This window comes from Poecilia reticulata, chromosome 1 (assembly GCF_904066995.2).
Source record: "Poecilia reticulata chromosome 1, P_reticulata-male-v2, whole genome shotgun sequence".
Classification (NCBI taxonomy): Eukaryota; Metazoa; Chordata; class Actinopteri; order Cyprinodontiformes; family Poeciliidae; genus Poecilia; species Poecilia reticulata.
Window position 1 is genome coordinate 8,254,682 of NC_088830.1, and position 53,111 is coordinate 8,307,792.

General features: G+C 38.3%; 10 protein-coding genes, 2 long non-coding RNA genes and 1 pseudogene across 16 annotated transcripts; 9 read left to right on the forward strand and 4 right to left on the reverse strand.

Annotated features, from left to right (window-relative positions):
• Positions 1-568: 568 nt before the first annotated feature.
• On the forward strand, positions 569-3,891 carry LOC145550850 (protein CEPU-1-like). Its single transcript, XM_081604575.1, has 6 exons — positions 569-658; positions 789-881; positions 1,039-1,398; positions 1,498-1,707; positions 2,056-2,316; positions 2,468-3,891. Exons 2-6 carry the CDS (start codon positions 821-823, stop codon positions 2,821-2,823), a joined length of 1,248 nt encoding a protein of 415 aa, XP_081460701.1. The 5' UTR covers positions 569-658; positions 789-820; the 3' UTR covers positions 2,824-3,891.
• A 1,343-nt stretch (positions 3,892-5,234) lies between these two features.
• LOC145550858 (uncharacterized) lies at positions 5,235-7,134 on the forward strand. 2 transcript variants are annotated; one of them, XM_081604593.1, is made up of 4 exons: positions 5,235-5,972; positions 6,070-6,133; positions 6,546-6,724; positions 6,816-7,134. In XM_081604593.1, the coding sequence occupies exons 1-4, from the start codon at positions 5,761-5,763 to the stop codon at positions 6,916-6,918; spliced, it is 558 nt and encodes a 185-aa protein (XP_081460719.1). In that variant the 5' UTR covers positions 5,235-5,760; the 3' UTR covers positions 6,919-7,134. The 2 variants fall into 2 exon arrangements, with proteins under 2 accessions (XP_081460719.1, XP_081460725.1); XM_081604599.1 differs by having other exon boundaries at positions 6,073-6,133.
• Positions 7,135-7,219: 85 nt separating this feature from the next.
• LOC145550868 (histone H2B 1/2-like) lies at positions 7,220-9,227 on the reverse strand. The gene has a single exon (XM_081604632.1). It carries the CDS (start codon positions 8,407-8,409, stop codon positions 8,035-8,037), a length of 375 nt encoding a protein of 124 aa, XP_081460758.1. The 5' UTR covers positions 8,410-9,227; the 3' UTR covers positions 7,220-8,034.
• LOC145550873 (histone H4) lies at positions 9,207-9,666 on the reverse strand. The gene has a single exon (XM_081604640.1). The coding sequence runs from the start codon at positions 9,562-9,564 to the stop codon at positions 9,253-9,255; it is 312 nt and encodes a 103-aa protein (XP_081460766.1). The 5' UTR covers positions 9,565-9,666; the 3' UTR covers positions 9,207-9,252.
• Positions 9,667-10,272: 606 nt separating this feature from the next.
• Positions 10,273-11,280, reverse strand: LOC145550862 (histone H3). Its single transcript, XM_081604609.1, has one exon. The coding sequence runs from the start codon at positions 11,125-11,127 to the stop codon at positions 10,717-10,719; it is 411 nt and encodes a 136-aa protein (XP_081460735.1). The 5' UTR covers positions 11,128-11,280; the 3' UTR covers positions 10,273-10,716.
• Positions 11,281-11,334: 54 nt separating this feature from the next.
• Positions 11,335-11,940, forward strand: LOC145550863 (histone H2A-like). Its single transcript, XM_081604625.1, has one exon. It carries the CDS (start codon positions 11,500-11,502, stop codon positions 11,884-11,886), a length of 387 nt encoding a protein of 128 aa, XP_081460751.1. The 5' UTR covers positions 11,335-11,499; the 3' UTR covers positions 11,887-11,940.
• A 1,216-nt stretch (positions 11,941-13,156) lies between these two features.
• On the forward strand, positions 13,157-17,612 carry LOC103472634 (uncharacterized). Its single transcript, XM_008422431.3, has 2 exons — positions 13,157-13,323; positions 16,038-17,612. Exons 1-2 carry the CDS (start codon positions 13,305-13,307, stop codon positions 17,525-17,527), a joined length of 1,509 nt encoding a protein of 502 aa, XP_008420653.2. The 5' UTR covers positions 13,157-13,304; the 3' UTR covers positions 17,528-17,612.
• A 917-nt stretch (positions 17,613-18,529) lies between these two features.
• Positions 18,530-19,244, reverse strand: LOC145550876 (uncharacterized). The gene is made up of 3 exons (XR_014086657.1): positions 19,112-19,244; positions 18,953-19,039; positions 18,530-18,854 (listed from the first exon to the last, which is right to left on the reverse strand). It is a non-coding gene; the product is annotated as an uncharacterized LOC145550876 (long non-coding RNA).
• A 568-nt stretch (positions 19,245-19,812) lies between these two features.
• Positions 19,813-27,434, forward strand: LOC145547550 (CD209 antigen-like protein A; annotated as a pseudogene). The gene is made up of 6 exons (XR_014086642.1): positions 19,813-21,358; positions 21,544-21,633; positions 22,559-22,636; positions 25,016-25,158; positions 25,289-25,397; positions 25,596-27,434. The product of XR_014086642.1 is annotated as a CD209 antigen-like protein A (transcript).
• Positions 27,435-28,036: 602 nt separating this feature from the next.
• On the forward strand, positions 28,037-32,300 carry LOC145547551 (CD209 antigen-like protein C). Of its 2 annotated transcripts, none has more exons than XM_081604576.1 (6): positions 28,037-28,224; positions 28,523-28,612; positions 30,524-30,598; positions 31,453-31,595; positions 31,684-31,784; positions 31,968-32,300. In XM_081604576.1, the coding sequence occupies exons 1-6, from the start codon at positions 28,107-28,109 to the stop codon at positions 32,119-32,121; spliced, it is 681 nt and encodes a 226-aa protein (XP_081460702.1). In that variant the 5' UTR covers positions 28,037-28,106; the 3' UTR covers positions 32,122-32,300. The 2 variants fall into 2 exon arrangements, with proteins under 2 accessions (XP_081460702.1, XP_081460707.1); XM_081604581.1 differs by having other exon boundaries at positions 31,974-32,300.
• Positions 32,301-34,050: 1,750 nt separating this feature from the next.
• On the forward strand, positions 34,051-38,719 carry LOC103462474 (uncharacterized). Its single transcript, XR_014086659.1, has 5 exons — positions 34,051-35,879; positions 36,734-36,817; positions 37,274-37,330; positions 37,443-37,511; positions 37,928-38,719. It is a non-coding gene; the product is annotated as an uncharacterized LOC103462474 (long non-coding RNA).
• Positions 38,720-38,989: 270 nt separating this feature from the next.
• Positions 38,990-40,169, forward strand: LOC145547547 (CD209 antigen-like protein 2). Its single transcript, XM_081612436.1, is given in 4 exon segments — positions 38,990-39,005; positions 39,285-39,418; positions 39,489-39,589; positions 39,719-40,169. Coding segments are annotated over 4 exon segments (390 nt in total). The 3' UTR covers positions 39,858-40,169.
• A 2,349-nt stretch (positions 40,170-42,518) lies between these two features.
• On the forward strand, positions 42,519-51,097 carry LOC103472489 (uncharacterized). 2 transcript variants are annotated; one of them, XM_008422211.3, is made up of 20 exons: positions 42,523-42,956; positions 43,172-43,255; positions 43,762-43,824; positions 44,627-44,695; positions 45,205-45,261; positions 45,356-45,418; positions 45,602-45,670; positions 45,876-45,932; positions 46,328-46,390; positions 46,526-46,594; positions 46,762-46,818; positions 47,240-47,302; positions 47,459-47,527; positions 47,672-47,728; positions 47,929-47,997; positions 48,639-48,695; positions 48,775-48,843; positions 50,058-50,191; positions 50,512-50,612; positions 50,712-51,097. In XM_008422211.3, exons 1-20 carry the CDS (start codon positions 42,836-42,838, stop codon positions 50,848-50,850), a joined length of 1,530 nt encoding a protein of 509 aa, XP_008420433.1. In that variant the 5' UTR covers positions 42,523-42,835; the 3' UTR covers positions 50,851-51,097. The 2 variants fall into 2 exon arrangements, with proteins under 2 accessions (XP_081460797.1, XP_008420433.1); XM_081604671.1 differs by lacking the exon at positions 48,775-48,843 and having other exon boundaries at positions 42,519-42,956.
• Positions 51,098-53,111: the final 2,014 nt, after the last annotated feature.

Below are 53,111 nucleotides of genomic sequence, written 5' to 3' on the forward strand. Positions count from 1 at the left end.
CTTGGGAGTTTTTGTTTTATAATCCAAGTTTCTGATTCCTGGCTGAGTAATTATTTAAAAAGCACAAGCTGAGGTTTTACAGAGGTTTAGTTAAAGCTCCTCCTTTAAACAGCAGTAAATGACTCTAACCATAACATGACCACAAGAAACCAGTTCTTTAAGGGGGCATTTCCTGTTTCCTGTTTTCATTTCTCTACATACTGCTTGAAATGTGTAACAAGTTGGATGCTTAGAGACGTTCGTTTACAAAAACGGGAGAAGCTTCTAATAACCACATGCAGATGTAGCAAACTTAAAACTGTAAACTTAAAACTACATATTTTTACCCCAGTAGTTTCACTCCACAGCAATAAAAACCAGAAATTGGTGGATTTAAAACCTTCATAAGTATCAAACGTTACTGTAATGCAATATCATACTTCTATAACGGTTTTTGATAATGCTGATTACTGAAACTCCATTTGTAAAAAAAAATATTTGCATTTCAAAATAATGAAGACCAATATGTAGCACTAGAAACTAAGCAGAGAGAAAGTTTAAGTTTGGAAATTGTCCAAGTTGCTAAAAATAGGATGTAAAACTAACTCCTCTGCGTCACTTCCTACCTCAGAGCCGATGCTCTGCTGCGTTGCATTGCAAGACAACAGTTTCTCCTGAGGTGAGCAGCTTGAAAATTTGTTTATAACAAATTACAGCTAATGAGTAACTTTTAATGTTGAAAGATTTTTATGATTAACAATTATAGCAAAATATGAAAACATAAAACCTTCTGTTTGATTTTCATTTAGCTGAAAACAAACAGTTAAAGAGAGAAGCAGCGATGAGTTTTTCTGCAGCAGCAGCAGCAACTGGGTTTGTTGTCCTGTTCCTCTCTGTGACAGGTACTGAAACACGTTGATCAACTGGAGTTGATAATCTGGAATATTTGATATGGATAAAATTAATGGAAGTAATAATCATTTAAAATGTCCCAGTGAGGCATTGTGGGAGGTGTAGTTGTATATTATTGATTAATATTTTTGATGTTATCTGTTACAGTGGGACAAGCTGGACCTGACTGGTCAGTTAAATATGATCGATCTCAGATCTGTGGCTTAAGAGGATCAACAGTGATGATAAAATGCTTCTATACCTATCCATACAAAATACATGGAAGAAAAACAAAAGTTCAAACATTGTTCTGGTTCACTAAAGAAAATAATCAAGTCCCTGTGGATCTGAAGAAGGACTCTGACTATAACGGTCGAATAACTTATGACTCTACAAAGAGCAGCAGCAACTTTATGACAATCAAAGATCTGAAACACAGAGACTCAGCTGAGTACAAGTTCAGGTTCATAACAAACCAACCAGGTGGAGAATTTACTGGTTCACCTGGAGTCACCTTGACTGTTCTAGGTAACAGATTTCTGTATTTATTGTGAATCTTTGTGTTTCTGTTTGCATCTTTCCAGGTTTATTTTAAAATGAGATGTTCTTGTTCCTTTAACCATCCAGACCTCAGAGTTCAGGTCAGAAGATCAGAGATGCAGACGGAGCTGAAGTGTGAAAGCAGCTGTGATCTAACCAAACCTCCTTCATATGTTTGGTTCAACAAAGGGAAGAAAATGGAGGAACAGACTTCTTCTATACTCGTCTCAGTCAGAGATGGAGACAGATATTCCTGTTCTGTTAAAGGACACGGCGATCACCGCTCTGCCTCTGTGTGTAAGTTTACTCCTCATGATATTAACATTTTATTCTACCAATATTTCCACATGGACCCCAGAATAAACTCTTAATCCTTCACAAATCAAATTACAATATTTATAAAAAACTGAATTTTCACCCTTGCATATATTTTGACATGTCTGATTATTAACATTTTTCAAACAAGTTGGAAATATGTTCAAGAACCAAACCACCTGTTACAACCCACGGCCTTTGTTGGAAATTTTTAGCATTGGCATCTAGAAGCCTGTGACAGCTAACCTTACATGTTTTTCCTTCTCTCCTCTGGCAATCATTAAAGTATACAGATGATAATAATGCAGAGTTTTATATTTTTTCCTCCAGATGCTCCAGAGTCTCTCTCTGCTAAACTAATGTCCTCTGGTCAGATAACTGAGGGGCGTTCAGTGACTCTGAACTGTAGCAGTGATGCTAACCCAGCAGCTAACTTCATCTGGAGGAAGAACAACAACCAATCAGTTGTCAGTAAAGACCAACAGTTTGTCCTCAGCTCCATCCTGTCCTCAGACTCTGGACAGTATTACTGCACAGCTCAGAACGAGCTGGGAGAGAAATCATCTGGACCCGTCTCTGTCCAGGTCACATGTGAGTCAAATTGGTTTCAGTTACAAACGTACCAGTATTTTACTGAGACGCCAGGAAAATAATGATAGATTCGATTTTCTTCCTCTTAAAAGATGAATATCTTCACATCTTTCTCTCAGTTTACCTTTGACCTTTCTGTCCTCTCCTCCAGATGCTCCCAGGCCTCCCTCTGTGTCAGTGACTCCCTCTGGTGAAATCATGGAGGGCAGCCTGGTGACTCTGACCTGCAGCAGTGATGCTAACCCAGAAGCTAACTATACCTGGTACAAGGAGGGAGAGGAGGCACCAAAAGCTTCAGGACGAAACTTCACCATCACTAACATCATGTCCAAGCAGAGAGGAAATTATAGCTGTGAAGCTCAGAACAGCAGAGGGCGCTATAACTCCACTGTGACTGTGAACGTTGTGACAGGTAAGTCAAACCGAGGCCACAGTTGGAACTACAACTCTACGTCTAAATACTGGGTCTTTCAGTATTTACTCAGTAAAACTGTAAAGCAGTGGTGAACTTTTGAAAAAAAAAATTCATTCTTATGGGAAATCTTATGGGAGACTTTAAAAACCAAACCTCTAAAATCTTAGAAGATCGGTAGCACAGCTGCCTCTTGGCTGTGATTGGCCCCTTTTAGCAGCTTCCTCTGTTTTCTTTGTGCAGATACTTGGTTAGTAGCCCTGGGTTCATAATGAGCTCTATTGTGCCACTTAAGTACAACTGAATTTGTTAAAGAGTGAGGCTAAAGTTTTGGGAGGGAAATGAACAAAACAAGCTCATCTTTTAGGTCAGTAACTTCAGGCCCGTAACCTTTAGTTCCAAAAGCCAGATAGCTAATCACAAATTAGCTGCCTTACAGTCCTTGACTGTTTTATTCAGGATCTCTACAGAGGGAGAAATTTCTAATATCTTCAAAAGAACAACAACACAATCTACTGTCCCTCCATGCTATGGTAACAACATATCAAAGAGGTGAGATAACAGCATTCAATCATAGTTAAATCATCTTCCACAGAATATTGAACTTTAATCTTCTTAATCTGAAGTTTAACATCCAGTCAGTCAAGACCTTCTTACAATAAATTTGAAGGAAGGGTGACAAGAAAAGAGGGAAAATGCTGGTAGCAACATTGGTCAGCTAGCTACCAAATCATTTATCAAAATCCAAATCCCATTTTCAAGAGTCTGGGGTCCAGAACCTCAAAGCCACTAGCCGCCAAAGAGAGAGCAATGGTCATTCACATCAATATCATCTCGTTGCAAGAGTTCCCAAATCCATCTAAGAGTCAAGGATAAAAGGTCAGATCCGATCCAGGTCCACTGGATCCACTGGAACCAGAATAATCTCCTGTAAACAGAACCGGCTGGAGCGACGAGAAAGTTCAGCAGACAACCAGGCAGGGAGGAGAAAACAGGTTGATGATCAGCAGAACAGACTGGAGACGTGAAACCATTGAAGATAAACATCATGTTAAGAAGCTGGAGATACTGATGAGTGTTTTCTGAAGAGAAATAATTCTCTATACTGGGTCAATATTGAGGATAAATGCTGTCTTTAATATTAGTAATTAATAGGTATAATTGCTCCATACTGTACACTGACTGTCACCAGTGGTGGAGCTAGACTTTTAAAGTTGGGGGGGCCAAGGGGGGGCCAGGACTACCTCTGGGGGGGCAAAATTTTAAATGTGTGTGTGCACATATATATAATTTAAAAAAATAACCAAACTGAATATTTGGTTAGTTTTTAAGCCCCTCTGTCATTTGACATGTTATAATTAACACCTTTGACTGGCGCACATGGAGACATGATAGACTTTATGCAGAGTTCATCACAGAGGAAACTAAAATCAATCAAATAAAAGATCCTTTCTGAATATCATCTCATGGACACTGAACTAAATGCGTCTTTCGGACCGGGAGCTGACAGCGTGTTGAAGAGTTATGGACACCTTGGTTAGGAAGCTCTGATTGGACAGGTAATTTGACGGGTAACAATATTTCGGGTCAAACTATTTGCCTGATGGTGGCTCGGGCTTCTAATGAGTTTACATTTAATGAGTTTGGAGCACACAGAGAAAACCTAAAGAGAATGTGATCTACTTATTGTAGTTTATGTAGAGGAATAACAGCTGACTGTTGAGAGAGGAAAGAAATTAAAGTGCAGATCCGTTAGGCAGAAACAAGCGCAGTGCGCTGGGCAATAAATGCGCATAAATGCTCCACCGTTACGCACCAATTAATCACACGAGATGACAAACGCCAAATATACAATATATAGTTACACTGCTTACGTTAATGGTGTTTTAAAAACAAAACCAGTAAAAACTTAACCTAGTTAATATGCCAGATTCCCTCCTCACCCTCATCTTGATAAGAACAGAGAGCAGTTCGCTGGTTTCTGTCCAGACTGTGATGAAGCGCAGCTGACCACTTGGTGCGCAGACAGTTTCAACTTTACGCACAGAGAACATCGTGGAGCTCATTATTAATCAAACTAAGAACAATATCAGTCAGAGGATCATCTCTGATCTGGACGCTTTAACGGACCAGAGACTTTGGAGCTCCTAGCGCAGCTGATCCGCTTCTGCGGGGATTTTCTCCCGCAGAGGGAAGTGCAGTGGCGCAAAAAGTGGGTATGCAGGGTATGCAACGCATAGGGGCGCAACCCCAGAGGGGGCGCCAAAACCCCGTCTGGAGGGGGCGGCGCGCCGATGATGTTTTCCGTACACTTCTGCGCGCCTTCACCTCGCGCACATAACGAGGTAAATGTAGCGAGTTTTACCCTTCACGTATCCTCGCCTCGGGGGGCTGAGTGAGTGTCGCTCCTTCACCCTGACGTTCCTTCCCTCGGTCGGGGGGAGAGGGGCGCCGATCTATGTTTTCGCATCCACCTGATTAATGTGTAGTTGCGCCACTGGGGAAGTGATGCGGGATCAGGAAACGATCAGAGTTCTGCCGTCTTCTAATCACGTCATTTCGTGAAATGTTACCTAATTTCAAAAACGTTCTAGCAGAGAAATAATAAATGTTTCGTTTGATGACTACAAATTGGAAATAAAATTATTTTTTTCTTTGACGGTCAACGAATAAACTCCAGCGCCACCTCTGCTCCAAACTAGAACATTGTCGGCCCCTCTTCGTTTTTTTCTCTTTTTTTGCGGAGGATCAATAAATAACTTATTGGTGTTTTACCATCACCACCAGGTATGAAGTGCTTTAGCCTTTGAATTGCACCACAGCGCAGCATAACTGAAACACCCAGGAGAAGAATATCAGCTTGTTGTTATGAGTATAAAGGAGGCTGGTATCGCGCCTGATAAAAATCTATTTATTTATGTCATCACATGGACTTATATAAAGTTTTATACATTTTCTTTTGATATATTTATTATTGTTTTTCTTCTTTAGATATTAGGTTGGCTTAGAATGATTCCAAATAATGTACAGAAATGACCTGGTGCTGTTACATGTCAATCATCTGGGGGGCCACTAGGGGGGCCAATCAGATGACAGGGGGGGGACTGGCCCCCCTGGCCCCCCCTCTGGCTCCGCCACTGACTGTCACTGTGATCTGTTCAGCACCAAGGAACCAAGTCGCTGCTGCTGCAGTTCCTGCTGTTTTCCTGATTCTCACACTCATCTTCCTCTTTTTGTGGATCATGTGAGAAGTTCTGTTACTTTGAAGAGTTTCTTGTTTTTACAAAGTCTTGATTTTGTTTAGCTCCTCATCATCACCTTCTGAAGTATTTTCTTTCCAGCAGAAAAACCAAAGTGTGGAAGCAGCAGTCCAAACCTGGAGCAGGACAAGTTCCCAGTGAACAGGTTAGAAAATGACCCATGTCTGCTCTTTCAATGTTTTTCTTAATTAATTGAATTCTTCATTGGCAATGTTACTATGTACCAAGTAGATAAGGGAACAAAAACTCTTCGGTGAATTATTATTAAAGTCACTAAACTCTGATCTGATGTCTTGTGATCGTTCGACTTTTTTCTCAAGGTGAGATTTAAAAACCATTGGATCTTCAAGACAAATTTGGTTACTTTCTGCTTTATGATCAAATTAGCCAAGTCTTCAGTTACTGCTTTCCTTTTAGAGACCATAATTGAGCCAAAATTATTTCTTTTCCTTTTAGTTTCTGTTTGGATTCTACTGTATTTATTGTCTGCTAGAGTAACATTACTCTAAAACTCTCTCAGAGCGCCTCCTACTGGTTAATGTGACTGGTGTCCACAGGTGAACCCAGAAGAGGACAATGTTGTCTACTCTGTTGTCCACTTAGCAACGCAACAAGAAGAGCCTCTTTACTCCAACATTAATCCAACTCGGTCCAAGAGACACAAGAAGAAGAGGAAGGAAGAAGAAATGGTGGAGTATGTCTCTGTTAACTGTGGTAGAACCAGGACTGATGCAAGGTGAGACGCTCTATATGTCAAAAAAAAACTGAACTGAACTGATATTTTCTTGTTCTGTGTAATATCTCTAACATGAAAACAATTTCTGCAGAACCGAGTCTGAAAAGCAGGACACTGTGGAGGATCCAGCTGCCTTCTACAGCACAGGCAACAAACCGAGAAAGAACGGCAGAGAAACTCCTACTGGTTTATAAATGACTTTTACTTTTGTTCTCTTAGTTTAGCCAGAGAAACTCCTATTAGTGTATAAGTTATGGAGTACGTTTGTTTTTCTTTTGCTTTTCTTTTATTTTCTTTGTATTTCCTCTAATTTATGTAAAGAGCTTTGAATTGCCTTGATGAAAATGTGCTAAATAAATAAAATGACCCACTTTGAGAAAATACTAATCAAAAGCAATGGGAAATCATCATTTTGATGTCATTTGTATTATACTTCAGTTTATTCCAGCATAAATAATATAATTTGATAAATGAAAAAACTGTTTGGTCCAAATGTGTAGCTTAAACAAATTTTATTTGAATAAAATGCAGCCTTTATACAGCTCTCATGATTTGTGTGTTGCAGATCATCTGCAGATCATATGCATCTATTGGTAACCGAGATACACAGCTTTATACACAAAGATCAGGACAACTGTCAAAATAAAAGCCTTCAGCTAAACCAGAACAGAAATGCTCCAGAAAGGAAGTTTCCATATAGTCAGTATTTATGCAGCAGATATTTTTACAACCTGCTGTTGAGTTCTGTATAGCAGGCATGAGTCAGCATAAACTCATTTTATATATTGTACACACTAATTAAAATTCACATTCAATTTATGTTTGGAATTGTAAAAAGATACAACTAAAGGGCTGATCAGGCACAATGTTTCAAATCTTTTGGATAATTTGAGATTTTAGCAAGATCTCTTTAAAACCAGAAATGTTAAACTAAATAAAATGTTCATTAGATAAAATATAAAAAGTAGAACTGGAGCAAACTGGTCATTTTGCATTGAGCCGCTCTGCTTTTATAGCATTTTCTTCAACAATATTGAAAGAAAAAAAAAATGCATGAAAATAAATCCTGTTCTCATGCACCATTAGTGTCATGATTTAACCACAACGGCCAGATTTATAAAACAAGTGAAAAGCATTTCAGTTTTCCCACATTATAAGTTAACTTGTTGCTTCATCACACATAAAAACTAATAAAATATTTAATTTTGAAAACCAGACATGAAGTAGCAGGAGTGTAGCCCTTCAGTGTTGGTGTGTGGCTCTTAAAAGAGCCGTTGTGTTGTTGTGTCCAGGCAGCAGCAGCAGCTGGTTTACTTGGAGCTGGTGTACTTGGTGACCGCCTTGGTTCCCTCAGACACGGCGTGCTTGGCCAGCTCACCGGGCAGCAGGAGCCGCACGGCAGTCTGGATCTCCCTGGAGCTGATGGTGGAGCGTTTGTTGTAGTGAGCCAGACGGGAAGCCTCGGAGGCGATGCGCTCAAAGATGTCGTTGACGAACGAGTTCATGATGCTCATGGCCTTGGAGGAGATGCCGGTGTCGGGGTGGACCTGCTTCAGCACCTTGTACACGTAGATGGCGTAGCTCTCCTTCCTGGTCCTTCTCTTCTTCTTGCCTCCTTTGCCGGCGGTTTTGGTGACCGCTTTCTTGGAGCCCTTCTTGGGCGCAGACTTGGCGGGTTCGGGCATGTTTTCTCTCCGAGTTTATAACAAAGAGTGAGCAGCAGCGGAGGGAAGCTGCTTTTATACAGAGTGACAGGAAATCCTTCAGTACCGTCGCCTGACTGTGATTGGCTGAGCCGGCAAGCTGGCTCATTTCAAATGTTGCGCCCGATTTAACCGAAGGACGAAAACGGCGGGAAGAAGAACTGAACATTTACACGTTCAGACTTCTTATAAAATGCATGAGGGTTTTACAGAGATAAATAAATCACAGAACTGCAACACTACAGAAGAGCAGAGTATTTCCTACACCTTTACATATATTTCAGTATTTCTTAACCAGTAATTTTAATTGAAACCAACTAACTGGCGAGTTAATGAAGCATGTTTCATATGAAAACGGTAGTGTAAAAAAAAAAAAAAAATTATATGCAGCAGTGATTCCCAGTCTGGATCCTCAAGGCATACTACTCTACAAGTTTTAGATTTATCAGCGCATTTGATAGCTGATTAAGAGGCTTTTATTGGGTGGCTTTATCAGAAACCACGGGAAATCTAAAACATAACAGGTTCGGCAAGAAAGTCATTTTAACATAAATGTACAAATTGCTACTTGAACTGGTCTCCCCATACCAGGTGATTTTCACTGCCAAATTGTGCTCTATGGCTATTAACTGCTATTTTTTTTTTTTAAAAAGTAAGTTTTATGTTTGACGTTATAAAACTCCTAGTTTTCAGCCAACATGGTTGTTACAACTTAAACTGAAATGGAGCACGACTTCAGTGATATGAACAAGTACCTTCGCCCAATAAGCAGTAGTTGTTGGCCCTGAAAAGGGCCTTTGGTTCGCTGTAATCAACGGGCTGAATTTAACCTCCGAAGCCGTACAGAGTGCGGCCCTGCCTCTTCAGAGCGTACACCACATCCATGGCGGTGACAGTTTTCCTCTTGGCGTGCTCGGTGTACGTAACGGCGTCACGGATCACGTTCTCCAGGAACACCTTCAACACCCCGCGGGTCTCCTCGTAGATGAGGCCGGAGATTCGCTTGACTCCGCCGCGGCGAGCCAGACGGCGGATCGCCGGCTTGGTGATTCCCTGGATGTTATCACGGAGGACTTTACGGTGACGCTTGGCGCCTCCTTTGCCCAAACCTTTTCCTCCTTTGCCTCGTCCGCTCATTGTGACACTACTGTGGTTCTCTGTAGTAATGAGTCTGCAGCTGGTTCAGCGGGGTTTGTAGCAGTCCTCCGGACGTGTTAGAAGACAGTGGTTTTACCTCAGCCTACTCGGGCTGGGCCTTTACTTTGGCGCCACCTACCGACCAACATCAGGAAGGAAAAAGCATTGCTGCTTTTGAAGCTCTGAAACGTTCATAGAAATATGATAAAGTTAGTAGATGACTTTTGGATTATATAACATCTAGAGACCGTAAAAAAGATTATACATTAAGATGCCTTAGTGTCAGAATATTAGATATATAATAAATAGATGCATCACACGATTATGAATGATAGCCTGTGTGATGATATAATACGATCTGGAAAAAATAAAGGACTAATGAGGTAGGAAGTCTACAACATACATGAAGCTCAGTGCTTTTCTCTTGATCCCTGCAGCATGTTTAGACATTTTAAAATTATTCTGATAGACTGTCCAAAGAAGCACTGAGATCTAACAAGACAAGTACTTTCTCAAGGATTTTAGATAAGAAATGAAAATTAGATACAGGTCTGTAATTTATTAAATCCTCTTGATTGAGAGAATATTTCTAAATAAAGGTTTAATTACAGCTACTATAAAAGCACTAGATTTGTGTCTGCAATGGAGGCAGGAATCAAAGGGAGCATTTCTTTAAATGACTGAGATCAGATCCAACATACAAGATGAAGGTTTAGGTTAAACCAATATTTTTTTCTAACTGGGGAGAAAATACCTCACAAGGATGAAATACTGTCATTTTGGAGGTGACAAGAATTTATTTTTAATCACAATTTTCAAGAATCTCATGAATCTCACCTCTGTCTAAATGTAAATGTAGTTTTTATGATTTAATTAACTGTACTGATGTTATGAATGAGTTTTTCTATAAACACTTCTCTTTTGAAAACTGGCCAGATGTTTAACATAAGACATTAATATCTCCTCTTATTTTCGGAGGGTTTTTTTGTTATTTTCAAGTTTTTGTTTTTATTTTAGTTTCATTCATCGTGTTTCCAAACATTTTTGGACTGAAACCATGAAAGGAAAAAGCTCTTGAGAAAATGTGTGTGTGGCTCTGAAAAGAGCCTTTGTGGTTTGAGGCCTGCTGTGTGTGTGTGTGTGGTCAGCAGCTTAAGCTCTCTCTCCACGGATGCGGCGGGCCAGCTGGATGTCTTTGGGCATGATGGTGACCCTCTTGGCGTGGATGGCGCACAGGTTGGTGTCCTCGAACAGACCCACCAGGTAGGCCTCGCTGGCCTCCTGCAGAGCCATGACGGCGGAGCTCTGGAAGCGCAGGTCGGTCTTGAAGTCCTGAGCGATCTCTCGGACCAGGCGCTGGAAGGGCAGCTTGCGGATCAGCAGCTCCGTCGACTTCTGGTAGCGACGGATCTCCCGCAGAGCCACGGTACCGGGCCTGTAGCGGTGAGGCTTCTTGACGCCGCCGGTAGCCGGGGCGCTCTTCCGGGCCGCCTTGGTGGCCAGCTGCTTCCTGGGAGCTTTGCCTCCGGTAGATTTACGGGCGGTCTGCTTGGTTCTCGCCATGTCCGCTGCTTTCTCTACTGAAACACGGACAAAGATGTCAGAGGGAGCGGAGAGCCGCCGCTGTTAAAGTGTGGGAGCAGCTGGGAGGAAGTGACGCTGCTGGACATGTGGGGCTCCTGATTGGTGAGCGGCTCCTCCTGGAGCTCAGCTCCGCCTACAGAGCTCCGACCCCCCCCGGCTCAGTCCTCGCTGCTCATTGGAGGAAACTCGCTTGAAAAAGTCCGCTCAAACTCACGAGTGTCCCGCTCTGCTGGAAGCTTTTCTGGTTGGTTGTTTCCGAGACTCCCGCTCTCTCTGCACTCATATAAGACCAGGTTTCATCCGCTGCTCTACATTTTTCTCGAGTTTCATCTCCAGGAAAGAAGCTTCACAATGAGCGGAAGAGGCAAAACCGGAGGAAAGGCCAGAGCCAAGGCCAAGACTCGCTCCTCCCGCGCAGGGCTGCAGTTCCCCGTGGGCCGTGTCCACAGGCTGCTGCGCAAAGGCAACTATGCGCAGCGTGTTGGTGCCGGAGCCCCCGTCTACCTGGCGGCCGTCCTGGAGTATCTGACCGCTGAGATCCTGGAGCTGGCTGGAAACGCTGCCCGCGACAACAAGAAGACCCGCATCATCCCCCGTCACCTGCAGCTGGCCGTCCGCAACGACGAGGAGCTCAACAAGCTGCTGGGTGGGGTCACCATCGCTCAGGGTGGAGTGCTGCCCAACATCCAGGCGGTGCTGCTGCCCAAGAAGACCGAGAAGGCCGCCAAGGCCAAGTAGAGCTGCTGGCCGCCAACACTGCTGGACCACAGACCCACAAAGGCTCTTTTAAGAGCCACTCACCTTTTCAATAAAGGGCATTATTCCTTTTTTCATCTTAAAAATAATGCCTTCTAAACTACGATTACAATGAGAAACTATTGTGGTGAAAGGTTTCAACATCTAGGGACAAAATGGGATTTGATTTCTGTATTTCTATGTCTGTAGAAAGAAAATAAGCACAAAAAACCAATTTGCATTAGACTCCATTAACCACATTACTCCTAGATGTCTTTAGGTTAACTTACCCTACTATTATAAATTCTTGTGCTCTTTCTATTTCTTCCTTTCCTTTTTTTCCCCCCAGGTTCCGGTCTGTATTTTGTTCTTTCCTTCCTCATGCTCCCCCTTGTTTCCTTCATCTCTCATCCCTTAAAACATTTCCCGAGGCCCCCCTCCCCACCTCCTTATCCAAAGGGTCCTGATGGTGCTCTTGACCTCTGTGCGTAAGAATAAGATGAATACGACCTGCTGGGTCTTCCAGCATGACAATCACTCAAAATGTACAGCCAGGGAAACAGAGGTGGCTCCAGAAGAAACATTTCTAAGTCCTGGAGTGACCCAGCCAGTTTCCAGACCTTAAACCCAGGAGAAAATCTTTGGATGGAGCTGAAAGTCCATGTTGCTCAGTGACGACCCCAAAACCTGAAAGATTTTTGTAAAGATATCAGTATGGAGGAGTGGGCCAAAATCTCTACTGCTGGTCAAGAATTACAGGAAAAATCTAATCTCTGTAATTGTAAACATTTTTACCATCTATTGAGTGCCATTTTTCTATCATATAAAATGTTTATTTTATACAATAAAATGCAAATTAAAGACAGCACAGTGTCATTTTTCAGATTTTTTTTTTTTAAGATTGCGTCTTTCACCATCGAGGTGTATCTGATGAAGATTACAAACCTCAGAGACTTGGCAATGTTTCAAATTCCTTATAGGATAGGAGATTTAGATTGTTAAAAACAATTATTACATGTTTTTTTCCATACTAAATAAATATAATGAAGTATATTTTTTTGTTGTCTTTCATGCTTTCGCAATAAAAGATACGTTTATTTCAAATGTTTTTTGGTTGATTTGGGTTTTTTTTTTTTCACATTAACCAAAACTACAGATGGAAGTTGCTGCATTGACTCTCTTTTGAACCCCACTGACAAAACACGTTGAACAGAGATCCTGTAGATCTCCAGGAAAGATGATTCAGAGAAGCGAGTTGGAAAAGAGGGCGTGTCCTCTGAAGAAGACTCCTTTACTATGGGGGTAGAAAAAAAAGAAACTATCTTAGACATGTTTTACTACGAGTCCTGTGAGCGCACGAAGGAGGAGAGAAGCATTTCGGAGAAAGAAGATTTCCCTGTGTCAGCTTATCTCTGGACAAAATGGCACGGAATAAACTGAGTAAGGCTACTTGTTTAACACCAGCAGTTTCATTCACATGTTTGTTGATGATCCAGTGTTTGTGTGTGGTTTGCTCCTTTGTTCTTGTAAACTGAGCTGAAGTAAAACAACCACCGGACAGGACTGCAAGTGCTTTCATTGTTGGTTAACTACACAAATGATTCATGTTAACTTTTGGAGCTTAAAGTGTTCACTCCAGGTTTTTATTGTTTATATCGTCCATCTTTGCTAGCTTGATTAAAGTCGCATGTAGCCATGCACAGATAGGGATCACTTCTCCTGGTCGAACCTGAAAAACCTGTTTGTCAAAGGTGTCTGGCTGCTCCAACTGTGGGTACATTGTCCATTACCAGGAGGCAACACTGTGCACTTGAAGTCAGAGATAAAGTAGTGACAGATACTGACAGAAAAAATCTGAAACTAAAATTACAAAAATGTAACCAATGTTTGACTGTTTTGGCTGAAAAATGCGTGGTTTCATGTGCAATGCAGTCAGTGTAGATTTTTCCTTGTGGAATTTGTTCAGTTTGGCAGAGAATCTTTTTCTGAACATGTCTGAAAGCCTAAAAGCTGAAGGAAAACATAATTATGAAGAATAAAAACACATACGTTTATACTGATGTCTTACTGTTTTCTGAAGATTTCATATTGCACCTTATTTCCATTGTTTGCGGCTCTGATCCAAATGTATCGCAATGAATTATGACTCCCTATCAAGTCGAAATAGGAAACCAACATTTACCTGGTACACAGCAAATCCAGCAGGCCCAGATTAACTCTGTCAGATTTTATTTCAACACTTTTAAAGTGTCTATTTGGGTCCACACCAGAAAGTATTAATTTAACTCTTTTTGGAGAGTTGGTACCTTAACTCTTATAAAGTGTCAGATATCAAATCTGCTGGAGTTAATAATTTAACACTTACTGACACTAATTCAGTGTTAGATCTTAATATTAACTCTCACAGAATACTTCTTTAACGTCTTAAGAGTTATTTGTAATTAATATTAAATAGGTAGTTTATTGTTTTGAACTTTTAAAAATTCTTTGGAAAATAAAGAGGCAATGATTTTCTCAAATACATTTATTTCAAAACATGCACCATAATTACAAAACATATTACAACGTGGAATAATGTGCATGTTTCACATGTCACTTTCATTCGCATATTGCTTATTTAAAGGTCTGACATATCAGCTATGCTTAATACATTTTTCTTCAATACCATATGCATGAAATTGTTCAAAGTACAAGGTGGAAAAAGTAAAGCCTGTATCAATCCAACGCAGTTCATGTAATATGATAGAGTACATTTTCTTTTAACAGGTAGATTACTGGATATTACAGTACCTAACAAACCAACCTGATATTCAGATCCATCATTTCTTATCCAGTTTATGTTTCTGTTGGTAAGAGTCAGTTCCTCTCTGCACTCCACCAGAGAGATGTCCACTCACTGACAGATTGTCTTCAGGTTGTTGGGCTGTTCCGTTCGGCCGGAGACACCAACATGCTCCTCTACTGCATCTGACAGTCTTCAGTCTCTGAGTAGGACAGCCAGTGTCGGTCTCTGGATCATAACAAACAAAAAACATAACAATGAGGAATGGAGCGAAGGAATACATTTTTACTACAACTACAAGCCTCAATTACAGAAATGTAGGGTTTCAGAGATATTAACACTCACATAATAATTTTTGGAGCTTGAATCTTCGAAGAATCCATGGAGGGATCGGGAGGGGGAGGTTGGGCTGACGACTGGAGATTCATCCGCAACCAGACTGGTTCTAATATATACTAAAAGGCAATAAAAGGATTAAAACATGCCGCAAAACGTATATAAGAAGACTCAACAGCGGGAATAACGCTCTCAACGTGAAAAAGCCTTTTACATTTTTTCAAAGGAAAAAAATCGATCAGAAAGGCTGATAAATCTGACCAAAATGCATGTAAACGTTCAACATCATGATAAAACATACTGCAGATTATTACGGATCTGTTCAAGTTAGCCAAGAATTTGATTAAATGTTCACCAGCTTGATTTTTTCCAACATTTATACTCCGCTAACATTCAGCATGCTAAGCTAAATATGCTAACACCGAGCCATGTGGCAAACGTGACGTCTATCATACAGGTTGAGCTCATCTCAAAATAATAGTTATAAACCATCTCAGAAAAAAATTACTTACCAAGCGTGGTAAATAACTCAGACATGTGGAAAGTAAATATGGCTTCTGTAGCTTCGCTTCGGTGGGAATCTGTGATTCTGGGGCGGAGTCAGTGAATTAACTCCTTCAGTGTTAGAGCCGCTGGTGGAGTTCAGAGTTAAGAAGTAAAGAGTTATTGATTCTATTTTAACACCTCTAGATTTGATACGGAAACACTTTGTTTTAACACTGGATTTTAACTACTAGTAATATACACCCCAGAGTTACATAAACAGAATGTGACTCTATAAGTGTAAAATTAACTCTGCTTTTGCACAAAGTCTACTAACACCAAAACATTTAACTTTTGAATTTGCCGTGTAGAAATTATTTTACATATTTCAAATGTGATGACAACATTTGATAATGTGGAGTTTTCAGAAATATATATTTCTGCCCACCTCGCATTTTCTGTCCGTGGTACAGAACTACTGTTTTGCTCCTGAAATAGTAGGAATAAAACAAGGAAAAGTGATAAAACGATCCATGCCTCCTTTCTTTTTCAGGAAACAAGAGCCAGTTGATGGAGGCCGCTCTGGGATTTGCCCTGGGAGCCGTGGGAGGATGCATACTGGGTGCTACGGAGGACCCGGTGGATAGGATATTGTCTGCTATGACTGCAAGTGGTCCACTGAAACCAGTGATGGAGGAGGTCAGGGTGATGGGTCCCCTGGGACTGGGAGCGCTTATGGGAGCAACAGCACTGACAACAGCGATGACATCCGTCATAGCAGGAGTTGTTTTGGCGGCGGCGGTAGCCTCGGTGTTTGTAACACTGAGGAGCTGCAGCACCTCCAACGCAGACTCTGCTGGCTTGTGGGCATCAGTGGGGTGTGCTGGCATTCTAGGGACCACACTCAGCGGAGCAACATTTGGGAAGGCAATCGAATGGATTGTGAAGACCTATGGCATGGTGGGACTTCTGTGGGCTTTAGGCCTGTTCACCGTGCTTAAACCACCTCTTAGTGTTTTATTCCAGCTGGCATGGACCCAGGGAGAGACCTGTTGCACTCTAGGAGTTGATGTCATGTCCAGAGAGAGGGAAGACATTGAGATTATTGAGTGGCAGCAGAGACAAAGGGTGGCTCTGCAAATAGAGGAGAGGATATTGTCCGTAGAGAAGGGAGGTAATGCAGAGGATGACAGGGCGAGATGGATCACTGAAAAAAGAGAAAGGGAGGCGATAGACAAGAGAAAAATCGAGAATAAAGAGGCTGAAATGGAGCAAAGAACCATCCACGACTGGATCAACACCGTTTTGGTCAAACAAGTCGATTTCTTGGCTTTCACAGGAATACCAATGGCAGTGGTTTCCTTGGTCACATCAGCATTGGGATTGTTTGGCTATGGCAGCCATCAGGTTGTGCTTATAGTGTTTCTGGCTTTAGTTGTCCTCATTGCCTTTGCTCTTATGCAATCCTCTGACTTTAAGTTCTGGATGTTGGTGGGGTGCATGGGAATGTTTGCAACCTTCATCATTTCCATGCTCACGCTGCATGCCAAGCAGGAGGCCCTAGTAACTGCTACGAAGATGAGTCAGGCAGGGCACAATCAGTCCGCAGAATCCATCAGCACTCAGATGAACCTTCAGTCTTCCCTGGAGGCTGTGAGCACATCCTTTTTTGGGGCAAAACTGTGTCAGCTGGGCCTGGGGGCCACAGTGGGAGGGACGTTAGTTCGCAGAGCAGCTGGCGAGGTGAAAGTTATTGTAGGGGCCGCTTCGGTTGCAGGAGTCCTACTCCTACTACTGGAGGCTTTAGCTCCAGTCCTGAGTGACGGAGAGATGGCGGGTGCCCTGCTGGGAGCGGTTGGAGCAGCGGGGGTGTCAGTTGGCGCAACATCGGCGGCAGCTACAAGGTGGTCCTCATGGCTGGGAACTGTGGGGATGGTGGCGGGGCTGATTCTAGGAGCATTAGGGATGGGAAAGTTGCATATTGTCAATATTGGGCTTCAGCTTCCTGTGGCTTTTGTGTTTGCAATGTCCAATCCATTTTAACTAAAGTACTGTATTATAATAGAAACTGTTACTGATTTATAAATAATTTGCATTTACCATGCTTTAATAAAGTATATTGAAATCATGTTGGTTTGCTAGATTTTGTTTCTAAGTCTAAGCACACTTGACTTTGTGTGCTAGGTCACAGAAGTGAAACCCTCCTGTTGACTGACAACACTCTATAATAAACATAACCTGGAGAAAGTGTTTCTGTCTGGTTTCGAACCGGAGACCTTTTGCGTGTAAAGGAAAATTTGAACTCTGACTCACCTAAAAACCAAGGTCTTGACCTATTTTAAGTAAACTCTGATGCGGTTCGACTGTTAACGTGAGAAATGGCTCATGTTGAGCCCATTGTTGAAGAGTGTTTGTTTGGCACATCTGCCAAAGACAAAAGAGAAATTCTATAATCGCTGAATCTGACACCACGCCATTTTTGTTTACATTTCATAAAAAAGGAAGTTGTGCTCAGATTCTTGCTCAGAGGTTTAATGTCTTTTCCTTCAGTGGTTCTTGGTGTAGCACGAGGGGGTAAATAGTTTTTTCAAAGAGTTTGGTTTGCTTGACACAGTGATACCAGCTGAAAATGTAACAAATGTAGCAATTTTGGTCCTCAATCGAACTGAGTCTACCAGACAATCAGATGTGAAAACACCCTTAAGCAATTTCTTTATTACAAAAAATCCAAGCTGTGTCTTCATGTCCCATTTCATTGAGGCAGTACTAGTGAACAAGACAACATGCATTTTATTTTGCTTAGCTTTAAAAATTACAAAGTTACATTCAGAAAATAATTAGCAAATGTGTGATGTTGGGAATTTTTTTTTTATTAATAGCGTCCCCTCATGCAATATCAAGTAAATGTCAGTGACAACACTGAGGAACATCTCTAGGATGCCATCTTTATTCTCTGGCCATGCATATTATTGAAATAATTACAGCTTCATAATAAATGTGTGTGTTTTTGTAATTTAATCACAAGGAAATTATTACTAAAATTAAAAAAAAATAAAAAAAATGTTTCACTTAGGGGGTCCTCTAGCGACCCCGGGGTACTAAGCGGCTGCTTAGTTTGCTTATGCCCGGGGCAGGTACAGACCCCTTTTCAGCCAATCTCTCTCCTCCTCTAGCGTCTTTTTTTCTTTTATGAGTTCACTGTTTCTCTTTTCAAGTGTGTGTCTGTCTCTCGTCAAGGCACAGATGATTTCCAATAACTTTCTGCACTGATCAGGCTTCAGTTGCTCACAGTCTTCCTCCATCTTGTGGTTGTCATCACCAAACTCGGATATGTTGCAAGCTGAGGCGGCTGCGATCTTGTTTGAGTAAACTGAGGAAAAAATGAGAAAATAACTAACTGTTATGGCTGTTTTTGTTGCTGTTGTCGTTTTTTACCTACGCTCTAAGAAACAAAGAAGTGGCACTCACATGTAAGACGAAGCGACAAATTGAGAACGGCTTGTATGATACATAGCGCGCCGATGATGAGGAAAAGCAGATGATAGCGTCTTCTGTCTGCAAGTTAAATGAAAATATATATTTAAATTGATAAGCTAAAATGAAGATGTTTGTAGTATTTTGTGTTACCTGATAAATTTGCTTCCCCATACGGCTGCTCATTAACGTAGTCTCTCATCTTCGGTCTGTGCATTGTCCCGATCTCATCAGCAGTTAGACACTGAGTGATGTCATCCTCCTGCTTTTGGTGCATTTTTAAAGAACGAGGAAAGACAAACTTAGAAGTGGTAACAAAAGAGGAAGAAACAAGCTTAAAAAAAACATAATTTGTCATGTGCGTCAGACAGACACACAGGCGTATTTAGGTGTATAACAATTTAGGTGGCTGAACAAAATTTAAATTTTCCAGAGCGATGATTCACTTTGTATCTGTGTGTCATACAAATTCAATGGCTTCCTTCGAATGTGCGACTGTAACATGGCAAAATGTAAATCATAGGGAGCACATTTTCTCAGAAATGGTATGTATACACAGAAACAGACATATAGATGTATCGTAAAGGGATGACATGCATTCATGAAGCATTGTTTATTAACCTGTGCAGTTGAAATAAACAAGTTCCACACCTAAGTCTGTTCAGTAGTAACAGAAATAGTGAATCAGCCAGTCGAGAACATCGGGCATTTGGGGATCTGAACACGATAAAGACGACTGAAGATCAAATCAATCATCAGACTGGAGAAGCAAGGAAGATTTATGCGACTCTGAACATGAAATGGTTTCTTTTGGCCCCAGAGTGGCTGGCCTGTGTCTTTTGGTAACTGTTGACATTTTACGTAATTTCCTGTGGTTGGCAGAGAACTGAAATGCCTTCAGAGGAGAGGAGAGTGGGCAGGCCAAATAAAATGACCAAATATAGGCATAACAATGCTCTAAACGTAGGGCATTTCCGGCCCTTAAGCGGATGAGCTACAGCAGAAAGAGACCGCACCAGCTGATAGTTCCTCCAGCAAAGGACAGGAAACCGATGCTATGATCTACCCAGGCTCAACAAAACTGGACCATACGTCTTTTGAAAAATGTTTCTTGATCATGTGGTGGTCTCAGATTGGGTGGGCTATGGCACCCAGAAAAGTGTTGGACAAAGTGTCTAAGCTAAAGGTCTATGCCAAACAATGGCCTCCATAGCTTCTGACCAGTGGGATGTGACTGGACTTACACTGTAAAGATAACAATTCAAAATGGCAATATGGACCAAACTGTCTGAGGAATGTGAATGAAGTTCATTTAATCTTACCAGCGTCTGACTGGAACTGAACTGGATCCTAAATTGCAAATGTAAAAAAGAAAAGAATAAGACTTTAAACAGGAAATGTCTATATCTTTTCAATGCGTACCCCAGATAAGCATTGATTCTCCTACTTTTAGCACAATAATTCTCTGCTTTCATTCTGTTTGTCTTCTTCCCTTTCACTAATATCTTCCTTGTTTTGATGAAGTCGGGTAACAGGAAAAAGAAATCAGAAGCAGAAATTGTGGTTCAAAAGATTCATCAGAGAGAAAAACAAATGTGAGGAACTTGCTGACCAAATTAAGAAAGAATGTTTTCAAAATCCTTGAAAGTGGTTACTCCTCTAAGAGGTAGCTCTGTTTTAAATATCTGATTTGTAAAAGAAGTGCAACACAGGAAATTAGCAAATCACAAAGCCGTGGTGTTGCCATGGTCGAGATTTAATGACGATTTTAAGGCGTCCTTAAGGTAAACCTTTGCCTTAAGTGGCTGTTGGCAGCTTCACCAGTCATAGCTCCATATATTTATGTACATATATTGTAATGTAATGTTGCGAAGTTTCAGTTCAGACTTGATCCAAAGAGTTTAAACAGGAATTCCAGCAGACGTAAAACAAAACACACCTTTTAAAATACATATAATCTTCCAGTGTGGAGTTCGTAACTAGCACAATCACAACCAAAGGAAGAAAACTGATTTTAAATCTTTTAAGAAATGACTGTGAAACAGACTTGTGAAACCTGTTCCTTTTAATCGTTAGGATTCAGAGCAAAGGTTTTATTGAAACAGAGTTTCCTTCTTCACTCACTTTTTCTTACTGGGGAACTAAAAGCTTTTTAGGATGTCTGAAAGGAGAAGAAAAGAAGGTGTTGCCCCGTTGAGAAATGAACAAAAGCAGAACCGCGTTGAGCTTCAGCATCATGCTAAACATAGATTTCTTGCCCATCGTCAGTGTCACTCTCACAGGGTAAAATGGCGCGAGTTGTTAATCGACAGGCAGCTGAGATCGATTATGTGAATCAACCCAATCCATCCACTGACAGGCGTCCCGAGTTAGAGACCGGGGGAAATCACGCTGAATCGGGTAAGACCCAAACGGCCTTGAAACACCACTGCTTTAAAGAATGTTTCTTCTGTACTTGACAAATTTTGATGAACTGATTGAAACTCGCTGCTGTTTCTTTTTTCTTACTTTTATGGGATTGCATGTTTAAACAGTAACACAAGAGTTTAACTGTCAATGTGTCTTTTTTTTACTCCCTTACACAGGGACAAAGTTGCTCAGAATGGTCGCTGTTGGATTTGGACTTCTTTGCATCCTTCAAGTTGCTCTCAATGTTTCCCTTCGTCTGACTCTCCGTGAGTTCTTTTTTTCTTTCTTTTTTTTTACTTTTGTTGTGAGACCGCACACTTTTTCTGAAAATCAATGTGAGACCAGGAGTTGGATCTGAAAACTTTCAGGAATGCAACTTTGAAATTCTTTTTTTTTTTTTAAGTATGTAAGTTGCACATTTCATAGTTTGAGGCATTAGCAAAACCTTGTAGTTCTTTTTATTGCATTGATGTTTTTTTTTATTTTTACAAACTGCATTTACAGAATGGAAAACTGTAACAATAAACAAAACTATAAACAATCCTGAAAAAATATGTTGTTAATTTTGCTCCAGTTGATAAAGAAATTTGGGGGGGGGGAGTCATTTTTCAAACTTTTGCAGTTTTTTGTGTTGTTTTGGAGTTTGATTCTAGTTTTGTTGTTATTCTATGTTCCTTATCTCTTTCTTCAACTTGAATAGCTTTGTTTCTGTTTAACCTTAATTCAGTCCTTCAGTTACCTTAGTTTTATTAGGTTCCTTATGTCTAGTTATTTATAGATTTATTTTCCTTGTTACCCAGTTTGTGTAACTTGGTCCCTGTGCCATTTTTTTCTCTCTCTCTCTCACCTCACACCTACAACCCATTTCTATCAGTAATGAAGCTCCCAGTATACAACTCTTTCTCAGTCACTCCTTGCTGGTTCTTCCCATTAAATCCTGTTTCTTCCTTGTGTATCCTGCCTTCAACTTTTCCTGGATTTCTGTTTTGGTTCTCCTCTGGCTCTCTGTACTCCCATGCTTTTTTTTTTGTTTGTTTTTGTTTTTTGTCAGTTTTGGTCTTATTTTTTCTACTACTTCTCGACACCTCCATAATTTCTTTATGGATACTATATCTTTAGACTTAGCATTTCCATGAAGCCGTAATGAGAGACTTTCTTTCATATCATGGCCAACTTGTCCTACTCTTCCAGACAAACCTCAGCCCACACCAGATGAGGTTTTTTGTGGTAATGAGACTCAGGACATGTGCAAGCTGAAGCAAGAGACCAGTAAGTGCGAGGATTATGAAATGTCACATAAGAAATTATGTGACAATTCATATGTGGAAAGCTCTAGATCAGTGGTGTCCAAACCTTTTGCTACATGGGCCAAAATCTCTAACTTAAAAATGCTTGTGGGCCAAAATGAAAAAATTAAATTTTTTAACTTGCTCAGCAACAAATAGGATGTAACATTTCAAACTAATACAGTAGACACAATTTTTAGCTGTTGTTGGAAATGTCAATTATTTTGTAAATCCAAAACTGAAAAAAATGTTTTGCACATTTTCATTATTAAAAGTAAGACACCCGGTCTGCAAGTTCCACAAAAAAACTTCACAGCAACAAAAATGTGGTTTTAAAAGACAAATTGTTTGTTATACCTAAAGATGATTGTAATACCATTTAAAGTTGTTAGCAATAATTTTGTCCATGCTAAACGTAAAAAAAGAAAAAAAAATTTAAAAATCTCCATTTGTATAAACTGATTTAAAAGGACAAATTCGTGCTTCTCTTGAATTGCGATTGAGGCTTAAAAAAAATCCCTCCAGGGACCGCAAATGGCCCGCGGGCCTCTCTTTGGACATCCGTGCTTCAGTCTTATCCAGTATGAGCAGGGGTGAAAGTAAGGGGGTACGGCAGGGTACTGCGTACCCCTAAAAGATTTAGCGGGGGTACGCAGTACCTGCAAGAGAGGGGAGCGGCTGTCTGCTGTAAAACATGAATGGGTTCACTGTGCAGCCGTGAGTTCACCCACTAATCAGCCGTGACTGATTAGTTTTTCAAGAACAATCTAAAACACGACTTAATCAGTTAATAAAAAACTTTTTTCCCATTTCATATTGTTTCTGAACTGTTCGTGCTTTGCTAGAGCAGAGGTGCAATACGTCAATCACAGAAGGTTTTGAGTCGATCTCGGCTTTAGGTGACAAACTGAACGCAGCCAGGAGGCTGAGACCCGCACATCCTCTGACTGGGTTAAAATGTCCGTAACTTTGTGAAAGAACTACAACAAAAAAATCAATAAAACATGTTCAAATTAATGACCCAACGAACAATCTCAGTAATTATTGTTTCAAAGGTGGTGCGCAATTCTGTGCGTTTACCAAAATAACCAGCAGAGCAGGAGTTTAAAATTAACTAATCAACCACCGCTGTGTTCAGGGAGGCTTATTAATGATCGCAAAATAAATATCAAGCCTGCAAACCTAACATTGTAACGGAATGAATGCTATGTTTTTAACGTAATCACGGGTCGGCTTGTGGAGCGCAGGACGTTGTCATGGCAACTGGTGTGCGTGGTTTAGAGTTGATCACTTGTTCAGGTTGCATTACCTTTCTTTACCTTTGCTGTGGTGCATCACAGCCGCTGTAGTTTCTGAACGTTCAATAAACGACAAACTTGGACTAATACCTCGTTCTTTGTGAGTATAAGTCATTTACAACAAACATCAAACACGGTAAATATTTTTCATTAAGTATTTAGCAAACAAATGGCTTCTACCGCGATAATTATGTAAAACTAAATTAATTGTCTAATATAAAAAAATTGTTTTGGTGCTGTCGGGCTCAGAGTCTGAGAGGCTTGTCCTTTATTAAACAGTTTTGTTTTTTGCCTCTTATTTAGTGGAAATACTGATGTTGATGACACTTTCTCCAAAATGATAACCTTTTTCAACCTTTATAGCTCCACTGTTGAAAATGAGGCTCTAACATTCACAAATGACATTGAAATAAAATCCAGTCCAACATCTGGTTTGAGGTGATTCCTCTGGAACCTGTTGGCGGAAAAATATCCCAACTTCAGAAGATGTGCTTTAACTTAACAGAGCTCTGTGGGGTGAGGAGGCACCATGTTGGGGTGAGGAGGCACCATGTTAGGAAGAGAAGTGGAAGCTGCAGGATCTTCAGAACAAACAGGTCATGATGCTGGGCTACTGATTATCCCTCTGTATGATGGACACAGGATCAATAGAACCAGTTTAAAAGCTAAAATGAGGCCAGTTTTCCATGCCAGACATGGAAAACTGGGATGCTCTCCATGCCATGGTGTTCAGTATTTAGGTCTCATAGCATCTCAACGTGTCAACATTGCAGCCAGTGGGCTGAAGGAAATACAGCTTTATTTTGTAGCAATTCAAGAGCTACCAGCTTTTATCGCTTCGCAAAATAATTAATCAGCACAGAAACTCCAAAGCACACAAAGAAGTGATATATATATATATATATATATATATATATATATATATATATATATATATATATATATATATATATATATATATATATATATATATTTGTCATAGTACCCCCAAGAATTTAAAACTACTTTCACCCCTGAGTATGAGCCACACATAAAGCTTACAAGACGTTTTATCACCTCAACAGGGGAGTATCTCCAGAAAGGATGGCTGTATTTCCGCGACAGTTTTTATTACATGTCGTCCATTAAGAAAACTTGGCAGGAGAGCCAGAAGTACTGCCAGCAGGAGGGCGCCGACCTGGTGGTCATCAACAGCAGAGAGGAACAGGTAGGTTTCTGTTCCCATGAAAGAAAACCGTTAATAGGCAAAACAAATAAGCAGAAAATGCTAATTAGCAATAATTTTCAATTTGAATGATTTCTTGTATTCATTATTATTTTTTTTTTTTCTGTGTAAGAACTTTACCACACAGTATATAGCAGGGGCAGGTTCACCTGGATCGGACTGTACGAGTTACCTGGGACAGAACAGTGGATATGGGTGGATGAAGCACCGCTGACAGACAGGTTTTTACTTTTTTTTTCGTTTTAACATTAAAAAAAAACTACTGGCGGTTAAATCTGTTAACGGTGAACGTGATGAAATCTGATCACTTTTTAAACGATTCCCGGTGCGCTGCGGTGTCTCTCTGTTCTCTTTGCCTGAAATCGTTTCCTCGCTGTGTCTCTGATGTCGTCATGTTTTTTTGTCTTCTTCGTTTTAAGCTACTGGGGCCCCGACGAGCCAAACAGGCTGGCAAAAGCAAATCTATGTGTGGAGATAAGGTTCTTCAACACTGAAAACAGCTGGAATGACATAACCTGCACCACTGAAAACTTTTGGATTTGTGAAAAAGAAACAGCTCTGTAAACAACAACAAACAAACAAACAAACCAAAACTTGGAAAATGAATCAGACATTTATAAAAGGTTGATTTTCTGTTGGATGTACAAGCATTGTGTATTTTGATTTTTAAATGTATTTTTAAAATGAAAGCCACCGCTTTGATCATTTCTGTTCATTTCTATCAATCAATCCATCAGTCATGCTTATACATTTCAGCAGCACCGCAGTGTAATTTCTATTGCTAAACCATCAATAAATTTTTTTTATATTCAACAAAAGAAATCCGTTCTTTCTGCATCAACGAAAGCTTCAGTATTTAGTGACATGTTAAAGTCTTGTAGAATGACGTCATTTCAGAGAGTACTACTTAAAAAGCAGAATTAACAGTTTAGTCCAGCAGGGGGCCAAATGTTGATTTTTAGAAAACATTAAAAATTGAAATTACCATGCAGAAAACATCGAGCTGTAGGAAAGTGGATGAGTCAACTTCAGTAATTTGTCTTTGAGGCTTTAACAACAGTAGTTTATGATATTAAAAACAAAAAAACTCCTGCCATTTCAAACTCTCAGAGACCGTGACTGGTACAGTACCAATTTCACAATTTTTGAAAGCATTTTACATTTTTAAAAATCAAGTGTGTACAATGAAACACACACAGTGAGGCAGCAGAACGGAGGATTCTCACATCTGCAGCCACTGTTTGACGATGCTAATAGTAACAAACATCTCTGGAGAATGTTTTTGACAACCTCGTTGATCTTGTGGCTCAAAGAATCCAGCATTTTTACCCATAATTTCACATTCATTAATATTTCACCTGTACTTGTTTTTTGCAAATTGCATCCTTCGATTTCACAAACATGTTGCATGTTTTCGTCAAGCAGGAAACAAAAAACAAATCCATAAGCTGTTTTACGAAATAAAATAATAATAATCTGAGGAGTAAGAAATGTAATTAAAAAAAAACTCCCTTCTTGAAGAGGTTACTTCATGAAAAGTTCTGTTTTGAATTATGGAGGTTGAGTGGCGAAGGAAGTGAGGAAATCCTGAGGCTGTGATGTTGCTGTCTTTTCTTTCTACTATTAAAATGTTCCAGTTTATCTTATTCTGTGCTCTTTTTTTGCTGTTTTTATGAAGAATAACTAAGCTTCAAACTCAACGTTGTCCCAATGGTCTCACTGATTTAGTTGTTTTGTCGATTAGATTCGAGAATAAACCAACAGTTCTCTGTTGCAGTTCTTTAAGGGCAGTTATGATTTGAATGGCTTTAGCATTTGAGCTTAGTTTTAAGGATTTGATATAGATATTAATAGAAGATAATAAGATCTGGAAATTAGGCTTTTGCTGTAAATACTTGGAGGTGTGAATATGATATCATAAATAATAAAAAAGGTAACAACATATAAAAATTATTTTTTGGCAAGTTTACATTTCTCGATTCCAAACAAAACATTCTTATAATACTGAGATTTTTTTGTGAAAGAAAATTGACATATCTCTCCAGGGCGCGTATTTCTGTATGGCTCTGTATGACCAGCTCTGTGTGGGAGCCGAGAACAGAAGAGAGAACAGATAGGAAAAAAAAGAAAGTTATACCTTTATTTACCATTGTCTCCAATATAGAGCATTTAAAACCACAAAATAAAATCTGAATATTTTTCTAAATAAACACTGGTGCTTTAAGTGTTATGTTTAAGTTATGATACTTCCCAGAAATTCATTTCTATCTACTTATTTGTTCTCAGTCATCCAAGACATGCCAAAATGAAAAAAGGCTTAGAAATAAAGTAACTTAGCAAGTTATAATTTAAACAGCCCATAACTTGAATTGGGAGCCATTTCAATAAATCAATGTTAATGGGGAATTTTAATAGTTCCCCATTAAAGCTTTTTATTTAGAACCTTAAATTTTTGTGAAGGTGTAGCAGAGATTAGATCAGTCAGACTGAGCAAAACTCGTATCTAAGCAACATTTGAATTTTTTTTTTTTTTCTCAATAGGTTGCTTACTTAGAAAAACACGTTTGATGTGCATTACTAGTCATTTTTGGTCCTGCAGCTTGAATGTGGTTTAAAAACTTTTTAAACCACATTTTACGTTACTTTTCTCTTCCGACCCCCCCAAAATTGGTCTTAAGAAATTTTCCTGTTTATGGTCCCACCCAATAATGAGATGGAATCTACGTCCTTGTATGAAGTAATGTTTTTTGGGGGGGGCGGTTTATGACTTTTTACTCATGAGGGGTGAAATGAGTTAAGGTGCCCGAAAGAGGAAGAAAAGGCAAGTCCAGTTTGTTGCAAAACGAACAAAAGAAGAAGTGCGTTGCTTTCTACTGCCATGGAAGAAAAGCAGTTTGCTGCCCATCGTCTCACAGTGCTCTGAAGGTAAGATGGCAGGAGCTGTCCGCAGAGAGCCAGCAGAGTTCAGAATGGACTATGTGAATCTGCCTGAGCCTTCGGTTACAACGGCTGCTGGAGGAGGAGACGAGGGGAACCGTCCTGCACCAGGTAAGAAACAAAAAACAACTACGTTGTTATTTTTTACTTTTCAGATTTCATTTTAAATATGCATTTTTTTCATTATTTATCAATTACTGTGATATTAAGAATAGACTCCAAGCACAATTTATCTTAGGAATCTTTCCTCACTGGTCTTATTAAATGACTGGATGAAACTTTTGTTTACTTCTGACTTTCACTGGTGTGTCAGGCTTAGCGTAGCAACACAAACACACACACACAAACGTTTGTCATAAGATGCAACAGAACAATCTCTCTGTTATTCGGTCCCTGTTTCTACATCCAGGGACAAAGTTACTCAGACTGGTTGGCGTTAGCTTTGGACTCCTTTGCATCCTACAAGTTGCTCTCAACGTCTCTCTCCGCCTGACACTGTGTGAGTTTTACACCTTTTCTTTTTTTCAGTGTGACAGCAAAACTTTGTGCATTGTAAGCAATAAGTTTTATCTGGATTAAGAAAACAAAAACTAGAGAAATGTAAAACCATGTCTCCAAAATAACATCAATTGCTGATTAAAGGCTAATAAAAAAAAATTAAAAGGCAGTGCTTTGTTACAGATTTGTTTTATCAGGTCCCATTTAGCAGAGAGACTATAAACCAAATGTAGTAATATTCTCAGATTGTAATGTGAGGAGACACTGCTGTAAATATTGCTCAGGTTGAGAGAGGAATCATGGACATTTTGTCCATTTGCTGTTTCATGCTGTTTCATGCTTTCTCAGTTTTTGTCATTTCCTGCCTCCTTTCTGTTGCAACTAAAGAGCCGTTTGACACGGGATGTTTTATACTGATTCGGTGTGCAATCATCTCCGTGACGATTTGTTCCCAACTTTAACAACCAAAGATTTAAATAATTTTCTAATATCCTCTCATGGTTCCCTGTACGGAAATGTTATGTGGCTGATTAATTTGTCTTTTAAGGTTTATTTTTGTTTAATCAGAGGTCATAACAGGTCATATTTTGTGGGAGCAAATAGACCTAAAGTGTGATTGGAGCAAAAATAAATGGAATTTGGGTGTAATACAAAGTCTCCAGAAAAAAATACACAAAAATATTTTATATGATGTTTAAGGCCTTTCAGAAGATATTTATCTATGCATTTCGGATATACCAAAAAAAAAGCAAAAAGAAAAAAAAACAAAACCCAAAAGAAAATAAACTGATATGCAACAATTAACTACACTGATACTGTAGATCCTTAATAATTGTAATTGTAATTCTTCACATTACAATTTGAGAATTGTAATTACCTACGACATAATTCTCATCCAGAATCTTTAATGATCCACAAAAATGGTGTGTGTTCACTAAACAACTGAAACATGTTGAGCAAAAAGAGAGAACAAAAGAAAAAGGAAATGGGGGAAAAAATTACGTAACCACAGGTTAATAATGAAACAAAGAAAAAGGTCAAAAGACTGTCATCATCATCTGACAAAACTAAGCACCTCGAGGAGCATTTGAACCAGCATTTCCTCTTTTTCAATTTCAAAACAATAAAAATCAGCATAAAAAATAAATAAAAAATAAGATAAATCAACAAACAGTTCCAGTTATGCATATGGTCTTTATAACATTTAGCTCAGGCTCTTCCAGGTACAAAAATGCTTGTTTTGTGGTTCAGAATGGAAGAAAGTTATGATAAAATAGTAACAGTTTCTCAGCAAAGGTTTGCCTTTGCCATGGAGTCGAGGAATTTGGACTGTTACTATAGAAGCCACCACGTTGGCATCCGTTATGTCATTCGTGGCTTTTAAAGCCATCAAACTTTGCAGAATCACATTTTACAATTTTCCCCCCTGGGAAGTCATCTGTGTCATCTGACAAGGGTTTGATTTCATTTGAAGTCACTTTTTAAAAATTATTTATTTTGTTAAAGAGTGTAAAATGCAGGTGCTAATGTAACTAAAACAAAAATCCTGAAATGTGTCTTTTAAAGAGAGCCAAAGGGCGTCAAACTGATGCAGACTTTGGTGTTAAACATGGATCAGCATCGTTCACGTTATCGTGCTTGGTGAAGGGAGCATTAACACATTTCCATCCGTTTCAGGACGATAAGAATCATGAACTGTTGTGAAACTTGTGAAAAGTCAGAGGAACTGCACACACTGAGAGAGGGGAACAAAAGGATGGGGGCTTTCCACTTGGCTGATGCTTCACTGTTTTGTTCTTAAAATGAACTACAGACTCCCACATAACATGAGCTCACTTGTCTTTTTCTAATCACATGACAGCATGATGGAGGCCTTGTTTTCACAATGTTGATTCATTTTCTTCTCTTTCAGTCAAATCCGACGGCCAGATATCACCAACAGGACCCGCTTGCATAAATGAAACTGACAAGCAGAGACAACTGATCGGTAAGTGTGATGATGATGATGATGATGATGATGATGATGATGATGATGATGATGATGATGATGATGATGATGATGATGATGATGATGATGATGATGATGATGATGATGATGATGATGATGATGATGATGATGATGATGAAACTCATTACGGGGAAAACATACAGAGTTCAACCATGGTAACGCAAACAGCATGGAAAATAAATATTGAGGATAAATCTTCATAGTATTTTCTATTTATCTCTCGTAATCATTAGTACAATTAATTTAAATTGTGCTAAATAATCTTTTGTCAATACAATGCAGATTTTAAAAAAACATATTAAGCTTCTGAAAGAACTTCATAATTACTCATAACTTTGAATCAAGGCAACTCTTAGACAGATTTGTGTAAAGACTGTAATAGATGAAATGTTTCAATGACAGGGTGTGCATAAGACTGACATGACGCTGTCATAAACGTGATATAACACCTGTCATGAACATGGAGGAGTCTTTATGAAGGTTTATGACTGTAGTCAGGAAGTGTGACTCGGCAAATAATTACACTTTTAATGCAAAGTTGACCATTTTAATAAACTTTTAATACATGTTTAAGAGCAACTTTGCATTAAAAGTGTCATTATTTACCAAATGACACTTCACAACAACAGTCATAAACATTCATAAAGACTCCTTCATCTTCATTACAGTGTCATGTCAATCTTATGCACATCCCGTCAAGTAAAGTGTTACCATTTGTTACTCCGCATTCGCTCATTTTTTTGATTAAAACCTCTAAGCTCTTTCTAAAACAAATTCTGATGCAAACAAACTGTAAGTGGAAAGAGTCTGAAGAGTTTTTCTCCCCTCTACAGAGCGGTACATCCAGCGGGGATGGGTGCGTTTCCATTCCAGTGTGTATTACATTTCTTTCGCCAGGAACACGTGGGAGCAGAGCAGACGGTTCTGTCTGCGGCGAGGCGCTGATCTGGTGATTATAAACACCAAAGAAGAACAGGTAAATGTGTCTTCGTTCGAAATAAAATAATTAGGTAATTATTTTAAGTAAAAATGTGCATTTCTAATGGTAGCATTTTCTGTGTAAGGACTTCACAAGACAGTTCAACAGACTCACGTGGCTCGGACTTCATAATGACACCAAGACGGGGCAGTGGACATGGGTGGATGGGACTCTGCTGACCAAAAGGTGTTTTTTTTTGTTTACCATTTTTTTGTTTGGTAAAGCATTAAAAAAAAATGTAGAAATTGACAATTAAATCTCAATAATTAATGTGAATAAAAATAGGATGCATACCAACATGTCAGTTTGTACTTTTAACTAAAACATATTTTCTTGCCATTGATGTTGTCTTGTTTTGTCTTCTTTTAGTCTCAGCTACTGGGGGCCTGGAGAGCCAAACGGTTACGAAGGCAAAACCGAAAACTGTGTGGAGATAAGGTTCTTTGAGCTGGAAGACAGCTGGAACGACATACCGTGTGAAGACCAAAACTTCTGGATCTGTGAGAAAGAGGTGGTTCTGTAAATAAAACCAAACCGAGTCGAGGGAAGTTCAAACGGACCTGAAGTCATAACTTTGTAGCCAGGAAATGGAAAGCCGGAGTCACGGTTTTCATCATTTGGGAAAAAGAGCCTGTTGGGTTTAGGATTGAAAGCAGGATGTCTTTTGATTTATGTAAAACATTGTTTCGAAAGTGAAGGCGATCGCGTGAAAGTAGTGATTTTATTTCTGTTAAATGCTGTGAATATTGATGAAGTAAGCAACGATGATGGATAAGACAACTGTAAAATCAAGTGAAGCTTTCGCTTTTAGTGAAATCCTGCTAGCTTGTTCACCAACAGGTTATTGTTGGTGAACAAACCAACAATAACCTGTTATCAGAAAATATAAACAGCTTTTATTTCAAAAGCTGCGTCATAGTTACTGCATCTCAAACTTAACACATCCCACTGAAAAGATTCGCACATCAACATTATATGTCTACTTTTTCCTCTCGCATTTGTTGTTCAGCAGCTATATATGACTATATTTACAAATTTTTCTAATTGTTTTAATATTAACACAATATTTATGCTTAAGGGGTTGTCAATAGATTATGTCTATTACTTATTCTTTGATCTTGTCATTGCATTATATATATATATATATATATATATATATATATATATATATATATAAAATGCAAAATTACCGTTCCATATATATATATATATATATATTTTTTTTTTTTTTTGCATAACATCCACTATCTTTTGTTATTCTTGCAACAAAAGAATGAAAGCCCATCTAAATTCTACAGTTAATTAACACATTAATATAAAGTAAACATGGTTTTGGGCTTCATTCTTTTATTCTTAGAAAGAAAAGAGTGTTGTGACATCCAAACAAAAACATGATTTGTTTGTATGCTAAGACAAACACACAGAAAATCACTGCAGAAAATCAGATTTGAAGCTCCAGACACTGAATTTCTATGCACATCTTTTTTTTAAGGGTTCTTTCAGCTCTAACGGTAATTTCTGTCCAGTTGTTTTGTTTCATAGTTTTGATTATTTGTTCTGTGTTTGTCTTAGACAGTCGTTATTTTTGATCAAATCAACCTTGTTTCGGTTTTGCTTTAGTTCAGTCTAGTTATTTTAGTTAGATTATGTCTATTATTTATTTTTTGATCTGTATTTCACTTCTGTTTTCTGTTGACCTATAATTTTTACTCCTCTTTGTTCCCTTGTGCCATCTCTCGCCTCCCAAGTTGGCAGTTGCCCAGGGTGACAATAGAGGAAGAGGAGCGTAAGCACCAGATGAAAAACTGCAGGATGTTAATGAGGATTTAGCGCCCCCTGCTTGCTGCTTAGCATAAGGAGACTACTTGGTGTGGAAATGCACTGGCCTACAGAGAAACCAGCAAGAATAGTAATAAGGCAAACACAAGACAGTGTGAGGTTACTGGTCAACTAATTTTGCGCTGTTTTAGGCTGCAGCAGGAAGCCGAAGTATTTTGTGAAAGCAAACAAACGTACAGGAAGAATGTGTATGCTGTGAATAGAAATGTGACGATGTAGTTTAACAGTGCCAGCTACCAAACCTGAATGCTTTACTTATGGCATTAACTTAGCAAAATGTTACCAGTTCCCTCATCAATATGTGTAAATAAAGTAACAAAGAACTACAAAAGTAATAAATGTTTGATACAAGAAACAAACTTTCCAGAGTTCATCTTTTTTTTTTCTTTTTACAAATGTTCTTTTTTTCCACAACGTACTATGTTTTCTGATACAAGAACAATAAAATAAATGTTTGACTAAACAAGCAAAATGACCGTTCCATTGTATAGATATTGAAAAAAGTTCACAAGAGATGATTGTATATGAGATAAAAACAAGTGAATCATGAACTATTTTGAATATAAAGAATAAAATGTTCTGAAGATTGTATTGTAATTCTTAGCTTCGCCACTAGGTGGCGCGACCGTTTTGCGAGTAATACTTTGTTCAAAATGCTGTTGAAGAAGCAGTGCAGATCAGCAGAAGTTGTGTTCGTAGGTAGTTTTGTGGTTTTATGAGAGTGTGCGTCCATAAGACTGGTAAGTTACAATCGCACTCCTGCAAAGCAGTGAGAGATCGGCAGAGGCCGTGCGGAGCCATAAACTGCAAAAAAGAACCGAGTGCTTCGACAGAAGTCTGATCATGGGGCTTTCAGCCAGAGTCCAGCCATGAAAAAGCAGTTTGACAGACTACTTCTGGTCCAGATCAAACTTTCATACAAACAACTGAACTGCAAGTATAAAAAATATGTTTCTGGACTGAAACAAGAGGTGGGAACATATCAGAAAGTCTTGGCCTGGGAGAGAAAAGCCTATTCGGAAAGAGCAAAGCAGCAGGACCTCCAGCAAACTGATAAACTGAGAGCTGAGAAGGATCATCTCATTGAAGAAATGTCAAAAGAGTTCCAGACGCTGCAGGAGAAAGTCAATGGGTTGGCAAAACATTTAAAATGTAGCCAATCTCTGCAGCAAAAGGTGGAACATCTTCAGCTGCAGATCACTCAGCAGAAAAAAGCTCGTCTGGAGAAGTCAAAGGAGGACATGGCGCTTCTTAACGCCTCGAGAGCTATGAATGCTGCGATTCAGGAAAAGATGAGTAAAGAAATTAAACTCCTGCAAGAGAAGGAAAAGGGTCCACAGGTCGAGGTGGAGAGGATTAAAGGTTGATATAAAGAGTTAAGCTGCAGGTATGAAACCGATGTTGCTGCACTGAACGAGCAGAAAAATACCAGCAGCGGATGAGTTGTGAGAAAAATGTTCCTTTGGAAAGAGCAAATGAGGATCTGCAGCTTGCCAACACTCTGAGAGCTGAGAAGCAAAAAACGTCGCAGGAGATCTCAGTGTTGCAAGAGACGAAGGAAGATCCAGAGAGCCAGCTTGACCAAGGTCAAGTGTTACGCCAAGAGGTTTCTTCTGAGCGGGATCGCTCAGAAGAAACCTCGTCGGGTTGTTCCACGGATTTGGAATCCACGGAAGAGATGGAGCTTGAAGGAGAAACCATCCCAAAGAGGTTGGACAATCCAGACGCTGAATCCACGCAGGATGGAAAGAAGAAAAAATAGAAGCTTTCATTTTGGAAAAAGGTACGAAGGGCTCTGCGTTTGAAGAAACCAAAAAAAGAAGCAAAAAAGATTTTGTTCATATTTTTTCCATGATGCAACTACAAAACTTCAAATTATTTTATTGCAAAGTGTCAAAGCAACATTATTTTAAAATGTTTTCCACCAACAACATTTAAAAACTTGGGTTCAAGTTCAGAACTGAAAAAGAAGCAGGAATGATTAAATTAGAGTTTCGGTAAATGAAGCCAAAATTCGCTCGGTTGCCAATAAATCGAAACAAGAAGTCTGCTTTCTTCCGGTAAACTTATCGATTCTCCTTGACGTCTGTTGCCTCATTGACATGAACTTTTCAAACAAGGCAAAAAATTCTCTGAATTCTTCAAATACCCTTCTTCTTTTTTTTTTTTTCTTTTTGCATAGCCAATAATTTGGAGAATGAGGAAGACGATTTCAATAAAAGGAGAAATCATTCAACATCATTTCATTTAAACACTGACCATTTGAAGAAGTAATTCCTGTAGTAAATAAACTGAGGCTGTTCGGTTAATGCAAGATGACTTTGTATGAAGAGCAACATGAAATGTCTGCTATATATGATGACATCAGCAATCCTGTTTCCAGCAACGATATTCCAAAGAGCCACTCGGGTGAAGACAGCAACGCCTCTTCTGCCGCATCCGGTAAGAGAAAAACCTGCTTTTTTTTTCATTTCCTTTTTCTTCTCTCTTTTTGCTCAACCTGTTTCAGTTGTTTAGTGAACACACACCATTTTGATGCCAGTTTGGAACATGGTACATTTACAGCTCAGAAATGCTCAAAAAGTCTGTAGGAACATCTGAAAAATACATCCATAACAAGGTTTAGCTAGACTGCTGCCTTTTCTGTCTGTTTTTATATTCTTGAGCTGCTGTATAAATACATTTTTACTTGCTTTGCAGCAGTGCATGAAGCTGAAAGTCATTCTTTCTCCTCTTTCTTGTATTGGCTGACGTCAACCAGCTTCTTCTGAAGCCAAATGGAGAGTCTTTTTGGACAGAAGAGGTGGAGAACTATTCAGGAACCTTTTAGTTGGTTCAGATAAAAGTGGGGCAGTGTTTGTTAAGCAGACCATATTTGATGTGTTTTTCCAATGAAAAAAAAAAAAAGACTAAAACGGTTTGGTGATGTAATGCAAACTCTGGGTCACGTCAAATCAGCTGCTGAAAATCTTTGTATCAGATATTTTGTTTGAAATATGTTCTTAACCCATATCTCATCTGATTATTCTCTTCTACTTCAGTGAAGCAATAACGACATAAAGCAATAAAAGACTTGGAAAATGATTAATGTAGCAAAATTTAAACTTGCCTATTTTGTATCTCAGTAGCTACAATTTTAAATAATCAGCAGGTTTTCATTTATGAGTAGATTGTACATTTTATCTTTCGTATTTCCTTAGAAGAACATCTTTTGCTTTGTTGTCTTTATGTATTTTATAAGAGTTTTTTTTATATATATATTTGAGATTTATTTCATTCCATAAGTTTTTACACAGGACTTCAACTGTTCAAAATTGGCACAGTTGCCTTTGGACTTCTAGCTCTTCTTCTGCTCGGTCTTATCATTTACCTTGCTTGCCGTAAGTAGCCTTGACAAGTCATGCTGTGATTTTCACACTAACACATCACATGCCCAGACATTTTACATTTCAATACAAATGTTACAATTCGGCTCAGAGATCCAGATGGGATCTGTTTTGTTTTGTGTCGTGTCGTATAATTCAGAGCTGTTGTGTCCTGTTTTCATTGAACTCATGTTTCTGCTTGAGAACCGATGAGTGATGTATTTTTAGTGAAGATTATCAAGATGCTGTGTCAGATATGGAAGTAAGAAGTAGAAACTTTACAGAAGAGAGAAGTGAGCTCAAGAAGACACTGAATGACTTAGGTTGGTATAAAAATAAAACTGAGTAAAGTTACTTCAATGATAATAAACCAAGAAGGGTAAGTGTCATCTTCAATTATCTAAATAGATTTTATAAGGCGAAGACAAAAAAAAATATTTGTCCACCTTAACTTTGTCTTTAAAATCACAGTTTCGAAGCTGAATTCCTCGACTGAAGAGAGAGACAATTTGATGAGGATAAACTCTGGTAAGCATGACGATTAAACTCTTTTCGAAGTCCAGACAAAAGTAGAGATAGAGGAAGGAAAAATATATAGCTATGTATTTTTTCTAATGAACAATTGTCATCGTTTTTTCAGATACTGAGGCCAGATTAAGGGCAATCTCTCTGGAAAGAGATGAACTGAGGAAGAGCCTCAACATTACAGGTGGGAGTGCATGGCAGAAAATATGTGTATACGTAATTCTAAAATTATCGTAGCTTTGTTAGAAAATCATGCCATATCTGTAACATGTAGGCATCAAAATATTGTGATTTTAACATTTATTCTTTTTGAAATCAGTCAGATTGTCTGGGGGGAGGAAATGACCTCACAGACTTTCATTTTTCCATTTTGGGGTTAGAAATAAATTACATGTATTGTAAGGTATTTTATTATTATCAAATAGTCTATGTATTTATTTACTCTTTATTTTTTTGCTATTAGCAAAAATGTATTTTTGTTTTTCCAAGGCTAAGTAGAAAGATCTGCACTGATGTCATCAGCTTGTACCGCAGCAGAATCAAAATGTCGGGAATAACTCAACATTTGAACATTGAATAAAGACCTCTTCTCTTTGATAGATTCCCAGCTTCGCTCAGTGACTGAAGAGAGAGACAGGTTGAAGGGGAAAATTGGTGAGCAGTACTTTGCAAACAAATATCATAATATATGTAAATTATTACAAATACAAAGTATGGAGGATGTGGAGATTTTATTCCCTGACTGCACATCGAACCATTGGTCAGTTTCTTGCTGCCTTCCTTCAGGCCAGTACGTTATTCTCTATGCTTGACTGATAAACAAGCCTCTGGCCGCTAGGTGGCAGAAGTGTTCAAGTTAAGCAACAGGATGCCTGTTCAAGCCAGTAGAAGTAGCCGACAGAGACACGTTTGGTGTAACCCATAGACATAATACAAGAATAGACGCCTCATGCACCTCTCTCGCTGACGAGATTTAAGGCGGCCATCTTGGAGCGGCCCACCACTCCACTCAGCGTTATGTGTTTAGCAGGCACAATTACGTATCAGCGCATTTAATCGATCATAACACGCTTTTTTGTTACTGGAAACCATATTCAAACATCTGTCAAAGCTACATTTATAAACAATTGTATTTTTAACGTATTTTTTAATTGTATTGATATTCAACATATTTAAATATGCTTAGTGGGGAAAACCATAGAATAGGAATAGAATATTCTGATTTTGATGTATGATGAGCATTTTACAAACCACACAGCCGTTCATAATTTATTTAATTAATTATTTAGTAATTTCAATACATATTTATATAAATATACAAATACAAATAAATTAATAATGATTAATACTGAATAATATATATTAGATACATGTACATATAAACATGTACAGCCTAATATAAATTATCTGTCGGTTGTTTTCCAGCCGAGGATTTCTAGCTTCAGAGAGATTCAGCAGCTCAGATTGAGTCCAAAATCCGATGTGAGATTCATCCCTGCTGCAGTGAATCTGTCTCTCTCTAAAGATATCTCCCTCTTCTTCCTCACATCGTGTCTTTATGAAACCTTCAAAACAAAAACGGATTTGGAAAGTATCTTACTTTGACAGAGTGAAAAAATTACACATAAATAATAGTCTTTACCACCTGTGTAAACTTTGTCGATGAATGTTATAACAAGCAATATAAGTTTTATAATATACGTAACACTCACATTTCTAATGTAGGCTCTTGTGTCAGATAATCTAAGCCAATGTTAGAGCATAATTATTTTTTAGATTTACAGAATCTCAGTTAGCCTTCGTAGTAGGGCTGAACCCCGGTATTACACCAAGCACTGTAGCTAATATTAGCTGGTATCTCACCGAATGTTTGACTTTTTTTTTTCTATTTGGTGTTTTTTTGCCACAAGTTGAAATCTTTAACAGCAAGTTAAATTTCAAATTTTTCCCCAAAAAGTTCAACTAGGATGGAGGATTTTCGGAGGTGGTGCATACTACATTTCTTCTACATAAAAGACTTGGCAGGAAAGCAGAACCTACTGTCAGTCCGTAGGTGCGGACCTGATGATTATCAACAGCAAAGACGAACAGGTGTGTGGGCAAATGTTCAGCATCAGATTCGACTTGTTGTCTCATGTTAGTTTCGATCTTTGTTTCTTAGGACTTTGCGAACAGTTTCCAGACATACATGTGGATCGGCCTAACTGACTCAGAGACGGAGGGCCAATGGAAATGGGTGGATGGGAGTCCACTGACCACAAAGTTAATTTGTTTGCACTTTAAACAATTTTTTTTTACCTCTGCTTTTTTTTAATCACAATGTGAAAAAAAAATTGTCACAACATTCACACAAAAATTTTAATCTTGATCCTTTCTGATTTTTTTTTTTAGCTACTGGATAGACGGTGAGCCGAATGGCAAGACAGTAGAAAACTGTGGTGATATAAAGACTTTCACTGCAGAGAGAAGCTGGAATGATGAAAGCTGTTCTGCCTCACTTAAATGGATTTGTGAAATGAACCTTTTCTAATAGTAGTGCTTGCTGTCACACTTGCTGTGATAGAAGGTTAGTTTTCGGTTACGTGGCTGCAGCATGTTTTAGATTCCCTCCTTCTGCTAAATGAATTGTTATTACATTATGTGTTTTTAATCAATGTCCTCATTTTCAAAGTGCTGATATTTATTCCTTCCTGCTCATGTCAGTTTTATACTAAAAACAGATTTGGTCAGAAAGGTTTTAACAAGGAATATAAAGTGTTAGAATTGTGAAGAATCATTCATTCTCCTTTTTTCTTTTTTTTTGCTCTCAACTCGACCAATAAAAGTTACAATAGCAATTGTATCCCATCGTTTGAAAAATTCACCAATTCACGCTTAAAATAACGTTTTGAAAGTTCAAAGGAGAAAAAAAACGTGTAATGAAAAGTGTTTTTAAGTTTTACCCTCATAACACTAAATAGAAGGTTTCTCTGAACCAACTCAAGCTATAATCCTGATTTCAGAATTATAGCTTGAGCAGAACTAATGTAATTAGCTGCAACAAATGAGTAATTTTTTTTAAGTTGGTTCAAAGAAAAATTTTTTCAGTGCAGGACGACCTCGAGTTAAACAATTAAAAGCTAAATAAAGCACAGTGTTTTAAAATATTTTATGGGATTTACATAAAATTTCCAGAGATTTGTGTGTTTATGAATGTATCCACTGATCTTATTCTACCTTATGAACATCGTTTTGCTTGTCAGGTTTGTTTGTGTAGCACATTTCAGCAACAATTAAGAAACAAGCAGTAAACATTACATTTTGTCATATATCACCCTTTAAACGATCAGGCAAATACATCAAATATGTTGATCAAAGTTTAACTTACTATTCATCAAACAGGTGGGGTTTTAGTCTTGATTTAAAGGAGCCCAGTGTTTCAGCTGTTTTTCAGTTTTCTGGAAGTCTGTTCCAGATATGTGGTGCACAAAAGCTGAATGCTTCTTCTCCATGTTTGGTTCTGGTTCTGGGGATGCAGAGCAGAACCAGAACCAGAAGACTTGAGTGGTTAGGATGGCAGATGAAGACAAGACTGACTCAAAGAAAACACCAGATTCTCCAAACAAATCAACAGGAACGGCTGATCAGGGCGTCTCGTTGACATCTGGACCTGCTCTGACTGGCATGACCCTTAGTCACCAGCCTCAAACGCCTCTCTCCTCTAGAAGTCCATAACAAGTCAGCCACTACAAACCAAGCAGTAACCTAAAGGACAGCTGGCCTACAGGATAATAATATTTAATCCATCTTACCTGTATTTATCAAATGGAAGACTGGTGTGTGTTTGTTTTTGGGGGGTTTTTTCTACTTAAGATAAAAAATCCTCTATAGTTTATGATCCATCAAAACAACAATAGAGCAGTCAGTCATTAAAATTGCCATTGTGATTACATTATGGCATGAGGATCTAAATTGGCTTTAGAGCATGTCGGTAAGTTTTATGTAAAAACAATTTTTCTTTTTTTACATATTTGTTAAAACTTGATACCGTGGCAGTGTAACATGAGACAGATAATGCGTAGGGGGAAAAAAATCAAGCTCCTTTACCACCTCCTATAAATCTGCTGTCATCTGAACAATAAACTGCTCCGTCATAAACAACCAATCAGAACCAGGAGGAGGGACTTAGCGCTGTCAATCACTCTCTTGCTCACAACATCCTCGTTTCTCTCTGCTACGCTACATCTCCTTCCCAACAGCTAGCCATCCATGAACACTAAGGCTAGATGGCATGGCTACCGACAGCGGATAAAGAACAGCAAATTGTTTCTCTGCCGTTAGCACATTTAGCAACAAGTGTTTGAGTTTGATTGACAGTGCTAAGACCCTCCTCCTGGCTCTGACTGGTTGGTTTTGACTGGAAGCAGTGCATTTCTGCACACGGCAATAGTAGCTCAGGGAGGAGGTGGAGGAACTCAGCCTTTTCACAGGTTACCTGTCAAATGTTACACTGTCAGGACAAGGTGACAGTTTTAACAAATATGCAAAAAAATATACATTTTGTAAATGTTGCACACTGTAGTTTTAAGTCAGAGTACTATCAAAATTTAGAGCAGCTCATCAATTCAACTGTGCAGTAATTGAAGCTTGTCCAATACATATTGATTCCACATTTTACATACATCAACAATTCTGATAGGCTAGTCACCATCAGCTCTGAGTCTGTAAAGGAGACAAGGTTACTCTGCTGCAAGCGTCAGACGGGTATATTTACCAAACAACCTGCTTCCCCATTTAGAGTAAAATCTTTGGTATTTGTTTTATGTATTAAAACGAAACCTCATAATTAACATTAACTGTGCAACTCCAATGAATGCATTTCAACAGTTTCGAATGATTCAACCAGTTTGCGGTTAAAAGAGGAAGAGTGAGTGATTCTGCTGCGTCTTGCAAAGCCATCTCGTCTGAGTTTTTCATTAGTCGCGTCTTGTGGTTCTTGCGTTTTATCTAAGTACAGCCCGTCGGACAATATGACATGGGTTAAATAATGTCAAAAACATACCATGTGCTGATCTAGTGAAACTCAGGAATTGGTATGAAACGAAGTCAATTCTTTTCAACGATAAAATAAAGAGACTGAACAAAAACGGCATCAGTGGGAGCCGTTTTTGTTCAGTTGGGTTGTGGGTCTTTAAATTAAATAAAAGCTGCAGTCTGAGAGACCAATACAGTCTGTCTTAGCTTAAAATGACTTACTACCACTACTATGAATACTTGAGCTGTGTGGTTTTCAGTTGACACACAGACCATACACATATTGCAAATCCAGCAAAAATTTGCAAGATCTTGATTTTTTTCTTTTTCTTTGCAAAGCTGTGATCTTGGGAAAGTGGCACTTCCAAAGAATGAGGAAGAAATGTTCACACAAAGACTGCTTCAGCATCTCTGCTTGTCGTAGACGCATTAAGGACCGAAGGGGCATCTTTGGCAGAGACTTTTAGATTGTTGCTATTTTTAAAAAAAACAGACATGGTTTTCCACAGAGAGCAGTATGGATGTTCTGTGGCATACGAGAAATTCAGCGATACTCTTTATTCCAGCAACGACGGACCAGAGAGCTGCTCAGATAATCACAGCAAAGCCCCTTCGGGTAAGAGAGAACAAAATGTTTCTTCAATGATAATTTGCGAGGTCGGTTTAAAACATATAACGGCATATTTACGGCTGCTCTTACTTTAAATTGAACAGTAATGTGAAACAAAAGAAGACTTGTTGGTGAAGTCCTTCCCAGTCGATGAATTTGCAATGTTTACCTCTGATGTTTAACCTCTTGGCGATTTAAACCGTCCACACGTGTTTTCACAGAACTTCAGCGGTACAAGTTGGCTGCAGCCACCTTTGGACTTTTGTGTCTGCTGCAGCTAAGTCTCATCATTTCTCTTTCTCTTTGTAAGTAAACCTTGATGATTCACATCCTGATTTTGAAATTCTGTTTTAGGATGTTGTGTGCTGGTAAATTGCAGAAGAAGTGTTTTGTTGTTTGTTTTTGCCTCACGCAAAACACAGTTGACGTCAACACAAAACATTTGTTTGTATTTCATTCATTAAAGGACATTTATTGAATCGTGAAGAACATCTAGGATGCGTTTCAGCCTGAGGGAGAAATTAAACGCTCTTCCCATGAAGCCTCAACTCTGTGGCACCTTTGTCTCACTCAGTTCTGCTACATGGAAATGGCTCTTGTGACATTTACATTTGCGAAACAGACTATTACAACAACAAGAGTTACACAATAGTCTTAACATGTAAAAGGTTTTTCACTCTGCATAGTGTTTAGTGGTTTTTGAAATCTCCTAAAGTTTTCTGTGAAGATTCATTTTCAGACATTAAATGATATCAAATGCATGCATTCTGGTGGTGTGGAAAACATAATACTACTCTTCTTTGCCGAGCAGCAGCTTCCAGAAATATGAGTCTGCTGGAGAGGGACAAAAATGAACTGAAGACACTCAACTCTGGTGAGCACGATGAACGAATGATGCTGACAGTGAACGTCTGAATGCAGGGATCCAGGCAATATGAAGTAGAGACGCACCATGTCGGATTTTTGGTCAATATCCGATAAAACTCGTTTGGCCGATAACCAATACCGATATTTTTTTTCCTATACTGAAACTATCTTTCTCTATTGTGAAATTAAAATACTGCAATATCTTTGTCAATTTAGCCTGCTACCAAATTCTGAAAAGGAGGCTGAAATGATGAAAAATGATGAAACACTTTCAACTTGCATTATGTTTGATGTCAAATTTATTCTTGACACTTATTCATCTGCTTTCTCTAAGACGACACTCAAAATGGGCAAATTTGTAAATGTTCACAAAACTAAACTCAACCTCCTCACAAGCAACAAGTGAAAAGCATGTCAGTTTCTTATGACGTTGTGCTGCAGATGTCATTGTCACATCAAAACAACACCCTTTTATATTTTTGAATTATTTGGACTAAATGGCCGATGTTCGATATTAATTATCGGCTGATACTAATACAATGCCAATAATATCGTGCAACCCTTATATGAAGTTTTCTCTGTGTTTTCTCTGTGTTGTCTGTTTGCTGCCTTTAAAGTGAATTTATGTTTTTGGGTGTAGCACAGTAAATCTTTGTCCAAAGGTTTTAGTTTGTTTGAGTTTGCCAATCACATAGAGAATATTGACAAATGTTTTTTACAAAAGGAAAAAAAAATGTCTGGTTGGTATGGAAAAACAAAAAACTATATAGTTACTGGTATAATTGGAGCCGTTGTTCTTTTTGTCTTAGGCCTCAATGCCAGTAATAAAAACCTGACAGCAGACAAAGAGCAGCTGAAGAGGAACCTAACTAATGTTGGTAAGCATGATTATGAAACTACACCAACCACAAAGCATAATGTCCCAACTACATTTAACATTAATAATAAATTACATTATTACAGTGTATTTAGACATACACATAAAGAGAAAACACGGCCATATTTAATTATACAGCTAAAGTTGTCCTAGCAAAGGGGTCAATTACAGAAATCCAATTGACGTGAAAATACAAAAATGTCTCGTATCTAGAGCTAACACAAACACTGAAGAAGTTAACTCACTTAATTAACTCGTTCTGGCTGCGTAAAAATAACAAATCTTGATGTAGGAAACATAAAATATCAAAAGAAAATGTTGACTTTTTGTAATAGTCTTGGAGTAAAGCTTGTGAAAGTTCCAGATCTGAAGTTGTAGACTTTCTTAAACGTGAAAAAGTAAAGATCTCATTATGTGATTCATAGTGTTCTACATTAAATATTAGATGTTATTCACAACAGTTAGAGAAAAATAAAACAATTTACCAAAGACGTGTCTTTGCTTTTATAGATTCACAACGTAATTCTCTGACTAAGGAGATAGATGGACTAAAGAGGACCAACCTTGGTAAGTATGATTACTGGACAAAACTGTGTGATAGCAAACAATTATATTATATTTAATATAGAACTCCAGTACATTGTTGAAAATTGTCCTTTAGGTTTCCAGTCCAATCTGAAAAATCTGACTGCAGAGAAGGAAAAGCTGCTCAGAACCATCAGCGGTAAGTTTGTCAGTGCTGCTCAAATACATATTGAACTTACACAAAGAGGAAACATTTCAGAAAACGTTGATCATTATTATGGGATAAAATCAAGAGACTGGTTTCTGAATGCAAAATAAAATAGCAATTGTCACTATTGTTATTACTGTGATCATGGAAAATGAGGAGTGTTTATTTTTCCAGAGAATGAGGCCAATAACAAACATGTGAGTGAACAGAGGGATGAGCTGAGGAAAGAACTTAAAAACCTCAGTAAGTAATTAAAACACAGAAAACATCCTGGGGCCTCTATGTTAGCACATACATTGCAGGTTACAATTTTAAAAAGAGTAAACACACTGTACAGCTCAAGAAATAATGTTTTATCTGAATGTGTAGGATTGTGAAATGTTTTTGCAATGATTTGTCGATGTGCTGCAATCTCTGGCAGTGGAGTGACTAACTTTTCCTCTCACAGCTTTAGAGTTCAGCTTCCTGACTGAGGAGAGAGACGAGTTGAAGGAGATTAATCTCGGTAAGTGTGCTGATGAAATACGCATTGATTGTGTGTGGATTAAGACACATGGGGTCCAGGCTGCTTTACAGTCTCTAGTCCCTTCATGGCAGTTTGAATGCGGCCGGATTGGGTAAATTCATTAGACCTCATTTCATTTGGAAAACAGTAATATTTTTTAAAAATGAAACATGTTGAGTGCTACACTTTAACTTTGTAGCAGAAAGGGATCAACAAAGCAATTCCCAAAATAATCAGTTTTCATCCATCCCTACTGCGTTTTATTTATTAAAACCAGTTTGTTTCAAAACAGTTAACCTCAAACTCTAGTTTATCGTTAAATGTTTCTGTAAGTTTCATAGTGTGACATGATAAAATGAGGCTAAAGTCGGTAAACTTGTTAAACTTCAATGCAGGTATCGAGGCAACTCTGAAAAACCTGACCGACATGGGAGAAACGCTGATCAGAACCATCAATGGTAAGTTGTTCTTTTTTTTAATCACAAATAATAAAAACTGAAAATAAAAACATTTACTGGGAGTCACATTAGCAATCGTGTGTCCAGTTTATTAATACCAAATGTTCAAAATAATTACAACGGTTTTATTTTCAGTCACTGATGCCATCAATAAAAATTTGACTGGAGAGAGAGACAAGCTGAGGAAAGATCTCAACAACCTTGGTAGGTAATAAGCAATCAAACAAGTGGCAACATGGTACTTTAATACCATCAGTCTTGCTTATAAATTGAGAAACTCAACTGATGTGACGTCTTTGTACACATTTTGTGTGTGTTTGTGTGCCACACAATGGCAGCAATGTGATGTAATTGTTTCTATCAAATAACAGCTTCACATCTTAGTACCCTGACTAATGAGAGAAACGTGTTGACAAAGTTAAACTCTGGTAAGTTTCTCGACACATTGTTGACTGTAATTAAGAGTCATTTATCGTATCACGAAATATTTATTCAGCAAAGACACAATGACGTGTAAAAAGTCTGATAGGAACAGTAAGAAATATGAATTATCAGTCCATTTGAGGCTTTTATATGCAGCGTTAAGAGGACAATGTTTCACTCTTTGAGCTAAAACATTAATTCATTAATCCTCAATTTATGACAAACTATATGACATCAGGTGAGAATCTCTTTACTTCTAACTTTTCTGCATTTATTTATTTATTTTTTCAAATTCAGAGTTCAAGATTAAAAAAAATACATTCACAAGAGATGATTTCATGTTTTTATGTTTATTAAACTATGTTAATGCTTAAAGGCAGTGTGGCGTAGGGAATTGTTTCTGATATTGTGGATGCGTCTCTGCAGGCTTTGAGGCCAGTCTGAAAAATCTGACTGAAGAGAGTCAGAAACTGATCCAAATCATCCAAAGTAAGTATGATATTCATCACATTCACTATGATTCAGAGAGGAAAATACACGTCTTTATTACCAGTCAAAAAACAACTTAATGTAATAAAGCATTATTTTGTGCGATGAATAATTTCTTCCACGTATCAAACTCCAGTTCTCTGTATTCTCTGTCAGATGTTCAGTCCGATCACAAAAACGTGACTGGAGAGAGAGACGACCTGATGAGGGAGCTGAATGTGTTCAGTAAGTATTGGAGGATTTTTAATTAGTGTCTATTTTCAGTCAAGAAATAAAACAATTAACTGTAAAATCACAAAACAAACTGATCTAACGTCATTTCAGAAATGTTAATTATTTTTTTGATTATCTTTCCTCTTGAAATTACAGCTGCACAGCTTGCCTCCATGACTAAGGAGAGAGATGATCTAATGAAGATTAACTCTGGTAAGTGTAATCATTAAAATATAAGTTTTTTATGTGTAATTATATTACTTCTTTCCCTCTCCATCAAGAAAATATATGCATGCTCTTTCTTTTGTTCCTGAGGGAATTTCTTCTTGTAGCAGAATTTCCTTATAACTTAAATGATGTTGTTCGAGTGACACCTGCCTGCTTTTGTAAAGACGACCATAACTGTGTTTCAGATATTGAAGCCAATAGTAACACGTTGAGAGAAGACAAGGATGAACTCAACAGAACGTTGAATGATTTGGGTTGGTATAAAAATAAAGTTCCAACTATCAGAAGTCCTTTTGATGGCCAGAAAGCCAGTAACGTAAAGCGTGTCGTTCATTTATATTCATCACTGGTACAAACCACAAAATCTTTTCAATATTTTCATGTAGTTTCTAATGCAAATATCTCAATACACTTGAAGTAAGACTAGCTTACAAACAACTTTTCACCAAGATATTGGAGATGGTTTTAAATGAATATCTCCTTAATAATGATAAGCAAAAACACTAATTCCACTGGCAGATTTTTGTATTTATGGCCTGGAAAAATGTCTTGAATCAACAATAAGTGATTCAGTTTCTGTCCTTCTAACTTTTGGAGAGCTATCCAAAAGTGAGTCTCCTGTATCTTTCGGGTTTTTTACCCTGTGTGACTAAAACATGATAAACTCAATATGGTCCACCCAGCTCTTGTTTTGCAAATGTGTTTATTCAACTCAGCCAGAGAAACGAAAAGTTCAGACATCAAGAAAAAAAAAAACTGAAAATGCACCAGATTGTCACCATGGGTGACATATAAAGTCAAAGGTCTTATAAAGTGTATCTGCATTTGAAATGTCCATCAAAACAATGGCAATAACTCACATTAACACCTGATAACCTTTTCTTGAAAACTACAGCCTCCAAACACAAATCCCTGACTGTAGAAAGAGACACTTTGAGGCAAACAAAGTCCTGTAAGTATCAGAACTAATCTCTTTATTTTCGGTGATTAATATATATATATTATAATGTAATGAATACATTGTGTTTCAGTTATTGAGGCCATGTCCAGAACAATCAGTCAGGAAAGAGATGAGCTGAAGGCAAAGATCAACACTATAAGTGGGTATAAAGCTGATTTCATCACAGCATGTACAATTTGCACAGGAATTAAGAAACACAAATATAACGAGTTACAGATCCTGTTTCAACAATAATCTGCTTGCATACTTGCACTGAAACTTTACATATAGCTTCTTCGTCAAGTCGTCAATTTTTAGCTTTTTCAGAACCAAAAAAGCGAACTCTGATCAGCCTTCAGACCTAGGTCTCGTTTCGGGTGAAGTGAACTGTGGCGCGGTTTGGATATGTTGATGCCAAGCAGGAAGCGAACTATTGCACAGGGCATTCTGGGTAAATGCGACCAAAAGAGAAGCGCATGTCTAGCGCTAGCGGGAGAAATGGCTTGTGGTCTTCCTGACGCTACTCCATTTTAGTTTACATTTCTTGAAGAAAGAAGCTGGGGTCACGTCTTCTTCTGAGATATTTTGTGTTGTTTCCTTCAGTGGCTCTTGGTGCAGCGCCACCACAGGCGAGGAGGGGAACAGGTTTTTCAATTGCTTTGCTTAGTTTGACACAGTGCAGAGTGAAAGAGAACCGCAGCTGCTGAAAATGTGAGAAATGTTACAATTTTGATCCCCAATCCAACCGAATCTACCAGACTGATAAGGTGTGAAAACACATTATACTTTGACATATTTAATCTTTTGGATTACGAAGAATTGAGACATTTAATTTGTAATTAATTAATCATTGTGTATGAAAATCGTGTGAAACTCAGAGCTCACACCACCACAAATGCTTTGCAAAGCTGATATTCTCAGTGGTCTGCACATTCCCACTGCCAGTGTTTGGTGTTAACATTGCCTACATTCATGGCAGGAACACATGATTATCTTCATGCAGTCACCATGTCTTACTATCTAATAAAATATACAATTACTCATGTGCAAATAACACATTTTCAGCGGTGTTTCTGTTAACTTTTTCACACTTTTTATCATAGTCATCATGTAATTGCTGTAAATCATATCTACTTGTTTTGTTTTTTGTTTTTTTATTGTGAGGTACAATTTGGGGGAACTAAAGTACGTGCTATTCTATGTAAATGAGCCCCTGATGTCCATGCTTTAATATGAACGTAGATGTTTTTTGTCTGGTCTGCTTCATATTCATACTTCTGCCAATCTTTAGTTTACTTAAACATTTTGGTTTTCTCTTTTGTCCTTTGAGCCCTTAACTATCGGGAATTTACGATTGTCTCTTTATCCTTCAAGATAACCCAGGATGGGTGCTTTTTGAAGGCAGTGCATACTACGTTTCTGCTGGCAGAGAGACCTGGCAAGAGAGCAGGAGGTTCTGTCGGTCAAAAGGTGGAGACTTGATGGTCATCAACAGCAGAAGCAAACAGGTGTGTGTTTACTTCTTTTTATGACCCTCATCCATACACCTGGCAGATTTAGGTTGAATGTAATATTTCAGCCTGATCCACATGTTTTTTTCTGACTCCAATTAATGTTAATTAACTTCACAACAGTGGAGAAACTGTAGACGGAGCAAGAGATTACGGTGACGGAAATCAAACTCTCCTAAAAACTTTGCTCTTTTCACCACTGATTGATCACTAAGAATTGAAATACGAGAATCTGCCAGGAGTGTGAATAATTTTGTTCTTCACTTTACCAAGCAAAGCCGCTTGCTGTTTTAATGTAGTTAATGTTTGTTCCCAAGGTTTTTGCAAACAAGTTTCAGAAGTACATGTGGATTGGACTGACTGATGAAGAAACAGACGGAATATGGAAATGGGTAGACGGGAGTCGAGTTAACACAGGGTAAATTTGTTTCATTACTACATAAACAATCGTTTTTCACAGTTCTGCTAAGGTCTGTATTATTGAGTGAAGTTTTTTTTTCTTCTTCTTCTTTTTTAGCTACTGGACAGCTGGTGAGCCAAATGGGAAAACAGAGGAGAACTGTGGGAACATAAAGTCTTACGCTTCGGAGAACAGCTGGAACGATGAACAGTGCACCCATTCCCTCAACTGGATCTGTGAATTAAAGCTAGTCTAGAATCTGGGATTCATATCACATAAAAAATAATAAAAACATAAAAAACACACTTATTAAAACTCACAGAGGTTGATAATATTTGCACATTTGTCTGCTTTGTTTGGAGGAGATGTTCTGGAGATGTGCTGATCCAAATTTTATGAGCGATTTCAAATTTTTGGTGTTTGATCAAAGTTTGACCAGCTGAGTGTGATTTTAAATGATTCTAATTTCTCTTGTAAAAAGCATTAAAATTTTGTTTCCAGACTCCCTGCAGTGAATTGTCATTAATTATTAATGTTGGGAGAAAAGGCAACTACAGATGTGTAAAAATCATTGATTTCCAAGAATAAAAGTTCATTGTGATAATCAATTTATTCTAACGATAAATTCTAACATGATTTTTGTAAACCCCAAAACTGACAACATGGTTTGTATTGTTAATTTTACTGCTTGAATTATTTTTAAAATGTTGGTTCCAAGATAGGATCAATGAACATCAGCATATTTTAATTCAGAATAAAGCCTTATTCTGATCATGTGACCTTTCATTGCTGTCACATTGAGGTTAAATTTAGAGCGTGCAGTACGATCCATCAATATTTTGTTTTGGGTTGGGTCATGTAGAGAAGAGCTCTGGCCTTTCACAGAAAAATTCAATTTATTATATGCTTTTACTGTAATTTCAGTTGTTGAGGCAACATCCGGAAATCTGACAGCCTACAGTAAGTGTGGGAAGAAACGTTGTATGACCGTCATTTTATTGAGGCTACAGTTGCAACAAGTTAGAAAGACTTGCTTTCTAACTTGCTGCAAGTTAGAAAGCAAGTCTAATTTTGTAACAATTAGTCAGTTAAATGTGGGATATAGTTCTTAGTTCAATTTTTATTCTTGCTAGGCTTCAAAAATAAACCTTTTAATTTTCTCTCAAGACTTGTAAAACAATTAATTTTAATACCTGTAAAGAGATTATTTGCCTCTTCATGGAACTCAATTCCATTGCAAATAAAGGTAATTTCCTTCAGCTTTACAACAAATTTCTCTTACTAATAAGAGGGACAGACTGAGGAAGACAAACTCTGGTAAGTGTGGTGATTGATTTCGTCCAGTAGCCATCAGGTCTCAGATGACTTTACTGTGATCAAAAGGAGGATCGTATGTGGGAGAAATGTACTGAATTCCTGCTCACAAATTGAAAATGTTACACGTTTAGAGAGCAAAGAGATGAAATTCTGCTTTAAAGCCGAAAATCTATGCTCTTGTTTTATGGCAGTAAAACTTCTCCATAATCCTGTGGTGAAATTGTGGGAGTATGTGTGTCATCAACATAGCTAAGACTGTTAGCTATGTTAGCTAGGATGGGTCATAGTGAAGCCTGTGGAGAATCTATGTCACGTCTAACCATGTGTATCTCTACATAATAATAATTATCAATTTAATTTGTACCGCACTTTTCATTAGCAAAAATCTCAAAGTGCTACACTGTGCAACTACAATCATAGATAAAATCAGCATCATGAAAATCATGTGGAGGCAGAATAGGCTTGCTTAAATAGAAAAGTCTTTAAGCATCTTTTAAAGTCAACCAGTGGTTGCGGAGCTCTCAAATAGTCCGGGAGAGAGTTCCAGAGACGGGGGGCAGCCACAGAGAATCCCCGACCACCCATGGTCTTTAATCTGGATCGAGGAAGGTGGAGGAAGTTGCAGTCTTGTGATCGTAGAGATCTGGTGGATGAATGTGGAATGAGAAGGTCCTTCAGATAATCCGGTGAGGTTCCGTTTAAACACTGATGGGTGATGAGAGCGATTTTGTACTGAATTCTGTAGGTGACAGGAAGCCAATGAAGGTCATGGAGAATAGGTGTAATATGGTCAGATTTATGGGCTCTCAATAGAATCCTGGCTGCGCTGTTTTGAATGTATTGAAGCTTCTGAAAATGTTTTTTATGGATTCCAACAAGCAGAGAGTTGCAGTACATAATTATTGTTTGGTCAAACATAGTGAACAACCTTAAAGCTGAAGAAAAATTCATTTCTGTCAAACAGATTCCTTAAGAGATTTTCATTCAACATGGCTGAATCCCCAACAAGATGTTTAAGAGCCTCTGTCTTACATGTTACTGCATTGTGTCTGCATTTACAAAGAGATCCAACTCTACAAGATGTATTGCCAGTATGTTTTGTAGCACTAAACAATCACAGACAAATTTATTAGAATTTTTGATAAGCATGCTTTTTTTGCTGCAGAAATAATTATTGGATTTATTTAAACGAGGGTTTCT

What these genes read in the sequence shown, in the direction of transcription:
- LOC145550850 (XM_081604575.1), top strand. Translation starts at nt 821, where the DNA reads ATGAGTTTTTCTGCAGCAGCAGCAGCAACTGGGTTTGTTGTCCTGTTC. An exon ending in TCACCGCTCTGCCTCTGTGT is followed by an intron (nt 1,708 to 2,055) that starts GTAAGTTTACTC and finishes TTTTTCCTCCAG; the next exon opens with ATGCTCCAGAGTCTCTCTCT. An exon ending in CGTCTCTGTCCAGGTCACAT is followed by an intron (nt 2,317 to 2,467) that starts GTGAGTCAAATT and finishes CCTCTCCTCCAG; the next exon opens with ATGCTCCCAGGCCTCCCTCT.
- LOC145550858 (XM_081604593.1), top strand. Translation starts at nt 5,761, where the DNA reads ATGACCTGGTGCTGTTACATGTCAATCATCTGGGGGGCCACTAGGGGG. An exon ending in GACAAGTTCCCAGTGAACAG is followed by an intron (nt 6,134 to 6,545) that starts GTTAGAAAATGA and finishes TGGTGTCCACAG; the next exon opens with GTGAACCCAGAAGAGGACAA. An exon ending in AGAACCAGGACTGATGCAAG is followed by an intron (nt 6,725 to 6,815) that starts GTGAGACGCTCT and finishes CAATTTCTGCAG; the next exon opens with AACCGAGTCTGAAAAGCAGG.
- LOC145550868 (XM_081604632.1), bottom strand. Translation starts at nt 8,409, where the DNA reads ATGCCCGAACCCGCCAAGTCTGCGCCCAAGAAGGGCTCCAAGAAAGCG.
- LOC145550873 (XM_081604640.1), bottom strand. Translation starts at nt 9,564, where the DNA reads ATGAGCGGACGAGGCAAAGGAGGAAAAGGTTTGGGCAAAGGAGGCGCC.
- LOC145550862 (XM_081604609.1), bottom strand. Translation starts at nt 11,127, where the DNA reads ATGGCGAGAACCAAGCAGACCGCCCGTAAATCTACCGGAGGCAAAGCT.
- LOC145550863 (XM_081604625.1), top strand. Translation starts at nt 11,500, where the DNA reads ATGAGCGGAAGAGGCAAAACCGGAGGAAAGGCCAGAGCCAAGGCCAAG.
- LOC145547551 (XM_081604576.1), top strand. Translation starts at nt 28,107, where the DNA reads ATGGCAGGAGCTGTCCGCAGAGAGCCAGCAGAGTTCAGAATGGACTAT. An exon ending in GGGGAACCGTCCTGCACCAG is followed by an intron (nt 28,225 to 28,522) that starts GTAAGAAACAAA and finishes TTCTACATCCAG; the next exon opens with GGACAAAGTTACTCAGACTG. An exon ending in GGGACTCTGCTGACCAAAAG is followed by an intron (nt 31,785 to 31,967) that starts GTGTTTTTTTTT and finishes GTCTTCTTTTAG; the next exon opens with TCTCAGCTACTGGGGGCCTG.
- LOC103472489 (XM_008422211.3), top strand. Translation starts at nt 42,836, where the DNA reads ATGGTTTTCCACAGAGAGCAGTATGGATGTTCTGTGGCATACGAGAAA. An exon ending in CATCATTTCTCTTTCTCTTT is followed by an intron (nt 43,256 to 43,761) that starts GTAAGTAAACCT and finishes TTTGCCGAGCAG; the next exon opens with CAGCTTCCAGAAATATGAGT. An exon ending in GCTGATCAGAACCATCAATG is followed by an intron (nt 46,391 to 46,525) that starts GTAAGTTGTTCT and finishes TTTTATTTTCAG; the next exon opens with TCACTGATGCCATCAATAAA.